Here is a 72,089-nt window from a genome sequence, read left to right on the forward strand (position 1 = left end):
TGCAGATGGAGAGAAGACTGAGCACAGATAGGTAGCTGTTCACTCACTGGCTCAGCTGAGACTTCAAAAATATTTAGTGCCCTTTGTTGTCTACCAAAATGTTGATTTCCTTTTACCTATCTGCGCTGTTAATGTGGAAAGTAAATTTCACAAAATAGTAGGATTTTTTGTCATTTTTATTGCTTATCTGAAAACTGAGCTGAGGTATCTAATTATTACGTAAGAGTATTTTTATAAGCTGCAGAAGGAAGCATAGGGAATCAGCTCTGTTTTCCTTTGAAATTACCCATCCTTACAAAAATAAATGATAGTATGGTAACCTTCTCTGCTACCTGACCTACGGCTAGACCATGCTATGTTACAAATGCAGCCATATAAGCAAGATTGGTCTGATCAAACTTGAATGGAAAACCTCACCTGTAAATCCAGACATCTATGGCTCTGGGAACTCTTTCCCTTACTAGCACCTTAACACAGGATTGAATGGATGCTGGCTTTCAGGTAAAATATTGTATTTTGCACTAACAAAAACATACTCAAAGCACTGTTTATTGGGATCAAAAGGATACAGAACTGCGAAGTGAATCAGGTTACAGGGATTTTTGCTGTGGGTACCAAAATTAACGCCAAATGATATAAAAGACTACCCTGCACTGAAAGGCATTTATATCACCTTACCTGACTGGTGTCTAGCATCAGGGAAGAGAAGCATGTTTGAGGGCCAAGTTAGAGCAGAAAGCTTCTCCGCAGAATCCAAACTACAGTCATCTATGGAGAATAGTTCACAAGATTAGGTGGATGTCCACGAGTACCATTCGGTGAGTCTGTCCAGAGATGCTCATGCTTCTGAATACACCAATCAGACCTGACACAGCAGTGTCACCACGGTACCATGTAGCATGGTACCATTGTTAACCCAACTGCTACCTGTACAAATGAGAGACAGAGCCTATCTGAGTGAGGACTTTCAGTCTGACTAGACAGAAGGAAGTGAAGAAGAGAAAGGTGAATGGATCCTTGAAAGCCTTACAGCAAGTAGCAATCAAACCACGATTGAAGCTCTCACATAAGAGCTCTTCTCTTCAGTGAGAGACAGAGTTCAGAAGAGGGACAATATAGCATAAGCATCTAACGCTAGCAAAGCACACCACGAGGTCAAGAGCAAGCAACCCATCAGTTAGGGCACTCTGTAGTAGAACTTTTATTCTGGCATACCAACTATCAGCATTGCAGAGAAACACCTGCCCTGGACAACAGTCCAGCACAGGAAACAGCCATGCTGAGGAAGTAGCTAAGTGCAACCCTGTTACTGCCACAGCTGATATGACCAGGCACATGCTGAAGGGCAGTAGGAGTCACGAGCACATCAACAAGCACAAAGAAAAACAACGTTTAAAACTGCTTTTACTGATCCTTAGGCCCATGCTTTCTACCTGGTGTCTGTGCCCAGTTTCATTTGCTGTGGCTAAGCTGGTACAGAGTGACTCAGTTGTATGTCTGAGCCTTAACTGCATTCCAGCTTCAACCCTGAGGCAATGATGATACTACTTCCACTGTAAGTGCCAAGGAAGTGGTAAACAACACTTTGTTTAATATCAGAAAATCTACATTCACTTTCCATTGCTCAAGTGACCGACACTAACAAAAAAAGTGAATATTTTAATTTAGGAAAAACAGTACAGACAGAAAAGGATACATGCTATTCCAGGTTCTATTTGCACAATGCAGTATGTTTGGCTCCATCTACGAAGGTAGAATAAAAAAAATCCCTCATGACACACAGGCTTTACTTCACTGACTAGCATTAGACACATGAGCCTCTCTCTCCAGTTCTCCATTACAGCCAAGGACAAATGACAGACAGACTCAGTCCAAGAAAAAAATGCAGCCATTATTCTGCTTTAACCAGAGACTTCCAAGAAATGCTTAATCATCTTGTAGTTCGCACAGAATGGATGTTTATTTAAATAATAGTGGAGCAACAGTGGAGCGAGGGTTAGAAGCTGATTGGGAAAGAAAGCTTGATATTTTTAAAGATAAAAAAATTAGAAATTCTACAGCAGTTATAGTTCAATGTCTCAACACCAGTACAATATATAAAGCCTCCTGTCAAAGGATTTCTATCCAGCATAAGTTTTTGAACTGACATCGCTAATTATGATATTTTAGCCTCAGTGTAAGACAGTTTTTGTAGAACTAACATTACCTTGCTATTAAGAGACTTTTTTAAAATAAAGATTCCTCAAACTAATTATCTTAACACCATATAAACTCTAGTATAAGTATTGACCTTTTTGCTTCCTTCAGAAATTACAATCAACATCCATCCTGCAGATTAATCTCCTAAATTAATGTTTCCTTGTCAAAGTGTCATGCTTTTTCATTTATATGTTGTAGCTAATTGAAATTCTTCCCAATCTGCCTGTGCAGATAATTATCTAAAAGAGACTTCACCGCCAAAGTATACATGCTCCCTCTGTTATATGGTAAACTGTACCATCAGTATTTGTATCACCATAGTGTTTAGATGTCCCAAATGATCATAGAATCATAGAATCGTTTAGGTTGGAAAAGACCTTTAAGATCATCCAGTCCAACCATTAACCTACACTACCAAGTCCACACTAAACCAATCAAGGGTAGACTAGACTAAACCATGTCCCGAAGTGCCACATCTACCCATTTTTTGAACTCTTGCAGGGATGGTGACTCCACCACCTCTCTGGGCAGCCTGTTCCAATGCTTGACCACCCTTTCTGTGAAGAAATTTTTCCTAATATCCAACCTAAACATCCCCTGGCACAGCTTGAGCCTATTTCCTCTTGTCCTATTGCTAACTGCATGGGAGAAGAGACCAACACCCACCTCACTACAACCTCCTTTCAGGTAGTTGTAGAGAGCGATAAGGTCTCCCCTCAGCCTCCTCTTCTCCAGGCTAAACAACCCCAGTTCCCTCAGCTGCTCCTCATAAGGCCTGTCCTCCAGACCCTTCACCAGCCTTGCTGCCCTTCTCTGGACACACTCCAGCACCTCCATGTCTTTCTTGTACTGAGGGGCCCAAAACTGGACACAGTATTTAAGGCGCAGCCTCACCAGTGCCGAGCACAGGGGAACAATCACCTCCCTGCTCCTGCTGGCCACACTATTCCTGATACAAGCCTGGATGCTGTTGGCCTTCTTGGCCACCTGGGCACACTGCTGGCTCATGTTCAGCCACCTGTCAACCAGCACCCCCAGGTCCTTTTTGGCCAGGCAGCTTTCCAGCCACTCTTCCCCAAGCCTGTAACGTTGCATGGGGTTGTTGTGACCCAAGTGCAGGACCCAGCACTTGGCCTTGTTGAACGTCATACAGTTCGCCTCAGCCCATCGATCCAGCCTGTCCAGGTCCCTCTGCAGGGCCATCCTACCCTCGAGCAGATCGACACTCCCACCCAGTTTGGTGTCATCTGCAAACTTACTGAGGGTGCACTCAATCCTCTCATCCAGATCATTGATAAAGATATTAAACAAGACTGGTCCCAGAACAGAGCCCTGGGGAACACCACTCATGACCGGCCGCCAACTGGATTTAACTCCATTCACCACAACTCTCTGGGCTCAGCCACCCAACCAGTTTTTTACCCAGCGAAGACTACGCCCGTCCAAGCCATGAGCTGCCAGCTTCCCAAGGAGAATATTATGGGAGACGGTGTCAAAAGCTTTGCTAAAGTCCAGGTAAATGACATCCACAGCCTTTCCATCATCCACCAGGCGGGTCACCAGGTCATAAAAGGAGATCAGGTTGGTCAAGCAGGACCTGCCTTTCATGAACCCATGATGCTCTGCTTTTCAACTGCTAGGTACTGTACAAACACCTAGTTACCTTAACATTTCAGTAGCAATAAAGCCATGTTCACATTTAAGTGTTCTGTTGCTTGGAACTAAGCGCACATGTGCACACATACACACAAAGCATTGGATGAAAAGCAGAACAGTCAGTCCTTATTTTCTGGAGGGAGAAGGGGCATAAAAATGAAACCATTTTATCCAAGATCACATGAAATTTCAGGAGAAGGAGCAGAAACTGAACTCAGAATCTTCTGATCCAGGTTTGCAACTTCACAGCTAGCTCACTTTCAAGCCTTTATATTACATACATGCCACAAACCAGACTAAGAAAACTGTAAATTGAGTTGTGATAACACAGCTAGCATTTCTTAATTACGCGGTCAAAAAAAGGGAGAGAAAAATACAGTCCTAGTTTCCAGAATGCACTTGAAATAAAGAGAGATGAAAAGATGGGGAAGACAGACAACTTGCAAATAACAACAGGGTAAGAACCTGCTGTCTTTATACATAGATTTTTCACGTATGTGATTATAGTCAAGAGTAAGGCAGGTAACTGACAGAATCATTCCTTTCTCATCAGTGGTGGACACAGTGCACTAAACCAAGATTCTGAAAGAAGCTCCCATGGGTGTACTGAAGCAACTACTTGAAACAGCTATTTTTATATCTTCCTGAAGAAGCACAGAGGTGAATTACAAAGTACAAGGAATAATATTCCTGAAAAACAAAAGAGCTAGAATTTTAAGGGCTTTGAGAAAAATTGCACAATCCTTTCAGGTACAAAGTCATTCAAAAAATTAAATGGAAAAGTTCACCTGGGATAAATGTTACTGCAGGACAAAAGCAGCAGGATTTACTTCCACTGGAGTGGGATTCTGGTGGGAAGGGAAACTTAAACAAGAAAATATTAATCTGGTCTTTTGGGGGAAGTTTAAAGTGGTATAAATTGGAGATGGAAAGCAATCAGGACTGAAACAGATGCTGATGAGTTACTGAAGGGAACCAGATTTGACTACATGTACTAAGCCAGGCTGCATCTTTATCTTCATGAAGCAGTCCACATCAACCAGTGTGCAATTCATCAACATTTCTGGCTTCTTCAATCAGCTTAGGGAATTTTTGTCAACATTTCTCTGAATTTCCCACTATTCTTCAGTAACATTACAGCCCCAAGAGATGGGTCTACTAAGGAGATGAAATCTCTGCTTGTTCATTACCCCCATCAACACTGCAATTTGTAAACACACCCTTTCATGCAAGAGAGGGCTTTCCTCATTACCATCTGCCTTCTCTCCACCCTTTTTCCTGGCTTCTGTACCACCTACCAGTCTGCAACTCATGTGATATCAGTGCACAGGAAGTTACAGTTCGTGATGATTTATAATCAAAGAAGATTTTGAAAATTATTTGTTTGTTGATTGGCACAGCAGATGAGTAATTTTTGTCAAGTCAAACCATGTCCTCGCTTACTTGTGCAATTTTATCCATCAATAAAGACCAATAATGAAGTTATTCCCCATTTGTCCAGAGTTAGACTGGCCATGCCTATTTTGAGTACTTCATGTTCAAATAGTGCCATATTATGAAGTAGTGCTGTAAGATAAAAGTTACTCATATATACTCCTAACATAGGGCCAACCTGAAGGACTTTTTGTGTGGAGATTTATATAATTAATAACAGATTGTTCTTGTATTTTTATTTCAGTAAACCACAGTACTGTTGCCAATTCATAAAGCAGCTTCAAGATCTGTTCAGGCTGAAATACATTAAGATATAAAGGCAAGAAAATATTCACTTAAGTTTAAGGTCAACGATATGCCATATGAAATATATACTGAAATGCATGAACTGTTAAGTGTACCACATTAAACATTCCAGGAAGCTGTACTGGTTATGCTTGTTTAACTTATATATGTATGTGTATGTATATACATACACACACACACATATATTTCCCAAAAAATAAACTTCAGATCCCTGGCAATATTATCATAAAACCATTCAGATATTGCATGTGCCTCATTCTTTGGCCTGATTGCTATCACATGAACTTTGAAAGAAACAGGCTCCTGTTTCTAATTAGTAAGGACATAAAAGTGTTTATGTAGAAGGAGAACCTAGAGAGCTTATTATGCTGAGTCCTGTTCAGAGCCAATGTGGTTTTGTCATGTGTATGTTAAAACTGACACAGCCAAGTTTGGTTACAGTCCGGTAGAGCATCTGCAAGTCATTTACATACTTTCAAATGCCACAATGATAAATACATACAGGTCTGTGATAATCTGAGGGTTATGTCTGAAAATGAATGAAGAAAAAGCATTCAAAAAGGCGTAAGAATATTTATGAAGGAAACCATCATGGAATTGCTTAGACTGAATTTGGGGAAGGGTGGAGATGGAGAGAAGAGGAAGAAGTCTAAAACATACCTTTAAGGACTTGAGTGGAACTTATTATTTTAATCTCCTTGTCCTAAAAGAAAATTACTCCTGCCATGTGCTTACTGGTGATACATTTCATTTATATTGTACAGGCATAGCTGCCTGCCCATGGAAATACATTCAGACAGATGGGAAGTGGAAATGAGTTTGCTGATCACACAGCTGCCATCACTGTCTTCATCATAACTCCCCAAGAGAAAGCTCATTTTGGGCAGAGATTCATCCCAGTACACATCTTGCCTACTCACAACCAAACTTCTGACTCGAGCCTGAGCTAAGGGCTTATTCCCTCTCACACACTGGACAGGACTCCTCTTCTCAGATGTTGATTTTAATCACAAGAATTAGCCTTACTAGCAATCCCAAATCAATCATTTCAGAGTAGGTATTATTTAGACTTACCCAAGGGAGTCTCTTTTTGTCTGTTCTGCTTTGAAGTTAACAATCTCTCACTCTTACTTTGGTTCTCCCCTCAGGAGCAAGAAAAATGTCCAAAGCTGGAGAAATGTTCCAGTCAACCATAGCCAGACATGCACCCCATAGGTGGGCAGCAAATGTACCTTCAAACCAGCTTCAGACCTGCTCTAATTTACAATAGAAGAAGTAGGGATGAGGTAGTTAAAAATCCTGACTGGCTTGAGGATTATGTGAGCAAAAATAGCTGTGACTTCTTGCCACAAAATCTTCAGCAATTACAGCCTGGAGACCTGGCTATAAAGTCCCAGGACAACCATGATGGATGGGTTGTACACCTTCATGCTTTTATCAAGGGACTGGAAAAGAGAAGGCATCCTTTTTTTGTCTGCTCTCTCATCTCATTAACGGTCATATTTTAGTATAAATTGAATGCCACAGTGAGTGTGAAGGTACATCCAACTTTGGACATTTTTCTCATTCCTTAGAGGAGATCTAAATCTATCTGGGCACAGTTTGCTGAAATGCTGCTGGGAAAAAGAATGCCTGCAAGAAAAAAAAAGAGCAAAATCAACAGCAATAAAGAAGGTTGAACCTGCACAGATGAGCAAGGATACATGATCTGAGTTAATGTCTTCCTCATTGTTCTGCATATCAAAAAACTGATCAATAACAAACAGCAAACATCAGCTATGTACCTCAAGGCATGTAATTTCCATGGTTTATATTTTGAAGGCTGAAGCATTCATGGTTTCTGTGCAAACTAAAAGTATGCTTCCATGATGGTAAAAGAGTTACAGCCCATAAATTGGGTACTATCACCTTCTGCTCAAGGTGCCTTCATGGTAGATTAACCTAAGTGATTTTACTTTGTGTTTGTGATGGACTAGGCACACACTGGTTTAGTTTATATTTCTGATATGCAGGGGCCTTGCGTAACCTAAATTCACATTCAAAGAATTTTACTTACTATCAGTGCAGCAAAAGCACCTCATAGGATCAGAGTGTAAGGTGCAGGGAGAAATCAGGTTGCTTTGGCAAGAAGAGGACACACCACAGTACAGACCTTACTCTCATTCTTCCTAGCTTATTCTCGTATGACTTCATTGCTTCCCCTGGTGCTACTTGTGATTTTTGCAGATATAAGCAGGAGTAGAAAAAGATGCAAATTGCCCGGAAACAGTCGTGAGAGAAGGACTGAAAAAAGAAAAAAAAGGAAATGTGGAATTTCTTCAAGTAGGACAAATTGCTTGCTGTACTAACAACAGCCAAAGCCACATCAAACATTTTTAATTATTCTTCTACATAAATACCAGTTGAGATCATGACCGGGAGGAGCTACGATCCATCTGGAGAGAGAGGCGGCCATGAGTGGAAGTGGCATGTCAATGGGACACTGTCCTTAAAACATGACATGTGACACAAATAAGTTTACAAACAGCTGGCTTTGTACATACTTGTAGGCACATGTGGGCAGACAAACCCACACAATGTTGGAGTAGTACTGTCAAACCACTCATTCTGCAAAACAACAAAGTTTTGGGCATATGGCCATGTGACTGAATACAGGGATGAGTCAATCACAAGCCTAGAGATGCTCAATGAATTAAACAACCAAAGGGTTTACATGTTAGTGAACATTGATAAACACATCCAAAAATCATCTATAACAGTTTTATCTTTGTAGGACTTCTGATAAAATCCAGCACCTCTATAGAAATACTTCTTATTCTGCTCTCTCCTCTTCCCTGTAATTGCAGGTTTGGTATGAATCCTAAATGCCTTGACTGAGAAAAAGAAAAAGGTACAGAGACCAAAATAACAAATATTGATCACCATTATCAGCTATGCCTGGTATAGACAGTATTGCAGCAAAATACAGGCTTCAGTTGAAAAAGAGCTCGACCAGGAAGTTATTTCCTGCTTTTAAAAGTGTATTTCTGGGCTCCAAAATATACAGACTTATAATAAGCATTCAAAAAGCTTCCAGAAAGATATATAAACCATAGACAAAATTATCATTTCGTCCAGTACAGAAAATTATTCAGCGGGGGGAGGAGGGAAAGGCAGGAGTCACCCATGTTGACATTCCAAAGTCAGGATATTGGCTTTGTCGTCCAAAACTGACTAGTTAGTCTGAATCTATGACTTCTACTGCTATAGCTACCCATCTTTGTCTATTTTTATGTGCTGTGCAGTCTATCGAGATTCAGCTAAGTACATACTTTTGTCTTACAACTTCAATGAGGACAGGATTGGGAGACAAAAAAAAAAAAAGACAGGAGCTTGATTTTTTTGAACTACTCTTTGGTGCACATCAAGCAAGTGTCCCAATTATACCCAACCTATTCACACCATGACCCACAAACATCTGTGCTTCCATGAAGGGGTACAAATATATCTCAAGAAGACAGACTCAGTCTTGTACTATTGTCAAGGGGCAGCAAGCAGTGAAAAGAAGGTGATGCCAGGGAAGTATCAGCCAAGCAACGTTTACGCTCCAGTTAGGCACCTGCTAAAGATCTGGAACAATCTCCTGTCAGTATTATTGAAAGAAAACCACAACTAGTTTAATAAGAGGGTCCTATAAGTTAGGAGATGTAGCCTTAGGCAACGCCAGGGACTACATGTGATTATTCAAGTGACAACTTCCAGCCCTGGCTCAATATTCTAAGCTATCCCCTCAGTGTCCTGAATGTCTCTGGGACGAAGATAATTAGTCCTGGGAGCACATATGCCAAATCACCTAGCACAGGTTGTGCCATAGGTGTCCTTTGCATAAAGTTTCAGCACCAACACTGGGATATGCCCACACAGCACTGTCCAGTGCTCTACAGCATGACTGGAGCCATCCAGACTTCCTGCAGCTGCCACAACCATGCCAGCCAGGCTGGCTAACTTGCACCAATGTTTAGAGTACAGGCAGTACAAACAGGATGGTCAGAACCAACTCCAGGACACCTGTACTTTCCCCTCTTAGCCCACCTCCATGATGTGCTCCACTATCAGTCCTGAGTTCCCATTACTAACCCCTGTTTTGTTTAACTGCTTATAACAGAGATCAGAAAGGAAAAAATCCCTATAGGGAGGATTATTAATTTAGTGAAATACTGCAGGGACTCAATAACATCTGCAATAAAACAAAGCATGCCCTGGAGTTTTCAAAAGACTAGCAGGGTTTGAGAGAAAACAGGTACTCCTAAGCCATCACTGCTCTTCTTTGCAGGGACTCAGCTCTGTGGAAAAATGCAACATTCTGATTTGTGAATCTGATTTTTTTTTTTTTTAAACTGGGCTGCAGTCCAAAGTAATGTATTAAAGAACTTCCTTGATTCAATTTATTTTCCCATTTTAGCTTTCTGGAAGTGGACTCTTTCTCCACTGACCGAATTTGTTATTTTGGTTATTCACCATTTCCAAAAGTAATGAAATGTTATTCATTTAAGGGATGGAGTGGCAGCTCTGAAGCATGATTCTTTACAACAGTGAGTTTACTTTTTCATTTGCAACTGATCAAATTCTGTGAGCAGAGTGTGGAACTGTGTTCAGTTCTTGGTTCACTATTATACAGTCATGATTTAATCAATCAATCATTGATGTGAATCTGAAAACCTCACAATTTTATTTTTAAAATGCTGTTCCCAGCTCCAGTGGATTCAGTTTTTAGTGCATTACACAACATTGCATTGGAAGTATGGCAGAATTCAGCCAGAAGCTTTTCAATACGCTATTTCAGACAGAGCCTCTCAGGCCTCTTTCTCCCTCTTCCTGGATTAGGCATATTTCCTGCATGATCATTAGGCACATATAAGTAATCTCAGTCACCATCTATCAAGAACTGAAAGAATTAAGCAGTTGATATGCATAGATCACTTCATAAATCAGACCAGTCTCAAAGGCATTGCTTGCTGAGCTGTTCTAGAAAATATATCCTGAAGAGTTACATGTGGCGTTTTAGAGCTAATGCAGTATTTACAAAACTGAACTAAGAAAACTAGCACCTTCACTCAGTGTATCAACCAAACACAATATCAAAGTGCCGAAAACTGGCATTCCAATTCTCAATATATCGACTTTTTACCAAAAAAAAAAAAAAAGTCTCAAGCCTTAGCCACTTTACAGAATCTACACAATGAAGTCCCAGATGACACCATTTCAAGACCAAGCCCAGGATCCTTGAATACAAAAGCACAAATCCCTACGGCCTCTATCCAAAGATCAGAGGCTTGGACATACCTTTCTATGTTTTTAGATATCTACTGAGATTTCCAAGAGCACCTAGCCAGGTTTGGTACTTAAGGTTATGTGGAAAAAAAATTTATTTTAGGTACCTACCCTGTTCGAGCACATCTGAAAAATTTGCTAAGCAAACATCAGCTTCATTCAATGATCAAGTACTGTGCAAGGTCCAATTTCAGGTCTCACAGCTAAAAGCTGAACTGAGTATTTGTAAGTGTGCCTGTCCCAAGAAGGTGGCTGACAGCCATACTGTATTTTCCAGCATGGTCCAGCCCTGTAGAGTCTGAGGGTCTGAGCACATACTATTTGGCGCAGAGAAACCCTGTCTGTTGTTCTTTATTGATTTTCACAGTGGGCAACATGGACAGAGATCATACCGAAAAATAAATACATGCCAGGCAACCCACACTGTTGAGAGAAGGTTCCTAAAAGCCCTAGTGTCCCTAGCAAAAAAATGTCATTCATCCACGAAATTAAAAGCAATATAATGTCCAAATCTTAGTATTTACCCAGAGTCCTAGAAACCTTGAAGATGTGATCAGAGCACCCTTTCAGGAAATGGTCTTGCCAAACAGACTGCTCCTGGTAACTTCAAAAGGCTTACCTTGTGCAAGCTCTGCGCTGTTCTGGGACAGCAGATCATATAAGGACGTGCTACATGTTTGTAGCAACACAGCTTTAGAAGACATTAATTTAATGTATTGGGGATTTATGTACTTCCAAAAAAGCCATTTCAAAGAGGAGGAGGGTAGTATTTGCACTGCAAGTTTTGTCAAGAAGAGATAAGTGATGGTTATGCAATACAGTGTGAGAGACTGTTCTAATCTACCTGATGCCTTTAAAATTGCTTCCTCTGCAGCCAGCCTCCAAGATAGAACTAAACAGTTACCACAACCGTGAAGAAAAATAATGCAGCAGCGATAGTTATAGAGACTTGAAGATCCCTTGGAAGGTCCCAAACTACCGACAATGCAGCTGGCAGCTCAGCTGCCATTACCAGCTCTGCCCCATGCCCAGAACTGCTTGCTAAGCCAGAACTGCTCTTCAGACTCTGAACGGTGGTGGCCACAAGGCACTGCCAACAGCCAGCCTAGCTTCTCTGTGCTGCTTACACTATGCAGACAAGCAGTGTAAGACAAGGGAATCAGAGCTTCATAAACTCTGTGCTTTCATGTTGAACAGGCAAAGGAAGAGCTTGCTTTGTGCTTAAAGAAATAGGAAAATGTTGATGTTATGAAGTTACTAGGGTTAACTGTGGCTTCAATAATAAGCCACTGTCTAGCTTCTTATAAAACACAGAAAAAAATAACCAGAACAAGACAGCCCTCTTCTTCAGAATAACATCGCATGATTTTATATTTTTAGATTAAAGAGGCACATTGATAGAGACATAAAGTACATAAACACAATCACAAGAAACTTGTTTGCTTGTACCTCTAAACCCTTCTCTGGGTTTTAAAATGGAGGACTCCTTCCTTGTTTTGAGCACATTTCCTCTGCATTTCATGAGGTGGGGGCTCCCTGCTGCTTGAGAAGGTTCCCTTTATAGAATCCTGAACAATGAGTTTGGAAAAGTTTTGATTGATAATAGCTTACATATGGCATTACAGAAAAGGAATCTATTTTAAGTATCATTCTTCTCTGAGAAGGGATTTTAAAGAGGCACCATGTGCTCCAAACTTGCTGGCAACATGTTGAGCCTCCTCTCAGAGCCTGCCTCTAGAACTGCTCCCTGGCTTATGATGGAAATGTACTAGTCCACCATAATCCTTACTAATATTCAGAGAGTGGTGGAAGTATATTTTATTTCCTATGCTTGTGAGGTTTTGAGAATACGGTAGGACTGGTGTGTAACATGCAATTCTGAAGAGGATTCCTAGAAAACATTTATACACTGTTTTTAGGTATCCGGATCCAGAGCAATACATGTATTTCTTCCACATAAACCCAGAAAAAGGGAAAAACACTTGGTCATCGTTCAAGCTTACTCTCCTCCCTAGTGTTTTGAGTTTTTAGAATTTATTTATAATATGTTATGACAAGGAAATGAGTTTTAGTTAGAGACATTTTTGAAACGTATTTGCCCAAATATCAGGGAAAAGAAAGTGCATGAAGCCTTTTCATTAAGATGAGTCTTCAGGTCTTTCTCACTTTTCATCAAGATCTAATCACAAAACATAATGTTAAAGGCATCACACTGACACATGTTGGCTTTCAGATAAGAAGTTCATGTTTCTGACCATAATCAAGGATTCCAGGAATTATTCTTTCAGCAAATAATAGGCAGGAAGGACATAGTGACCTTGCCACATTTCAACTTGCATTGAGAGCTGTCTGCCAACTTAAATTTTGCCTATGATTTCTACGATTACACAGCATTTCCTTTTCTAAACAGTTGCACTGCTTTATGAAACTGTTTCTAATACTATTCACACAGAAGGATGAAATAATCCCTATCAACTTGAGTCATTACCAAAATTTCCAAGATCAAAGTAAGATCATCCTTCTCAAATTTTGTAAGAAGAGAAGTATTAGTTTGTAGGCATTTATAAACAGTTTTGTAAATGCCTACAGCTATGACAAATCACTTGGAACAAAAAACATGCAGAAGATGGGTTTGGTTTTTTCTTTTGCTTGTGAATTCTCTCTGAATTAAATATGTTTTCTATAAATATATTACCAACATTGTCCATGTACAAACCTGTTTGTTCATGGTAACAAGATCACTAACAATCTGTCATCTGTGACAGGTCACTTGATAAAGCAGATGATAGCGTTTCTGTTTTCTGGGTATCTACAACTTTGCATAATGGAAGCAACATAAAGGACTTCGAAGTGGCTGGTGTGGGAAGGGAACAATGAAACAACTTACATTCCTTTAACCATAAACCAGGTTCTTAATTGTCACATACTGATCAGCAGAGATAGGCATACAAAGAGTTAAACTTTAAAATATTATCCAAGTTACATGTTTCTGCTATATAAGAGTATGCTGATAAGTGAGAAAATACTACAAAAAAGTCATCTGCTTTACTCACCCCACAAGGCTTTTGACATAGTGATCATCAGACATCAGAGGTTCACAAGACGATTCTTCAGTGTGATGGAAAAAGATGGTGGTTATCAAACCAGCAAACTATGTTACCTGGTTTTGGTTAAACTACTTCAGTGCTTGCATACTTTTTCCTAGCATCAGCATGAATTAACTACAGGGTAATTCCATAAATCTACAAGGCCAAAGTTATCTCTAAGGTACAGCAAAGATTATTTTGGTCTAAATTAAAACCATCTGAATTTTAATGCAAAATAATGAAAAAGTCACGCGCACATCCATTCATCCAGAGTTCAGTATTTTCTGAAATTTCAAGTCAAAGACAGTATTGGTGCCTTCTGCCCGATTCAAAGAAATGTTTTATTAAGGAAGTTAACTTCACTGAGCTCCTAATGCAAGTAAGCACACAAATGAACAAAACAACTTAGCACTGGACAGTTCACAATATTAGCATCATTGTTCACATCTATAACTAGAGACAACTGTGCTCCTCAGGCTTTTAAGTGATGGATGACTGTACAGCATTCATAGCAATGGCTTGTACTACGAATGTCAAGAGTATTAGTTTAGGCAAAAACCTTGGCAGAAGGATAGACTTCAGCTTTACCTCATAATCCTGTGCAATTAATCATGATATTATGAAGGGCAAATACCTCAGTGTCTCACTGTCAGGTCTTGTGATTTTAGAGGTATTTTACATTGCGATATTTTCCTCACCCTTGTGAGAGCTCTTCCTTGTCCATCAGTAGAACTTCCCTTTTCCCTTCTGAGCAAGAACGCAAGTAGAATCTTTTAGACATGTGGCACAAAGGTATTTTGCAGATTCAGGGAATACCAAAGAGCCCACCCACAAACTCTGTTTCCCTGATACTTCCAGCTCCAGGAACAATGTTTACTAGAAAGGCAATTCATTTCCCTGGAAGAAAACAGGGAGTGCATAAATGCTACCACCAGGGAGCATTTAATATTCTACATAAACAGTAAATTCAAGTTAGTACATGCAGACTCACAGAATGTAAATGCAACACTAAGGAAAAACAGATGCTTTCCATACAGAAACAATAAAAACTTTCCAAAACTGTCTTTCAAGATTCTCTTTCTTCTCCAGCCTGCGCCAATGCAGTCTAATTACAGGGAGTCATTTGGGAGAATAATGCAAAAATGTCTGCCTCAACTGGTGCTGCATTGTTCCTTGCAGCATTTTGAAGCAGTTTCCTTTTCAATGAGCTATGCTCATTACGTCCTGTGCTTCATTTATTTTTGCAGAAAAGGTTCCCTAACCCAAGCCAGTTTGCCTAAAACATTGTTGCTCCATTCCTTGCCTCTGCTGCCTCACCAAGTGAAACACAATCACTTCAGGGAGGAGAGAGACACTACATCTGTTCTGACCCTCCCTGTTACAAACTAGATAAGCTGGGGAGCCAGCTGCTAGAGGTCAGAAGAGTCTGGATCTTGCATAGCTTGAAACTTTGCATCTCAAAACCTAGGACTGGAACTGACTGATAGCTTCAAACCAACACTTCTATCCACTGTTTCTCTGCAGTATCCTTCCCATAAGCATCTTAAATGGATAATGCTAAAATTAGCGTCCAGAAAAAACTCTGTCTGTCCTGTAGAAAAAAGAAGGTGGTTTTTTTTTTTTTTTTTAAAGGAATAAAGATAAGTTAGTAAGATGGCTTTTGATGAGAGACACCAAACAGATTTACCAACTGGAAGTTCAATTATAACTAAAACAGTGACACATGGACCTCCACATAGGGATGTTTATTTACTCAGGCAGCCAGCAGCATAGCCTTTCAGTCATCAAGATAACCCCCTTCCAGATCTTCTAACAGTCACGTTAACCAATAATAACATTCTTAACAATTTGATCCCAGTTACCTTAAGCTATCCCAAATAAACCATTTTTCAGTTTGGGGCCTGCCTCTTTCAGTCAAATATCTAGAAGCAGTAACAAATTCCAGGTAACAGGCAGGCTGAGGGTTAGGAATTTATTCTTAAAAATTCCCTTTATTACTTCAGAATCCTTCTTAATTCCTCCAACTTTCCATAGATGTGTGTAAGTGTATATACACACATGAGTAGAGGTGAACCATACAGATTTTATTCTAGGGCAGGAACTAAACTGATCAAGAGGATTTTCTGTTCACTGAAAAAAGTGATCCAGTTTCACTGCATAGCCTACTTTGTGTGGCAAGACATAAATTCTCTCATGATTACAAAAACTGTCTGTAATGTTCTAGATAGGGGAATACAAACCAGGTAATTTAAATACAAAGGCATCCTTTTTTTCATTTGCACATACATCAAACATTTTGAGGAACAGTTCACCATACAAGAACATCCTCCTGCACTCTAGGCTTCCTACCAGAAAAAGTAATGGTCAGGTGCTGATCTTGCTTATACCCAAGGGATTATTATGAACTTTGGCCTTATGGAAGATGTAGTTTTAATAAGTAATGGGGAGCTCTGTTAATAGTTAGTTTGTTTTTTGGTTTTTTGGGTTTTTTTATATATATATGTATATAAAAAATATATATTGGAGGGGAATACTGACAGACTGTCAGTGTTCCCACTGCATTCAAATTCTCCTGGGTTGGGAGGATTAGAAATGCTTTCCCTTCCCAAATAGGACTGAAGAAAGTACATAGAGTAAACTTCTTACAGTACTTTAAAATCTCCCATAACCAGAACAGGTGGAAGAGTTTAAGTGTCAGGAGACAGCAGCTAGTAGAAATGCATTTAGATGGCTTTGACTTACAAAGTACAGTTTGGACAAGAATGCCACCACCTACTTAAAGTAAGGTATATGCCACTTATTAAAAAGAGAATCTCAAATGTCAACACACAGATGAAAAGATCTAAGGCCCTTTTTTTGTTTTCACAGCCAGGGCTGGTCAACTAGCTCATGCTTACATATCGTCTCCACCTGCAAACATGAGTAAGCACTGTTATGGACTCCTGTGATTGTTATCACATCTCACACGGATCCTAAACCCCCATTTCCTACAAGCATGTGAACTGGGGACACTCTCAGTGGCATTGGAAGATACACACTCCTAGCCTTCAATGTCACAGAGAAAAGATTCAAAAAAAGATGCCATTAATGAGCGTACAAGCTCAGAAAGCCAGAATAAAACAAACCAAAAGCAGTCAGGTCTCAGAGTTTAGTTTGCTTTACAAATATTAAGCCACTACAGTCATTTTTGACTGCTTGTGGTCAGCAATATTGTATCAAAATAACAACAAAAAACTAAGGGGGAAGATTAGTATGTAATACCAGGACGCCAACAGCTATGTAGGTGCTGGTCTGACATAACAAGATTCATCTGGGGACAGTGGGCTGCCCAAGCACAGGTTCAACTGCACAAGGGTAAACTGCTGCTGAAAGAAAGCACAATCCTGCACCCCAGTATTGCAGGGCTGATCACATGCACAGACAGAATATAAATGATTTCTCACACTTCCACAAAGCTCATGACTGCTGGACCAGGCTGATATCTGAATAAAAAACCCAATGACTTCTGAGCAGTCTGCATTCCCTTGGGAGCCCAGTCTAGGGCAGTTTTTTTAAAAATTAAAAACAGCAAAGAAGTAACAGAGGGAATACGTACCCAAGGGGGAGAAAGCAGAGGAGTAAACCTTTCCTTGCCCACAATTAAATCGTTTGCAGTGTGGAGCACTTCGGAGCACTGTGCTGACTGCTGCCACATGAGGATCCTGGGGAGAAGCAGCACATGCTGCAGCAGTACTCTTTACTCGTGAGGGTGAGCATGGTGAGTTATCACCACAGGCTGTTTTCTCTTTCCTCCAAGAGGCACAGCTGTTAACCAGAGCACTACATGAAGCAGGAAGTACCTTCTACTTTCCTTTTCTAGTGTTACAGGAACAGTTAATGAGAAGTCTGGGTCAGAGCTTCTAAATAAGATGAAGCTTTAAGGTAAGCTAACAAATACAGGAGAGAGCTTGCAAGAGAATGAGCGCTGTGTTTCTTCTATTTTGGCAAGTAGTACAGTACACAATTTGATTGCTGAACCAAAATACTCTATGTGTTGCACCGTAATTCAAGCTCTGTCTCTTTCCATCAATGTCCTGCACATGCCTTTTCCCCCCTGCCATCGTCTTGACTGCCAGGAAGGTCTGACTTCGGCCTTCTGCATATCCCAGAGGACTGTTAAATAGGAAAGAGAATTATAATGTAGAAAAATAAGCCACTGATACTTAAGTCTTAAATCAATATTAGAACAGGAAGCTTTAGTCTGGTATATAGGCCAGGGAAGTATTTGAAGCACAAACACTGGGCAATTTGATTCATGGAGAGGGCTGGCTCAGAGAGCTCTGCTGCTCTGAGGAAAGCAGCATACAGCTGCTCTGGGCAGTCAGGCTGTCCCCCACATAACAACACAGAGGCTTTTTTACTGCTCCAAGACCATGCTAGGGTAGAACAGGTCTGGTTTCATGCAAAGCTGGGCTTTGCACTGCACTCAGTGAAGGAAGTTGTTGCTCCTGCTCTGTGACAAAGCAGCACGCACAGTAATACTCAACATGTTCTGAGTAGTTCTTAAGAAAATTTATCACACTGGGAAACTGAGGCTCAGATTTATAGAAGGAATCTAAAACTGGAATTATAATGTCTGCAATTTGACAGCCACTCTGCTCATAATTCTGAGGGGGGGGAGGAACAAAACAACAATACCTCCCCCCCCAAGCAACCAACAAACCAAAATTCCTAGAAATCCACAAAACTTAAAAAGCAAGAGTAAAACTATGCAATCCATGGTACTTCTACAGAATATTTGGTAGGACTGGGGCTAGTACACTCTGCAGCACCTTATATTGTTGAGCATCCAGGCTCCTCAGTGAATCGCAGCCTATTCTGAAGCACACTGAAATCAACGGGAATCATTTGTAAGACTAAATAGGTTTTGAGTCATGTCTTACGTGAGCTGACTTCAGCAGGGCAACTGCCTAATACCATTCACTAAGTCATTGAAAAGCCCTAGGTACTCAGGCCTTTGGAAAAATAGAGCCATCAGGCCTCAAACAAGCAAAATGCATGCTTTAAAAGAACATGCTAATGAAGCACAAATATCGGAGGTAGACTGTGACCCGACAGAAACTGCACTAGGCTGAGACTGGAGAATTGCGCTCTCTCGTCAGCTCAGCAAGTGAACCTGGATATTCAAGACCTCCTCCACCCACCCCCCCATTTCCATCTGTAAATGAACATATTAAATAAAATGCTCCAAAAGCTGCATGCAAAACAGGTTTTTCATTTCTCAGTGATTGAGAAAGACCGGTTACAATGGTTGGCTTATAGGGCACACATACATTAACATTTCTGTATGTATACACCACCTTTTTAGGAGTGATGTACACCTTAAGTTTCTGACCTTATCCTCATTGCAAATACATGGAGGGGTCAGTGCATGATATGCACTGTTAAACCACTGGATGCGAGCCAGTTAAACACCCATATACCCAGGAAAATATGAAGCAGTGTAGCAAGCATAAAGGACAGTTGTTCTTTAGGAATTTCATTACAACCAAGAAGTAAGCATGAGGGAAGTGAGCAAAATGGAAACAATACTTTCAATGCCAGGATTATTTTGCCAGCATGTCATATGTTTACATATGCCTTCGACCCCTCTGAAGTGTTTATGCCTTATGCCACATGGGGACTTCCTTTGGTGCCTTTTATTTAAAAAACTGCCTAAGGATGCCTACACCCAGCTCTAAGGTGCATGGTTTAATAATTTTGGCAGACCTGTCCCCGTACAATATTAATCATGCAGTAGCTTGCACACTGTCTGAAGAAACTCCATGCAGCACAGTCCACTCTTGCCTAGGAAGACAAAACTAAATGGGAAGAATTATGATTCCGTATCTCTCCTCAGTACTCTCTTCCCAGGGACAATACTCCTGTATTCGCAAGGTGACTTTTCTTCCACATTTACTTGGTGTTGCTATTGTCTACATTGATGGAAACCACCATTAAGAATAGTAGGATGGAATAAGGCATTGAGAACAATGGGATGGAAGTTATAAAAAGCTATTTAAACAAGTGATATTAACCATGTTACATTCAAATCACCTGAACACATAGAGTGTTTCCTATTTAGGATCTTTGATCTGCATTTAGGGCCAGACATTCAAATATCCACTGAAAATACAATCTTTCTGGATGATTTCTAGGGGGGAAAAAAAAACAGAAGAGGAGAAAGTGTGGAAAACACGGAAGCTAAAACTCAAAACCAGAGCTGTTTCACAAACTAAGGAGCATAAGAAATTCATCTAAGTTAAGCTGCTACAGCAGACTGTAGGACTAATGTGCAAGTGTTTGACGCATACCAGAGAACCTTGAACGAGAAAAGGCATGTGAATAAAATATGACTCAATAAAATAATTCATGCTGAAATGACAGGATTTTAATTATGTGCAACTTCAGCCCTGTGAATATGAAACAGGAAGCACCTCAGGCATTTAGGGTCCTGATGACAGAAGTTACAAATTTATTCAGTGATTTACTTTATGAAACATGTTGGATGCAGCATTTGTGGTGATGGGGATGGGTGGGAACAGGGACATGGGACACCCCCGAAAAAACAAGAACCCAAACAAACCCCACATATCTAGATGTGGTCTTCATCAATAATCAGGACTACCAGTTTAAAAACACCTGAAGTGACAGCATCAAGCCACTTCCCTCAGATACCTGTATCTTCCAAATTGCTGTGGAGTCAGTAAAGGCACACTGCAATAGTGCTGTCAAGACTTCATAAAGAAATGCAACAGAAATGTGGGCAAGAAAAACAGAAGTATGTGAAAGTGCATATGTGGATTTCAAACCAGTCTTTTTCAGGACTAACTTGGGAACATGGAGAGCTGACACACTTGTGAGAGAGATATATCTGGATAAAAGCTCCAAAATAGTTCCCAAATCATTCAGGAAGAAAGCAAGAATGGTAAAACAATTACATACCGTGCTGTTCACAAAGAAAACAGGAAATACAGTCCACTAGGGAGAAATATAGAAGACTACTAAAACAGGCAGCCTGTTGTGAATGCAAACAAGAAATCAAAAGAGATGAGAAAGCAATTCAAAACTCCCCCACAACAGCTCTTGCAAACCACAAAGTCCAGCAAACCAGCTAAGAAGCAAACAAGCAAGCAAGCAAGCAACACTATGTATCTAATTGAATCCTTTTAAAATCCTCTTTGCTTTGTAGCTCATTCTATACCCAAACAGGGAGGGTTCTTTAAGTAGATGTCTAGTGAAAGTTCAAGGAACAAAATTAGCAATAAGTAAAGATTATGTAAATGTAAGTTACAGGGGCATTATCTTAGTAAAGCAGCACAGAAGCTAAAGCAAACAATTAGGTCTTTTGTGCTCAAACAATTGGCTGGATTAGTGCTTGAATGGACACAGAAATTTTACATATCAAGTAAACCATATTGAGAGTCAGGATATCAATTTACATAAAACGAATATGACTAGAGACCTGTGCAGGAGGGGGCATGCACTGTGCATGTACTCTGGTGAATTTTCAGAGTCACTTGCATCCAGACAGGCCTTGACTTCAAGTGACACAGCTATGCCTGTCCCAGCAGAGACACGCAGACAGACAGCAAGATAAGAGCTCATGAAAATCTGAGAACAGGAAACTAATGCTGGCCTTCCTCTGGCATTTTTTTGACTATCTGAATTGGCAAACTTTTTTTTTTTTTTTTTTAAAGTAGCTTCGGGCATAATCTTTGAAACAGTTTTTTTTCTTTTTCTGGGCATAGGATGAAAGAAATCATCACTTAATGCACCATAAAGAAACAAAAGGAACAAGAAAGAAGGGAAGAGCATACTGAATATCACAGAAAGACCAGGAACACACAGGGTTAAAAACAATGTGAAAAGAGACTATGGTGGTAATGCATCATTGGACAAAAAACCCCAATGAAACAAGGAAAGAAATCCTTACTGGTCACACACAGGGTCAGAAATAATGCTAGGGAGAAATCTCAAACATTCTTTGCTACTATGCTTAAGAGGAGAAATGAGATCCTGCAAACCAAGCTTGAGAGTACATAAATAGAAGTACGATATTAGAGAAAATTTTGCCAACACCAGATAAATACAGCAGGCTCCTCTGCAGCAGTGTGCTCAGCTGATTAGGCTATTAGAGACACTGAGAGTTTGAGAAAAGACAATCAAATGATTCTGAGACTCCAATGAGATTAATGCATCTGTGAACAAGTACCACCAGCTAACCTCTTGAATTAGCCACTGTACAAATGCTAGATCTGCAAGAAGGTTAGGAAAGAAGAGGGTTGTGTGAAAGTAAATAAGTAGAAAAGCAAGAAGGCCATTTGACTGCAGGCTGAATATATCCGACAGTCTCATGAGAAGGCACTGACTGCTGCTAAAGAGTAACCCGGGGTCTTGCAAATGAAGGCTTCAGCAGATGTGTCTTCACATTTTAATGTTTTCTGAAGAGTTCCCTCGCAACTGAGGCAAGTCGCTGTAAATCCTCTAGACCTAGTTTCTTCCTGATAAACAGAGATTATCCTCTTTTATCATACAATAAAGACAAATTCTGTTGCCTATTTAGGTTGACAACATGCTAGTGGAAAGGAGAATTTCTTGCAGGGTTCTGAGGTGGTGTCCTGACAAGAGCAAGTACAACACTGAAGCTTCTGAGAAAAATTAATACTCACCTACCTTTTAGCAGAGATGAGCGGCTAGAGAACAACATCCAGTCAGAACACTGACCCCCTCACAATGTTTTTATTTTTCTCAGTTTTTCTAAACTTACTTCCATTTCAGGGCTGTTACAGCTTCTGCTCTGAAGAGTCAGAACACATACAGCTTCCTCTTTATATCAATCTTGCATTACCATTCACCTTTGATCCCCTTCCTCTCTCTACTTTTGCTATTATAATTTCAGATTTTGCCAGGAGGAGCCATTAGATCACTTAAGCAGATCTCCAGTATAACGCAGGCACTAACTTTCACCCAGCTACCCCTGCCAAAACCCATATACTTTAGTGAAACGAAAGCAAGAGATGAAAGTGTACACTGCCGGAGACCCAGCAGCCCAAGCTGTACTCAGGGACACTACTGGCAGAAAACTGGGCAAAATACACGCAGATGATTCCATCAGGAAATGACACCCTCCACTGCAGAGAAAGATAGTGAACTTTACTAATCTGGCATTCAAAAAAAACTTCTTTCCAACCCAGAATCTGAAAGTAGAATATGAAACATGCAAGAATGACTGACCAGATAAAAGAATCTGCTTTTCCCTTAGATGTCTATACTACCTCTCAGCAATGGAACACTTTCTTCAGCCCTGAATAACTGCTGATGTTCAGGAGAGAATAAAAAACAAAGTACAAACAAACAAAACACACCATGGAATAATGTGAATTATAATGGAAAAAGCCCTCCCTTACTCACAGTAGAAACCATGCTACCTACAATTTTATTATAATTACTGTTTTAATGCAACTGAAGGCTGACAAATTCAGACTCAAAATACTATCTGTGGATTTGTTTCTGAAACTTTTAAGTAGGTACACAACCTAATAGTTTATAATCCAAGTCACAATGCGTCTACCACCTTTACAAGTTCTTGTACAAATGTTTTGCTATCTTCTTAGGGCTAGAACCTTACGGCAAAAATGAAATCACACAGTTTAATTCACACAGTGGGTTGCACCATGCTTTCATAGGCAGAGATTGAGCTACAACAAGGACTGGTGCCTTCTGAAAGCACTTCTCAGCAGAAGTCCATACAGAATTCTGTGTATTAATAATGGAAATCCTAACCTATACCAACAAACAGTGCACACTGCACCCAGAGGATCAGCAATTGCTCTATTGTTCTACCCTATGAAAAATACCTCTTATCTCAGAGAAAAGAGTGACTTAATGACACTAATGACAAAAACATAGGGAACAGTCTAGCAGCTCAGAAGGTTCTGCCATAGGGGGCTAAGCCTGAGGTAGACCTAAGAGACAGTCACCCCACTGGTAATTAAAAAGCACAAAGTGCCTGACTGAGCTCATTACAGACATTAATAATACATGTACTTTGAACATTCAAGAAATGAAGAGATTTCAGGCAGCTGTCAATCCAAGGTAGATCTCTTCATGACTTAATTTCCACCCCAGTCAAGCCAGCAGTGAATAGATGTTCACCTGTTTTAATGGTCAATGCCTTGCATAACATGAGTTACAGACTACACAAATTCATTTTCATCAGCTTACTCTTCACTTTATGTTGCAGTCTCTCAACCTTGTTCCCTCTGAAAGTGTATATAAAAATCCCCCAAACCATTATTTATATTTATCAGTTCTTAGTTTATAAAATATACACACATTACAAAAAATAACATCACAAGTAATGACCTTGTTTGGCTGAACTGGAGATAAGAAGCTTGAAGGTCCTCAAACAGCGTAACATCACCAGCAAGCACAGAAACCGACGTTCCGACAGACCCATGGACTTTAACAAGGCTACCCACATACTCAGATTGCACCACTGAAGCTTTAGTCTCCAGACTTGGCAGCTGGTACTGAAGTTAGGGATGCTGTACTTGCCAAGTGGTTCCAGAAAGTTCAGAAGAGAGGGATTATCAAGGCATTTGCCTCCCTCCCCTTCTTCATTCCTGATTTCTAGGGATGGGCCAGCTGCTAATTAGTGTAAGGCAGAGACAGCCTGTAGCTGGCTCCGATTTACCACAGCTTTACCTGGACAGCCTGACACTGCTGTGATCTGACCTTGCTTACACATGCACTTTGCTTTGCTTGTCCTGCTCCCTTCCCTCGTACGTCCTGAGCACTACAATACCAAGCTCACTATCAAGAGTCTTGTTCTGTGACAGCAGAGGAAGGAGGAAATGGTACACAAGAGAAAATACAGCATGTCTAATTTTAGCTCACCTCTCACAGAGTAACTTCAAAGGCAGCAAAAAAGTTGCACTCAGTCTGCTCCCATTAAAACCCATGACAATTGTCCCATCAACTTCAATAGGAAGACTTTATATTAGGAAAAGCATACGTCATTGAATTCAGACAAAATACACTTAAGAGACAGTTGGGACAAAGCAGGTCACAGTGCTGTAGGTGTACACAGTGCCTTACTCAACCTCCATCCTAGGACTGTAGGACTGTAAAAACCCAAAAGAACAGCACATCAACAGTGGGAAAAAAGATAAAAGACAAGGAGGTACACCCCTATGACTTACTGGGGTCAGTACTCACTGTGCAACTCCACTTGGCCCAGCTGCCTTTCCCTTAGAAGAATGAAAGCACAGCTACGCAGGCAACGCTTGCTTTTCTAACAGCCAAGGACCTCTGCCTGTGCCTGTGCATGGTCCAGTGCTTAGAGCCCAACTGTCACATCCATGTGTGAGGGAAGGATGAAGATGGAAACACTTCCTGTTACACACGCTCGTACCCCATCTCATATAAGCTGGGAGCCATCATGTGGCTACAGCCTGTGAGGAATCTCAAAGGCCCCAACCTGCAGCCAATGAGGCATGTGGGGCAGAAAACAAGTTTAACCACACCACACAATGAAAAAGAGAAGCACAGGACTTGTGAAGTTTTGAAGGAGTATGATCACTGTTGTGACAAACAATACGCCTTTTACTACCAAACAGCTTTCCAGTCACAAGACCTGAAAATAATTAACTAAATATAACCTGAAGTGAAGATAAGGTCAAGCTTGAACACGCCTTAAAAACTGGAGAAAGTTGAATGTGGCCCCCGAGTTAAACAGACAATGCTGGGACAGGAGGGAAAGGAACCACAATCAACATTAGAAACGTACTTTAAAATGTGAACACAAAACTAAGGCTTGCTACTGTCAGACACTAAGGTGCCTGTGTGAATTCACATGTACAACTCATCTTTCCCATATTAAGACTGACGTTAAATTGCCACTTTAAAATGGGTAGGCACTGCAGAGAGAACACAAGACACTGTCGTTGACTTGATGAAAGCCAGTAAGTATATCAAGACATTTTAATAAGTCTAAATGATTTAAATAGCACTTAAATGAAAATCAACGCCTCTACCATTTTATTCTTTATCCCTCTTACACTCATTAACGTCAGTCACTTCCCAGCCACAATAGCTTTGTGACCAAGGCCATCTACTGGTGAGTGGGGTGTGCAAATTAATGGGGATTTTGTTGGCCAGATTTAATTAGTGCTTGTCAAGATTTAGACACATGCATTGAAATTGTGCCAAGCAGCTGTTTACAGTTGAGCAGTGTCAGTAATTAGTAAACATGACCACAGTTTCAGATTAACAAATAGATAAATAAAGGCTTCCCAAACTCCACATGAACCTAAAGAAACATGATTTCGCCCAGGGGAGAATAATGTGGCATTTTGAATCTCCATCCCCAGTTCAAGCATGGTCCAGACACCTTGTGACCTCACTGTTCTGTGTAACATGAATCAGGAACATCAGTGTTGCTAACAGAGATATGAACTTTACTCTAAAAATCACTACCAAACCTGGTAACATTGTTTTCAAGAACTACTGGGGTCTGAATTAAGAAGTTTTAAGGCTAAAACCCACAAATATTTCAGATCGGTATGTAGGGGGATTTACAGGCTGTACACCATAATTACAATTGTACTTGTCCTCCTGACTTAAAGCAACAGAAATGGAAGTCAGGCAAGGATACGGAAGGGAAATAAAGCACACCCAAATCCTCACACACTGTGATTTCTAAGGTGATGTCTGACACAAATCAGCAAGAGAATTTAGGAGCACTAGCATGCTGTGACACAGAGATCCCCACATTGTTCCAGTGTTCCCTGTTCAGCATCATTACTCCTAAATCATGAAGATGTTTCTAGTAAAACACTTCCTTTAGCTCCTTCTTAAAATTCGGTAACACTTAAGGTAATATTATGATTTTTAGCACAAGGTGTTTGAATAGCAGCACTGGAAATCCCTGAATTACAAGACAATATTCTCCTCCATCTTTGTCTAAGTCTTAGATCAAGGTGACGCAAACTTAACCCTTTACTCATCTTTTTTGCCATGAGAATTTGGGACAACCTTTAAAGTATATAGAAATGTATTCACTAGGAGCTAGCTTGAAGACACTAAATACATTTCTTACCTTAGATAATAGGACATTTGGGTAGATATATTTGGTTGGCAATGTAGAAACCAGAAGTTCCTGTTTTGCCTGAACAAGCAACATGGAAGAAAAGTATTTCCACAACAGAAAATGTGGATGCCATAAGATGACAAACACCCTTCACTGACATTCACTTTAGTCTGATTAATTCCTATGATGATCAGATTTATGGCAGAGAATTTATGGATGGCAGATAAAAAGGAGGCAAAGCTTCCTGTAAAATTCAGTGCCCTCTTCTTGAAGATGTATATTTGCCCATTCCTTTCAAGCTGGGTTTGGGGTCGTTTTGTAGGGGTTTTTTTGGGTAGGGTGGGGGTGGTGGTTTTTTCTGAAGCAAATATTAGACTGTAAATCCAGTTTAATCACACCAGTTTTATTCACTGTGTGTGAATATTCACTACTTGCCAGTACAGTAAGCTTAGTAATTTATGTGCCTTTCTGATTTATTTTTGGTGCAATAAGACCATGGGTAGTTCTGCATCTGACAGAAACTTGTAGCCCCCAGAATAATTTTAAAAATTAAGATTAGAGGGGAAAAAAATCCAAACATCCAACAGCTGCCCCCACCCTGCAGCCCACAAGACAAACACAACTTTGAAAGAATAAAACAATGCATGTAAATTTCCAATGACATCTTTTTTTTTTTTTTTTTCCCAGCAAAATTGTGTTATGATCGATTTGGAGCATGTTCTATCAAGTCACAATTTTATAGTGAACAAAACAAAAAAAATCTTTTTTCATTATCAGTCATACCAAAGGGTCTACTCTGCCTTTACTTCCAAAAACGGAGTGCTCGCCAATAAAAGGGCAATTCTTCATCAGTCATGACAGAGACTCCCATTTTGGTATACCCAATCAAACAAAAAAGATACTAATAAAGTAACCCAAATTAAAAATTAAGACACAACAGCATTTCTAGATAGACCTCTGTTTCTTTAATGTGAAAGCAGACACTCCTGAATATAAAGATGGTGTCACTGGCTTTTGTCTTCTTTTGCTCCATAATAATAGCTTCTCTTCTAAGCACATCTGCCCACTTCACTAGTGTTCTGCTTGTTTCCCCCATTACTATGTTAAATACGGCTGACTGCAGCCTCTCGCAGCACATCATTCAGTGGCCAGACTGGACATACTACTGTTTAGCATCACTCCATCAAATGGTCCACAGCACAATAAACATTTTTCACTTTGCCTCAAACTTTTCCAGACTGACTACATACAAAATGGCTATATATAATTCCAAATACAGAATTTTGTTTCTCCCCTGAAGACAAGGCTCTCTGTCATCACTGAACTTTGTCCAGAGGACAAATCGCAAATTCTCCATTATAAGGCTAGGCTGCTGCTGCTGCTAAGGCAGAGCAAAATACCAGAATTATTTTGGCAAGGTTTGACATCAAAACTTGTTGATAAGCTTTAAACGTTCTTCTCATTAAACCACTGCATCAAGAGAGCTGAACTATGGAAAATTTAATTTATACTTTTCAATCACAGCTACTGTGAATCACAGTAATTATACTTATTTTACACTTTCAAAACACTGCATGAATCTGTACAATATGCCTGAAAATTAGAAAGTTAGCTTTATCTTTAAAATTGAGATAGGGGTTAAAAAAAATCTGTTATGATGATTTCCTGTTGATCTGCATATAGAAATCTCAAGCTACTTACACCAGGGATCTCATGTTCCAGAAACAGAGATAATCTGAGAATTGGGAAATTGTTAAGTTGCAACGTCTAATTTTAACGTTTTGCTCATTTCTTCAACAAGTGTTTCAAACAGAGGACTTCATTTCATTTCACTGTCACGCCCTCTTTTAAATTCGTGTTTTCGACTGATTTTTGTTTCCTAAACCTCTAAACTTGGAATTGCCTGTATGTTATTGAATGGAAAGGAATGTTAGTTTTACTTAAAAAAAAAAAATTAAAAAAAATTCTTTGACCCATTTTCCCAGTGCAATGGTAAAAGTTTTTTCTTACTCCAATCCTGTACCAAATACTGATAATGGTTCTAACTTTCTTAATCTCAAATATATTCAAAAGCAAGATTACCTCAAAATGAACTGCTGAGGCTAAACAATCTCGGAAGTCCATCTACCTCTATTTCACCTTGCATACTATTCAGTTATATATTGTACAGTCCCTAGGGAAAAAAGAAACACATGAAAAGAACTCAGAAGGGCCACCAGCCATGGAAGTGTCATTTACCTTCAAACAGTACCATTTCTTCTCAGAAAGTAAGAAGTCGACATACCCGTCACACCAGCCTGCGTGAAACTGTGCTGTGTAAATGCCTTGGATGAGCATTAGTATTAATTAAACTTGTACCAGCCTGTTCCAGGGAAAAGGCTTTATTGCAATGCTGCAGCATAGTCTGAGTTTCAGAAACAATTTTGGGCAATCAAACATACAAAATTCATCCCTCTCTTGGTGGAGAAGGCAGGAAGGAGAAAAAAGAGACCAAAAAAAGCCTGATATTTGTTACATCAGAACATTTACAATGGTACATAAAAAGACGGTAGAAGGCATTTATTCTAATAGCCTTGGATGTTCAATCCGTGTAATTGTCCAATCTGGTTTTGCTCCTTCTGTAAATTCCCTTTGGAACCTGGAAAAGGAAAGACAGTAAGTGAAGAGTTGTTAAAACTTACTTGATCCTTAAAGAGCTACTAACACCAACAAGAAATCATGAAGAAATATTTTACTTCAAAACTATTCCTATAAAAGCTCCTTAGACTCTGATGCTTATGCCCCCAAACTAATTCTATAGTAAGAAACAAAGTGCACTGACTTCAGAGTGTTTTGGTTCAGATCCCACAGACAGGATCGAGCAGCAACAGTGAAGACCCCAATATCAAGAAAGCACTCAGTTTTCACAGCAGTAACTATGAATATAGCTTTGTGGCAGATCTTCATCTCTAAATAAAGGGTTTCGTTTAATGGGACGGTAACTGCATTGTAAAGGGAAATCACATGCTATGCATTCTACCTGAAAATTTTCATTTTTACTGAACTGTACTTTAAAAAGTAATGTATTTTCAGAAAGACATCAAAGATCAAGCTAACAGTAGTACTGAATCTCCCGGAAAGAAAATTTCGCAGCTGTTGACAGGAAAATGAAAACATCCATCCGTATTTTCAAAGAATCTTCTCTTCCTTTTCTAGTCATGAATGCCTTCCTCCCTGAGCATGTCAGTTTTGATGACTTGTCATCTAAAGATAAGTCTGAGCTTCAAGCTGAATATTCATGCTCCCAAGTAACCTGTTTACAGTGGACAAGAGCAGTATAATCTTATTGCTTTGCAATTACATGCAAATCCACTCCTGGAAACTCTCTTCTCCAGACACCCAAATACTTAACACTAGGCTTCCAAGGCCTGTAGTATCTTTGCGCATCTGAGTTTAGGTTAGCACTGTAAATAGCAAAAGGAACACATACTTGCGAAGATCTCTCTGCTGGGGATTAGGAACAGATATTTAGGGCTTTAAGGGGAGGCTCTTGAGGTTAATGGAACCTCAGAAGCCTCCAACACTAAAAAAGATGCTGAATTTGGCTAAGGGATGGATCCACAAAAATCTATGCAGGCAAAAAGCACTGGTGTCCTCAGAGTGTTTCCTTTGTTTCAGAGCTCCTGATCATCTAGACCCCATAGTCTCTCCATTTTCAAACATGGTGTCCTGATTTCAGCTGGGATAGAGTTAATTTTCTTCCTAGTAGCAGGCATAGTGCTGTGTTTTGGATTTAGTAGGAGAAGAATGTTGATAACACACTGATGTTTTCAGTTGTTGCTAAGTACTGCTTATGCTAGTCAAGGACTTTTCAGCTTCCCATGCTCTGCCAGGTGCACAAGAAACTGGGAGGGGGCATAGCCAGAATAGTTGATCCAAACTGACCAAAGGGCTATTCCATACCATATGACGTCATGCTCAGTACAGAAACTGAGGGGGGTTGGCCGGGGAGCAGCGATCACTGCTTGGGAACTGTCTGGGTATCGGTTGGCGGGTGGTGAGCAATCACATTGTGCATCACTTGCTTCGTATATTATTATTATCATTACTATTTTACTTTATTTCAATTATTAAAACTGTTCTTATCTCAACCCAGGAGTGTTTCTCACTCTTACTCCTCTGATTCTCTCCCCCATCCCATCGGGGTAGGGGGAGTGAGCGAGCGGCTGTGTGGTGCTTAGTTGCTGGCTGGGGCTAAACCACAACACATGGGTGTAGAAGTCATTGATTATATTGCATTTCTCTCACAAAAATCCTCACTTTTTCCAACTTCTGCGAATGTTCTTTTCAGTACATTTTGCCAACTGTGCAGATATTTCTGCACTGCTCTGAGATCAGTAAACTAATACAGACATTACAAGCATTTCTATGAAAATCCATCTACCTAACGTGTGCTTTGAGGGCTTGGATCAGTGGCATGAATTATCTGAAAACCAGGTGATGTCTGCTTTGTTCTGCCCTTCTGCAGAAAGCATTTGGCTAAAAAATTTCCTCTTTCATGAGCTACTTTTTCTGCTAATTGCTGTTCTGACTTTTATGCAGGAAGTCAACAGCACCACACTTGACTGCTTGGCTTGACTGCACTGCTGTAAGCTGTTCTACAAGAAATGGGAAACAAGGACTGATATTGGCCTATTTCCTGACAGCTGCAGCAGTATAGGAAAGGATCAGAAACCTCATTCAGTGCTCCAACTATTGTTCTTCCTGACAGACAAAGAATTCCCATTAATCTCAAGTCAAAAGCAAGGTAATAACATAATGACTTTAAGGGGTATTTAAAAAATTCAGTCCTAGAATAAAAACTGGAAAGCTGGATGAGAACTGAGATTAGAATCATGATAAATTAAAACATACCAAGTTCTGCACTGGCACAGTGTGAATGCTTTCAGTTCCCAAACTGCTTTCCACGCAGCTAGCCCATGTACATGAAGGAAAAAAAAAAAAGGACAAGTAAACTTACTCATAGTTTGCTGTTAAAAGATGTCTTTTTTCTTTTGTGCTTTCATCTCCAAACACAATCTGGAAAACCTTGGTTTCACCTGGTACTTCATCAGGTAGGTTAGCACCATTCAGATACCAGAAACGCATCAGAATACTAACAAACTTCCTTCCTGTTGGAAATAAATCAAAGCATAAGGTAGATCTCTTTTTTCTCATTGGTCAAATACTCCTATTTACTATCTAGTGTATATTCTAGTGAGACCCTGGAAGGGCAGCTGACTTCAGCCATAAAGAATGCATGATAGAATAATGAACAATAAAGCTATTTAAAGCCATATTTATGCTGTTTAGCAACAATAAAAATACACTCCATATAAAGGTATGTATTTTATTGTGTTGCATGACATCATACGTAATCACACAATATGAAGAAAAGCTGGTTACTACAAGGTCCAAAGCCAACTACTGATACTACAAAAGTATGTAGAGCAGTTGAAACTCAGGAGCAAACTAAGAGGAAAAAAAAATCCTTATCCCCCAAAACAGGAATAAAGGTCACTGGGTCTGACAATTTGAAATCGTCATTGTCTAACCCACGGTTAGACTAGAAACCATCTTAACTGTGTCTGATAGTGAACTGAGCACATAATGCTGTATTTAAACAGAAGAAAAACTTGTCTGAGCTCATCATTAGCTTAAAAAAAAAAAATTAAGAAGTCCTAGAACAAAGTATATTCCCTGAAAGCAGAATAGAAGTGAGGACAGCAAAATTTATTTAATTATCCAGCCTTCACTATTCTTCTTGAAAGATATATTTTCATTGCTGAAGCAACAGCTTTCTGCATATAGTAGAATAATTGGTTTTGAGTGGTTTGAGATTGCTAAGGACTAATAATGTAAAAATCTGAAATTACAAAAGAAGAGCAATGAGCAAGACCTAAACAGAAGTCAAAACAGTACCACAACTTATTAACAATAATCTCTCAGGTTCTGGTTTAAAAGGAAATCAGGGAATTATACATAGATGAACTACAAACAGAAGAACAAGGAATGAGAAACAGTACTCAAAGACACATCTATAAGGAGAATGCCTGCTAGTAGCAAAACCAGGAAATAAGACTGCCCATTGCCAAAATGTTTTAGAATTCTAAACATACCATCATCATCATAGTAAATGCGAACATCTCCTTCTGTTGTGTACATGATTGCATCAATGTCAGCTGCTAAAGCATCCCTGTGGTTGTCAGGGAGCAAAGAAATCTTTTCCTTCAGCACCTGAAGTACCTAAATTCAGAAAAACTGTCAGTTTTTCATTAGGAAACTGAAGTAACAATCTTTTCTACTGCAGTTAATAAAATGAGCTGTATCACCAAAACATTTGTATAACATATACAACAGCAGAAGTGAAAAAGCACTGGGAAATTTGGCATTCCCAAACCCTAATTCAGAGATATTAAAGAAGATCCATTTAATGCTCAAACCAACAAAACCAAAGTATTTTCAAAAATATTTCGAAAAGGTACTGTCAAAACAGAAGCTGCAAAGCAAGGCATATAAGCCCAGAAAACACCAGTTAAACTTGCTTCCACAATCATTCTTACACTCTGCCTTCTCACTGATGGTTTCTCGCTACATGTATATTCCTTAGCTTTTGATTAAATTATTTTTTAGTTATCTTTCACAAATTTCTTTGAAAACTTAGTGGCAATGGAACCGATTTATCTTTGTCATTTTGTAATCCACATTCCCATTAGAAAAAGTTTAAACACTTGCAAATCAGAAAAGACTGAAAAATCCTTGCTCTGGGACTTAAGTTCCACGTCACATTCACATCTGTAGTATTTGAGTGTCCTAAGACCTACACAGCTGTGTTGAGTAGAAAAAGGGTATGGCACACGAACTAACAGAGGCACAACCTCAAACACCACACGAGAAAGACACATCACAAGGAAGGACGAAGCTGCGCAGCACTTATTTTTAACTCATACTCAGTCTTTAGCCTAACTTGAATTGCCATTTTTGAATAACAAACAAATCCAGAGATCACATGGAAGCAAGAGGCGACCTTCACTAGAAGACGTTGGTTTCTAGTACATTTTGCCAGTATAAAATTCACTGGCCAAAGCAACAACAAAGTAGTGTGGTATCACAGCCTCATCCACTATGTGCTGTGGTTACATGAGGTCTCTGGATCAATGTTAACCCGATCACCTGAAGAATTTAAGATGAGCAGGGGAAGAGGAGATGCTCTTTCAAAACAACTATAAGAAACAAACTCACATTTTATTGCTACCTCTGCTCAGAGAGAGGAGGCAAGATTGTCCAGTGGGGGTGCACTAGAACAGCACCAAAATTTCTGCTGCAAAGGCATGGGTGGCAATAGGGCAGGCCAAGCTGACAGCCAGTAAGAAGGCAGACATAGACCTGAGGTATCTCCTCCACTTGACACTGATGCATCTGCTACCTCCGTCCCCTGGGAAGGCCAAGACAACTTCAGCAATTAAAAATGCATAAAAACACGGAACACCCAGCACGGATGTTCAACTAGCCAGGTCAGCCATACCCCTTAGACCATGACACAAGACTGAGGCCTTCCAGCTGAAAGCAGTAATTGGCTGTATGATCAGGGGTGGGAACATATTAGTGCAGCGGGGATGAGCACAAACCAGTTCTTTTCTTCATCAGAATTCTGGTGCACAGACCGAAAGCGTCAGCTATCTGCCTACACCAACAGAGGTATGCAATTCTGCCTACCATCCAGAACCCACTGCCTTTCAATCTTTTCTGGTATACCAGCAATGTTTTTGGCAATTGGTCCTTATGCTCAATGGGAAGAATTTTTTTTTTTTTTAAATAGAGTAACTTTAAATTAAGTTTCATGTCTTGTAATTAAACATAAAAAAGCTGCAGGACAAATAGTTGCCCTGTTCCGCATTATGCTGTTTTTCCCCAAATTAAACCAAACTGGCAGTATTTGTAGATAATGACAGGCTGAATGCATGTTGCTTCATAATGGAAAATCAATTGCTAGGACAAGAGATGGGAAGCATTTACCTCTGCTGATACAAGTTCATCCAGCAGGTCAAGTTTACGCTGGCATTTACCTCTGCTGATACAAGTTCATCCAGCAGGTCAAGTTTACGCTGAGACAGCAGCTTTGAAACAACAGAAAAGGCCTACCAAAAAAAAGAAAAAAAGGGGGGGGGGGGGGGGGGGGGGAAGAGATAAATACATGAACAAATAACACTAGGTTGGCTTATTTTTCGGACAAATCCATCACTATGCAACAAGCTACCCAGATATTCCATGATTTTAGATTTCAATGTTTGCAGAGTATATCACCATTGAAATGGAAGCCCTCCATCATTAAAAAAATGATTCCATGAACATTTAAAGCATCAAACCTTTTGGTAACAGGCGAGTGAATGCATAGCTTACTAAAAAAAAGCATTACAGTAATCTACATAAGTTGTTTTTACTCTTTTTGATAATTCAAACAGTCTGTGTCTTTCCCTGAAAATATTTTGTTCCTCTTCCCCTTTTCCCAGCTCATCTCCTGGTTTCAGTCAAAATAGAAGCTCCAGTTTATAAAATTTCTTTATATATCTGGTTTAGTCTCTAAACTTTGGGAAACTCAACTCCCCTTTTTCCCCTCAATTTTGCAGGTATAGTTACATACAATAATGCCTCTCTATATTCAAGTAGCGTACTTGTGAAATGCTGACAGCGTTTAGGACGCTACAGCAAGTAAAAACAAGCAAAAAAACCCAGGGCAAGGCAAAACAGGTGGTTCTGCATGCACAGCAACTAATTTGGTGTAGGGTTTTTCTTGTCTTTCTTGAACTGATCTCAAGCATTTTAACATTCTGTCCCCTACCACCTGGTGTGTTGTTTTGGGTTGGTGGGTTTTTTTTGTTTATTTAAATTAAATATAATAACTGAAGTTTCATAGCAGGTAACTGTAATTTTTACATGATCAGCTTTGAGATCACTCCCTCTTTGACACAATCTGCTGGCAAAGCTTATTGGGTTCATTTACTTGGAGAAAGAAATATATCCACCATTCTACTTGTAGTTGCACCACTATTCTATTCTATGCGTGCCTCAGCTTTGTCATTTTAGAAAAAACAGTGAAGAGGAGATACATTTCCCCTTAAAGTCGCTAAAACATCTGGAAGCACCTTTCTTCATACTGCTTTGGGGGATGGCAAAACCAGCTCATTTTAATTCTGGAATCCGGGAAAAGAAAACAAGAAAAGTCTGAAGAAAAGCGCACCTCCGGTTATTCTCGCTTCCCCCAGAAGTGAGGTCCTTGGAGCCAAAAGCGGGGAACTCCATCTACTTCACGGAGGAGTTAACCGAGAGAACACAGGCGCTGCGATGCCCGCATGTGCGATTAAACCCGGGCACCGGCAGCCCCCTCGGGAGGCTCGGCGGGGCCGCCGGCGGGCCGGGGCGCGGGCAGCGCGGCTGCGGCCCCTCTCCCCGCAGGCAGGCAGGCAGGCAGGCAGGCAGGCAGGCAAACAGGCCGGCCCCTCCCGTCCCCCTGAGGCACCGCACCGGGCCGGGCGACCGAGCCCCGCCGCCCGCTCGGCGCTCACCTGCTTGGCCCCCCGCGTGAACTCCTCGATGCTGAACTCCTGGTCGAAGTAGAGGCGGATGAGGAGGTAGTAGAAGCGGGTGCGGAGCCAGGCGAAGGGGCTGGTGATCCTCACCACCACCACCCGCCGCTGCGGACCCTCGGCCTCCGGACCCTGCCCGGCGGTGCTGGCGAACCGCACGGCGGGCCGGAGCGGGCCGAGCCCGGCCAGCGGCAGGGGCAGGGGCAGGGCCCAGGCGGCGGCGGCGGCGGCTGCGGGCGGCGGGACCCGGGCCGCCGCCGGCGCCGCGAGCGCCCGCGCGAGCCAGCGGCCCCCACTGGGAACGGCGCGCAGCGCCATGATGGCCGCTGTCCCCTCCCCCCGCCCCGTCCGGCCGCGGCGCCCGCTCCGCGGGAAACAGAGGCGCCGCCGCCGGTTCCCCAGCGGCAGAGCGTCCTCCGGAGGCGACGGAGGACGGGGTGAGGGGCGGTTCTGGATCGCGCTGGCTCAGAGAAGCGCGCAGTTTTCCCCAGGACCCTCACTCCGGGAGAAGGGGGACTCCGTTGGCTGGCCGGCCCTTGCTAGCGGGAGGACGTGGGGAACGTTTCTGCGGGAGCTCTTCTTTCCGGGGGGAGCGGCGGCAGACGGACGCGGGTGACCGGCGCGGAAGCGGCCATGGAGCGGCAGGAGCAGCCGGTGGTGCCGGTGGCGCGGCTGGCCGGGGTGACGCGGGAGCAGTTTCTGCGAGACATCTACCCCCGGGTACGGCTCTGCTGCTCTCGCCTCGGCCCACCCGAGCGGCCCGGAGCCGCTCCGCAGCCGCGCGGGGCAGGGTGGGGTTCGGCGGCGGCGGGCCCGGCCCGGCCCGGCCCGGGGCAGCTGCCCGAGCTGGCTGCGCGCCGGCTGGGTGTCGTGAGCGGGGCCCCCGCTGGAGCGGCTGGGCCTGTACGGGGAGAGGAGGGAAGACAGAAGGTCCGCGGCACCTCCTCCCCCGGCAGAGCCGGTGCCGGCAAACCGCAGGGTTTGGGTTTGTGTGTGTCATAAAAGCTATCGTGATCCGTTGCACTGAATGTGAGTTTAGGGGCAGGGAGCTTCTACAGGCAAGTCTCTTGTGAGCTGCTGAAGTGCTCTGACAGCTGATCTCTCCGTGAGTTCATTTTCTTTGACAGCGGTTAAAAAAAGTACGATTGCTGTGTTGGTTGCCTTGCTATCCCTGCTTCCTTTATTCTCCAAGGTCCCAATCCAAAGCAGAAGTGTCTTTCACCTGATTTTTTTTGTATGTGCTGGATCAAACCTGTTCGTTGGTTGTCAGCATTGAGGAGCCTTAAAATAGGTGGAAAAAGCTTCTTTCATGAGGACGTATAGCACCACCATAGCTCACAGTCTGGACCTTAACTGTATGGTCTTTTGTCTGGTTTTGGCTCTGGCTAGAATGACTAAAGTTAGTCCTTAGCCTGACGAGATTCCTCAACGGCCCCAGCACAAAGTGAGTGTTAAAATTGTCTTTGCCTCTCCATATTCTTCCTTATCCTGCTAGGCAAGAGGATATAGTAAATAGAGAAACAGTCCCACAATTTACTGCATTTTGTTTCAACATTCAGCATTCTGATTCATTTGTGAACAGAGCAGTTGTGACTTTGTGTAGCAGGTCCTAGTATTCAACTGACTTGTTTGCGTGTACTTCATTTGAAAAACTAATTCTGATTTTTTTTTTTTCCACTGGATGCTATGATCATTTCACCGTTGAATTTTTTTTGTTCCTTAGAGAAAGCCAGTAGTGCTGAAAGGAATGGAACTGGGCACTTGCACAAACAAATGGACAGTAGATTACTTGAGCCAAGCTGAAGGTTCTAAAGAAGTAAAGATTCATGTTTCTACGGTGCCACAGATGGATTTCCTCAGTAAGAACTTTGTGTATAGGTACTTCATTCCAAGGCCTCTTGTATTTTAAAAGCATGTGCTTGCAACTTGCAGACATACAGTGCATCTGTTTGAAGCTGAGGGTGAGAATATGAAGATACCTTCTGAAAACTTTAAATTACATATCAAAGTGCTGTCCTTGATTCCCCTCTCTTCATTCAACAAATATCTCAACACCCTGAATAAATGCTTACAGGGTGAAAGGAGGGGCCAAACAGGGCCTTAAGAGTGATGGCATGAAGAAGAGTTATAAAGGGATTTTGACAGAGCACTCTTGTAGGAAATTTGAGCCTGGCATTTGCTGGCGTTAATAAAAAAAAACAAACCAAAAAACCCTTGATACTAGATGATATGCTTTTTTTTTCTAATTATATGGTGGGTTTTCAATGTTACTGCATAGTGCTAGTTTCTGACTCATCATGGATCTGAACCTCTTTGAATCCTGGCATGTGGCAGGCATGCTATTCCACTCTAGAGGGATGTTACTAATTAAAACCAAGCTCCCTTCAAAGTGAGCATGTGCAGTTCTCAGAATGTTCTAACTACTGGATACCACACATTTCACCAGCTCTTTAATCTTGATGTGGGTCTCATAAACCCTTGATCTCTGAAGTTCCTCTCATGTAGCTGCCAAAACATTTCGTCAGAGTTCATCTAATCTCAGTCATTGGGTTGCTCTTCAAGGGTAAATGCCTTTATTTTAGTTGTCATTTGTTTCCCCTAAGTGGGAACAAGATGTGTTCAGTCTGTTAAACTTTTAAGAAGGCAGAAACATATGCTGTAAGTGTAAACAAGCTACATGTCTCTATGAGTGGAGCCTGTTGTTCAGGGGAAAAAACCTTATAATCATGCCATATTCTGCTCACTGCATAATAAACTTTTGAATCTTTGAAATTAGGTCGTACTTGAATGACTTTGCCTTATCTCCATATTTCCTATTCCCTGCTCTATTTCATTTTTTTTTATAATACCTCTTACTGTGAGTTCACATACAGTTGATCTGGTGTGCTAGTTTTAGCAAGTTTGTAGACAGCCACATGGAGGTGCTCTGATGGTGCTTCATTGTAGCAGTTGTTAGGACTTTCACCTACTTCACTTGAAACTCAGGAAGCTTTGGCCCTTTCTACAGCAAGCCCCTCATTCTAATATGAAGGGAGAATAAGTAGAAATAAAACAATAGAAACAATGAGGACTTAACATGCAATTCCGTGATTTTAAACTGATGCACGTGAGTAGTACTGCAGTCCTGTTATAAGTTGCATGCTCCTACCCCTGTCTTTGTTTTGGTTGTGGAACTCATTCAGCCACCTTGTGATGTGCTACAGAAATCTGGATGTTTTTCTGCAGTTTTAGCTTTGCTAGCAGGTTCACCATGAGGTCAGATGAGTGCCAGTGCTAGCATAAGGGAGGAGATGGGATGATTAGGGTAGACAGCAAAGGCAGAGCTGTGGCAGCGCCAGCATGTGTCAGTTTAAGCTGTCGTGGAGCTGTGCTCAGCTCTTCAGCAGAAAATGTAAATGGGCATGATGTAACAGTTCAACTGAAGTCAGAGGATTGGTTTTTGTTTGCTTGTTTTTTCCATTGACTTCAGTGGTTGTTGTATTTGACTATTAAAAACAAGCCTAAAATGTTTACAGAAGTGGTCTAAGTACTGTCAGATGCAGGTCACATTCTGGTAGAAGGGATAACAGGATCACGAAAAATTTTGCTTGAGGATAGCTTCTTCTTAACCCTGGGTACTTGGCGGTTGCTCTGAAATTTGATGTTTACATGCAATATATTCGTTGTCCAGTGACACTTAATGTGAGATGGTGAACTGAATGAACGTAATATTGAATTCATAACATAATATTCATTAACAATGAATACATGTCCTATTACTACTTGTGCTTGGTTTGCCATTCAGCTATCAACTGATGCCAGAATCTGTAATGCTTATGAAAAGATTCCATTGCTTAAATGAATATGTAACACTTTTATTGACTTCAGAGGGATAGGCTCTAATGCCCAGTGATTCTTTTTGAATCTTCTGAAGTTGTGTTTAATAAATTCAAGGAAAATGGTAAAGGAACACTTGAAAATACCAAGATTCCTTTGTTTTCCTCAGCTGAGGTAGCACATATTTTAAAAAAAAATCAGATAACTGAAATAAATTTTATAGCTCTACAAATGAAGATAGGTATCTGTTTGCTTGCATAAATTCATAGCAGAAGATGCATAAATATAAACCTATGTGTATCACCTGCAGTAGTTTTCTTGATGCTGAGCTTTTCTGCAAGTTTATAAAAGCGTACAGTAAACAAGCCTAAAAATAACACAGTTAGAGAAATAGTCTAACCAAGTATTGTCAGGCGTTGGCCAGTTTGAGTTTAATTTGGCTGTGAAGAAATTTCTTGCACTGTGACTCAAACCATTCAGACCTCTTAAGCTCAAGAGCGGATCTTGTCAAAGTGTATAAATAGCTGATGGAGGGACTAAAGAAGATGGAGCCGGAGTCTTCTCAGTGGTTCATGGTGACAGGACAAGAGGCAATGGGCACAAGTTGAAATACAGGAAATTCTGTTAAACTCTTTCAAAAAAAAAAAAAGACCCAAAACTCTTTTACAGTGAAGGTGGTCAAACAGTGGAACAGGTTGCTCAGACAGGTTATGGAGTCTCCATCCTTGGAGATACACAAAACCCAACTGGATGCTGTCCTGGGCAATCTGCTGTAGTTGACCCTGATCTTGGCAAGGGGGTTGGACTGGAGGATCTCCAGAGGTGCCTTCCAGCCTCAGCAATTACATGATTCTGTTTGGATATACATTGGGATAACTTACTAAAGCAGAGAGGTTTGTAAGTGTAGGATTTCTATCTTGGTAGAACTCTTCAAACATCCACTGCAAACACCGATTAGTCACCATGTTAAAAAAAAAAAAGCATATTGCATCGTCAGTTATACTAGATATGGTGAAAGAGCTTATGATTTTAAACCTGGCATTTAGACCATGTGTTGTTACACTGAGTCATTGTATAAATTTAAATGTTTATATTTCAGAACTCTGCCTTTTGATGTATTTGTACAAAGAGCAGCTGAAGTCAAACACAAAGAGTACTTTCTTTCTGAGGTAATTTCCTTAGTGTCACAGTTTCTTCTGTTGGTTATTTTGCCAGTATATGGAGGGGAAAACAAGGAATTGTAATTTAAAGTCTTACTCCAATAAAGCACTTGATCTTAGATTTAACTGTTTAGTGTGGCTTGGAGCCAAGGGCAAAAATGTGGGGAGAAGTAATTTTTCTCGGAAGTTGTTTTGTATGTGTACAGTGTGGTGAACTTCAGTCATCCTGTTTCTGTTAACAAAAACTCCTTACATGAGCAAAAATTCCAGCATACAATTTAGAAATCAAACCTTGCTTTAGAATAACAACTGTATCATTTGTGTTTTGCAAGAAAATGTCATGAAGGTATTTTAGACTTTGATTACATCTGCTATCAAAATACAGATTTATTGTAACATAATTTGTGAGCAGCAAATGTATGTGTTATGTATCAGTGTTCAAACTAGGGATTTTTCAGATAACTCTGATTAGGAAGCAAACAGTTTTGAATGCAGACATGCTTTTCACATTTCATGCTACATAGGATGCTGTAAGTTTTGAAGCCAACTGAAATAGCTTCCTGCATCAGTGTTCTGAAGAACTAAAATTATAATCCGCATTTGTTTTGCATCTGTTCAGTAATAGCAATGCTGAAGCAGTTGACAAGTCTCCCCCCACTTTACTCTTCTACTCTCAGTTGTATTTTTCCCATTTCTTGACATGAACAGCAGGGAGCAGTAGAGTAAAGGCAGTATAACAAAGTAGCTGAATTTGTAAACGCCGTTTATTTGTACCATATTTTAATGAAGCCCTGCATTAGATTAATGAGAAAATATAGGCTCTTTGTTTAAGTGTGTTTGTAATTCTTATTAAAAAACCAAAACAATTCTCTTTGTGTTCTCTTCAGGATGAAAAGTACTATTTGCGATCAGTGGGTGAAGATGCTAGGAAGGTGAGTTTCTTGAGATTACAGTTCTCATATTGTAAAGTTGCAGTTTAGGAATATTTTAAAAAGCCTGTTGTCATCTGCTGGCTGTGTAGTACAGGCATACAACTTGTCTATGGTCACTTGGCCTGTGAATCTGACTGGATTTAGGTCAGAATATTTAAACCTAAGTGTCTAAAATAGTTGCTGTTATACGAGAGCTTAACTGATCACTGAAGAGCACATTTCCTCACCTCCCATTCTTTAGCTTTTGTTGTAAACTAATATAAAAGGATTTCTGATGATCTCTTGCTTCTTCAGTGTGATTTCTAGCAGCCATGGTTCAAAGCAACTCTCTGGCTGTTCTTATTAATATCGTTGACCAAGTCAACGCTGAAAGGGTGACCAGCAAAAAGCATTGCTATTTTCAGCTCTTCGCCAATGCTGAAGTTCTAGCCCTGTTTCATGTGATGGGAAATGATAGCAAAGTGCTCTCTTATTTTAATGTGCATATATGGTTCTCTGAGAGTTATGTCCTTTTTGTTTCAGGATATTGCAGATATCAGAAAGCAGTTTCCTATTTTGGCAGAAGATGTTAAGATTCCAGAGTATTTTGAGAAGGAACAGTTTTTCTCTAGTGTCTTCCGCATCAGCTCAGCTGGATTACAGTTATGGACACATTATGATGTAGGTAGTACATGTGTTCAGCATAAAATGTGGCAGATAGCATTATGGAGTTGAGATGTTAAGGTGCAAATCTCTGACAAAGATCAGTTAATGACAAACTATACATATTTTGAAATAGTGCAATTAATCACATTCAGTGGTAGTGAATTTTAAATAGATCTATTCTGTGGGCATAATATCTTACTGTTTTTATGTCTAACTCCATAGTTGTAAGATTAAATGACTGTTTTGAGTTTCAGTTAAAAATCTGAAACACAGTAACTTTCAACATTTTCGTCTTCAAGATTACCTTCATTTTTTTTATTCTAATGGCCAGATTGTTGGTAATTGTGCAATGACTGTGGTGGTCTGTTGCTGCAATGTGATAGATTCGAAATAAGTTTGTCTTCTAACATTGTGCAATATAATTCTGAATAAATTTATTTATAGGAAAAATATTTTTTTGCATTATAATTAAGAAAAAGAATCCTTTATCAATAGAAAGTCAGCAAAATGAGGTAGGAGTAACACTGAAAAAGAAAAGGAAACCCAAATATATTTTATATGATATTTTGCTGGTTTATATGTCTGAAGTGTGGTATGTCTTTGTGTTTTAAGATGGAAGAACTTGATTCCTATTTAAGGAAGAACACAAAGTTGCTGGAAAGCAATATTGTGTCTCCAGATATACTATTTGTCAAGAATGTGCAGCTAAGGGGATAAAGTAACTCACATTCTTGAGTTTTTTAGATTAACTATATGTGGAAGCTCTTCTAGCTAATTCTTAGCATATGAAGGTTTCAATAATTCCCTCTTTTAAGCTAATGATATTTTAGATTAGTTGCAGGCTATGTATTCATTCTTAACTCTTGGCTGACATCTCTTACTATGTTTATTCCAGGTAATGGATAACTTCTTAATCCAAGTAACAGGGAAAAAACGAGTTGTTTTGTTTAGTCCTCGAGATGCACCATATTTGTATTTATCAGGTATGCATGTCATCTAGTTCAGAGTTCGGTGATCGTAGTTGCCTTTCCAGCTCACAAGCGTTGCGCTGTAGAAAAAAATCACTAACAGACAGCTTGATATAAAAGAAGTCATTTGGTCCCTTAACTCTGATCCTGTTTGCTTTAGTCAATGCTGAGCATTTTAGTGGGGCAGGTTAGGAAATTTGCGAAGGAGTACAGCAGCTTTGCCTGGTTCTGTTTTCAGCACCTAACTGTGGAGGATTACAGTGTTCTGTTGGGATTCAGAATCATAGAATCGTTTAGGTTGGAAAAGACCTTTAAGATCATCCAGTCCAACCATTAAGTGTTTTGAATGTCAGGGAAAGTGTCTTTTAGTGTTAATAAGGTTGCAGTTACAGGAGAAATACAGACAACAGGAGATCTTGTCTGTTCAGTAAATGAGGAGTGCCATCAGGTTTGCCTGGTTTTTAGAAGAGCTACAGAACAATAAACCAGTATTAAATTTGATTCAAGAACTGCCATTTCCAGCAACGTGATACTGCTTTGTTACTGTTGGAAGAGTAGGAACGTTTATTCATTCCTTCTGAAAACTTTCCTAGGTACTAAGTCAGAGGTGCTGGATGTGGATAACCCAGACTTAGAGAAATACCCCCTTTTTGTGAAAGCCAAGCGGTATCAATGTTTTCTGGAAGCAGGAGATGTGTTATTTATTCCAGGTAAGTAACAAATGGTTCCTGACCGTGCTGTGTTTTTAAACAGCTTTGTTTGCAATTTCTCATTTCTAGGGATGGTAAGAGGTTACTAAAGCATTTCTGCATTATAAGTAGGAGCATCTAAAGATACTGGCAAAACTTGTCTACTTCTTCCAACTGTACAAATTAGCCTAATAAAAGGTATTACTATATCTACCTACAAATCCTACCTTCCCTCAAGATTACACTGTATGCTTCTGAATTTGTGTCTTAATAGATTAGCACTGAAATTACTTCAGTGACCTGAGTTTTCTAATGACAGAATTTGAGTGAAGTACCATTTCTGTTCTTCTGTAGCTCTGGCACTTAAGAACTGAGGCACATGATTTGATGAGAATTACGGATGGGAGAGTTATTGGACCTTCTAGAAATCTGTAATCACCTTTGGGGAATGGAAAGACAAATCCTAATCATTTTTCTGCACACACAGAAAATATAAAGCTGCTTCCTGGGCTGAGATGACAATTCTGGTGATCAGGGAAAGGCATTTGAATTACTGCTATTGAAATACTCCTACTTGTTACTAACTTTTTATTTTAACTCATCATGAGCTTGTGGCAGATACTTATTCGGTTGCTTTTCGTATTATCTGGGCAATATAAACAGGCCAATAAACAAGAAGACAGTAGGTTTTTAGGAAGTTTTAAAATAGATTCTTAGCCTTGGACTCATTACTCAATTTTGAACTTACCATTTGCATTTGTTTCTAAAGAAGCTTTTGGTTACAGTTAGTGAAAGGTATGTCACTCTGTTGCTAATGTAGGCATACATAATTTCTGTTTTGTTCTATGGAGTACAGTTTGTCTTTGCCAGTAGGTGTGCTGGTCCAAGCTTAAGACACACTTGGCACTCTTAAAAATGACTGGGGACTATAGGGATTTTTGACTCCAGAGAATGGTGCTAGCTTTGTCAGCATTCTGGAATGCATATCACTGTAAAAAGGAGATGTTATTTGAAAAATGTGTGTGGTTATTATGGAGAAGGTAGAAGCAGCCCCTCTTGCTAACCTGAAACTCCTTGTTCATTTCTCAGATCAAGCTTTTCTATGTCTTCAGCACGTACAAGCAAGTAAGCTGCAATAAGCATGGCAGGCTGTCTTTTGGCTTAAAATTGAAATAGTGTAAATATACCTCATTAAACTTATTTTTAAAATGTACTCGAGGCAAAAATGTCTTTGTTTCCTTACCACAGCCATGATGATTCAACTGAAAAGCCTCATGACTTTACTATGAAAAGATAAGCAACTTGCATGGGTGACCTGGCTGACACTGGTGGTTTACATTAATGCTTGGGCAATCTGTGCAAGGTTAGGGACTAAATCTATGAAAATAGGTATCTGCATTCAGAGTAGAGATGAGTGAGGTGAACAGGGAAAGATGTCTTATTTTCATCCTACACATGCTTATCATTTGCTTACATTTGAGTATCTCTTTATACTTCAGCAATTGTTACTTTCGTGTGGTTATGGGTTGACATAAACATCTTAAAGAACTTAAATTTGGTACAATGTGATATATTCAGGGATGAATATTTATAAATAAACAAAAAATACAGTAGTTGAGGCTCTTCCTCAACTAGATTTAGTTTGGGTGATTCTGACTTGTTTTGAGTCACATGGAAGTTTCAGATAGGAGTTTTCATTTTAGACATTCTTCTTTCTACAGCTTTGTGGTTCCATAATGTAATTTCTGCGGAATTTGGAGTGGCACTGAATGTCTTTTGGAAGCACCTTCCTGCTGAGTCCTACGATAAGAGTGACACTTACGGAAATAAAGATCCCACAGCAGCCTCTAGAGCTATACAGATCTTGGACAGGGCCTTGAAAACACTTGAAGAACTACCTGAGGAATATAGGGATTTTTATGCTCGGAGAATGGTGTTACGCATCCAAGAAAAAGCCTATAGGAATGATTATGGATAAAATAATGCATTGTAATTCAGCAAGCTCCTATGAAAGTAGAAAATTGTATGTTGATATGGAAACTGTCCATGTGTACATACATACACTTTCTGTAAGACTAGTAAAAACCATATTGATAAACTTTGTTATAGATGAATGTTTATCTTGTAGATTTTTTCTTGTTTTTCTTCACGTGCAGTGAGTGCACAGTCTGCTTGATCTGGGATGGTCTCTCTTCTACAATGAGGCGTACATTTGTGGTGCCTGCACTTTTAGCTCTACTTTTTTGGAGTGTTCTACATAAATTTTTCTGAACAAAAGTTTTGGTATCTAGGCTGGGCTGACAGCATGTATGCTTAGAAGTAACTGCACATCTTCCTGAATGCTACCTCGTTTACCAAAGTTTAGGAAAGCCGTAGTGGTTTCTGAGGAGGTCCAAGAAAGCCATTGGTGGTGGCTGTAACGGCCATGGTTTCTTTTTGAGTAATAGCCTGGCAGTGTGGGGGAGTTTCTGCTCCCCCTTGTGGTGAAACTGAGAGTGGGCATGGGAAAAAAGCAAAAGCTAATGATGCAAGGTTAAACTTAGACTCGTGCAGCAGCTTGACAGCAAAGTAAATGATTTACCCCTTTCCTAGCTGAATAAGGTATTGTGCAGTGAACCTTGTTTGTCACTGCCCCAGTGCTGTCGGGCAGCATTGCTGTTTCTGCAGCTGTGAAACACTTGCAACTTATGTGCCCACAAATTCATCCACCTACGGTCGTAGAATCTGACACGAAGTTTGGAGTAGATGTAGAATCTATTTGGAGCAGTGTTTGAGATGCATTATGTTACCATATCAAATGGGGTTGCTTCACCCCTTTTGGGATGGAGCCTGTTGTAGATGGCTACTTTTCAGCAGATTGTGGTGCTTACAAAAGCCTTGTGAAATAAAGATGGGCATCTCACAGAAAAGATAGGTTGTCATTGTCCCTTTGAAATCCCTCTGATGTTACTACTTGTGCTGTTTGGGGAATGCAGCATTTATCTGACTGAGGTCAGTCTGTTACTTCTAGCAGTGTTTTCTGAGAACTGTAACCTCACAGAAGCTCTTAGACTAAATAGATATGTAGTGTTACCGAAGTGCTGGGAAAAAAACTTTCTCCAGAAGAGCAGGAGATTGCAGCACTGTGCAGATTATTCTTCTAAACCTGTTCTTCTTGGCAGTTCAACACAGTGAAAATAGTCTGCTACCATGTGAATGGGCACCCGGCCATCTTAATGAATAGGCATGAATGGAACCAGCCAAGCGATTCTGATGGGCATCATTGTACGTTCTGAGGGTAGAATTTAAATTTGGGATCACAACAAGGTCTCCCAAAATTTTTGTTCGAAAACGAACAAGGGTTGCTTGTGCATACTGCTGAGACAGAATCCCTGCATCTGTTAGGCTGGGGAAGCCTCTTGGCTCTGTTGGACTGGTAATGTCGAGGGCCCCATCTGAATTACAGAGGTGTACAGCGCATATTCTTTGTGTGTTAGGACTAAACGGAGAGGCTCAGAGAGCCTGCAGGGCTAGACAAAGCTGTGTTCCAGCACTGTGCCTGCACAGCTATCTCTTTTAACTCGAACCACCGGCAGTTTCTCAATATGCTAGTACAGAGAAGTACTGTGCTGATCCCTCATTCTGCCATTTCTTGATTCTCCGTTCCCAAACGAGAGGTGCTAGCTTGGTATTCTCAGGCCCCCTCAACACTCAAGTATAAATAAGGAAAGCTTCATGGAGCAGCAATCAGTGTACGAGTGATACGCTTATGTCTCAGCTTGTGAGAAGTGCCTGCTGTCCTCTGGAGGGAGGCTGGGAGCCATTGGCTCCTGGGGAGAGGAGAAAGGGGAAAATCCTGTGGGTCAAATGCATTCACTGCTGTGCCACCTAATGGTGATACTAAGATTTTCAATAATATTTTTTTCATAGTATGTATGTAAAAAGCATAAATAAGATCTATCAAGCATTCAGAGTATTCAGAATGCCATTCTGGATATTTTTCAGTCCCCCTTTGTATTTTGTAAGGGAGGCTATTAAACTATTAATCTAAACACCTTAGGCCAAACGAAACCCTTGCATCCCTCAGTGGCAGTTGTTAGTGCTGAGGTAGCCCAGCAGGAAAGCTGCAATAATTCACTTGTTTAGGCTAGCGTGAAGTTTGGACTGGAAAGTGTGTATCTGGCTGGGAAGAGAGGGTCATGCTGAATTAAATGTGAGCCAAGTGCTACAGCAAGTGCAGCTATTTCTCCTTCACACTACCAACTCTAAAATGAAGCCTTTATTTTATTTTTGTATGTCAGCAAATGAGGTTATCTCACCCTGATCAGCTGGTGGATAACCCAGCCCTGCTCATGCTTCTCTTTCAGTGTTCTGTGAGAAATCTCTGCAATGACAGTGGGGGTTTTTTTGCCCCTCCCCATGACCTCTTTGGTTTTCATTTCTCTAAGACTGTCAGTAAACCCCACCAGATGTGATGTAAGTGCATATTCAAGAAAGAGCAACAAAAATTATTCTGTGTAGATCAGTGGGAAGATCAGCACAGTAATTGTTCTGTCAGTGCCACCCTTTTTTCACTTTGAACCAGTTTCTTCAATTTCTTAATAACTTCTATAAAACAGTTGTTCTGAGAAGAAACCAAGCAGTTTAAAAATGTATTTTCTTAATTTGAGCATAATGAGACTCCTGATAAAAATCTTGAAGTTACTGTGTTAAAAAAAAAAGTACTTGGTGCTTTTTAACCACTGTGCTACATGGTGTGAAACAAGCAGTGAAGTGATGAATGAATGGTGAAAGGATTAAAGGAATAACTTCCAGCTAACATAGTGAGAGAATACATGTAGCCACACTTAAAAACCCATTACTGAAATAACACAAAGAATTAGAGCCACTGACATTCTGTGGAAGTTTGTCCTTTAGAGACCTAAAGCAAAATGGGATCACACCACAATAAAACAGATGAAGTTGTGGTAACAGGTACTAGAAAAATAAACACTGACCATCTTAAGCATTCAAAACAGCTGCTTCAAACAGTGTATTCAACAGAGGAGTTACGTGACGCAGACTGCCCAGGACTGAAAGATGAATTAAGATACTTAAATAGAAACAGTATCTGAAATCAGCAGTTTAAACTTGGCCTACCCCAAACTTCAAATTACTCTAAAAATTTGGTGATTGAGGCTTTTAAAATGTAAGTTCATCGCAAATCAACATCTGGAAAGAATTATTTATTCTTGCTCATATGAAATATAAAGGACAAAAATAATTTCAGAAGATAAATGTTTTATACATTTTTCTTAATGTGTTTGGCTGTGGAAAGAGTCAAATGAAAAAACTGATGTCAAAATATTCTCTTGTCAAACTATTAAACAGGTCACTAAAACTCTGCCTATCATGTAAGTGCTGAAGATTTGATGTACCTAACTTAAGAATGTGTTTCCCTCCAGGGTCTAGGTTCTTAATACAAGTGTCAAGTTAAATGCTTAATGTGAAAGGGTTTGACTTGATCAAAAAGGATCAGAAATATATTTGCAATCCTTTTTAAATATGCAGGATGAAACTACTTGCCTCATTCACACTCTTAGACCCACAACAGGACTACTAACTTGACTAAGATGAGGATGATGTTACCATAGTAGAGGTTGTATTAATATGCATTACTTCACAGCTTCCAAAAAATTCCTGTACAGACTTCATTCTTTTTTCCTCTGGCCAAAACGTATCTTCCCAAACCTGAGACATTTAGATGTTTCCATGCAAACACAGGTGTTGAAGATACATGTTCTGAGACAGTAACTTTTACAAGGGATTCTTGTAAGTCAAGTTAGTATCACTCAATAACCAAAGATTCTGGTGTTACTAGAAGGACAGATGAAATTTTAAATTTTTTGCGGACAGTTATCTAAGTTTGTGGTAAAGTTGCATGTTAAGATTTCCTATTTTGGTTTGGGTCAGACTCTAGGATTGGGGATAGATTCTGAGCTCTGTATGTGGTAATTCCTGAGAGCAATGATCTCTTTTAAGTGGCAGTTCCTGAGAGCAACAAGAGCAGATTACACTCACTCCAGTTGTTCAGATCTGTTCCCAGTCAACATTTTTAAGAGCAGATTGAAAACATTAAAAGAACTGCTCAACCATGTAAAATGCGCAGCTCCACATGCAATGCTATGTTCGTACAAAAATGCTCAGAAACTATTGCTTGCAATAATAATGCAGATCGCAGTAGTGGACAATTTCTGCTGGGAAAACATTTATACTTCAGCTGTCAAGCAGTACATGAATTGCTTCAAACTTCCATCATGCAAAATCAATCTATTTCTCATGATGGGGAGTGAGAAAGAAGAGCTATGCAGATAGCCTGTAAGGGATGCAATAGCTTTATCTGACACCCAGGCTTAGGAGTACTGCTCAGTGGGTAAACTCTGGTGTGGGAGATGCAAAGAGCCTTGTTTTGCACTTCAGCACTGGTGTGTCTCTTGCAGCAGTGCTTTCTTTAGAAACAACTCAGCTCTGAAGTGCCAACAAAGGAAACTAACAATCGTGACTGAAAGTGCTCTCTGAAAGCTTAACTAAAAGAAGGAAAATTTATTCTGAACCTTGAAGTAACAGCATTCTTCTTTTCAAGTACATGAGATGTTTATACACATGAAGAAAAACCAGGTAAGAATGTATTTATCCCTTTTGTTCTACCAGATGCTTTTCTGGTCATTTGCTTAAGTAGAATCCAGCACTTCTTGGGTCACTTGGAAACATGTAAGGAAGCCCTAATAACAGGAAACGATAACAAAGCCATCACTACTTTATAACCCACACTACATTATATGTGAAATGAATGCCTGAATCAGTTTTCCATGGTTTCCACAGTGATGTGGAACAGCTAATCCTGTGCAAGTGTTTTTTGTCAGCAGGACGAGTGAATTATGTTGTTAATAGTAATTAATTAGAATTAATTTTGTCAGGAACAGTATGTCTGGCACTGGGAGAAGCAGTGCCCGTCTCCGCCACATAGGTGTTCTATGATCATGGACAACCTGCTTAATGACTTCGTGTTATTTTATTCAAGTTAAGAACAGTTACCTTGCATCTGAACAGAGTTAAGAGATCAGTAAGACCAACAGAAACGCAGCCTTAGTCTTAGGGCCTCCACCAGCAATATTTAAATGTGTCTAAATTTTCATCACGTTATGAGCATCAGAAATAAACATTTTTTTCTTTAATCTACCATCCTTAAAAAAATGAAATAAGATTTCAATGTACAATTAAAAAGATTTTGAAGAAGTAAGTCCAAAGGTGATTGGAAGAGGCTGTCTCTTGTGGATTGCAGTCTGAGGCACTCACCTTTGCTTCTGTATTGCACAGGGACACCAGACACACTATTCATGTTCGCAGATTCTACTAGGCAGTGATGTACCTAAAAACGTGGCTCACAACAGAGCGCACACACATTCCAAAATGTTTACTGTTCTTTAACTTCTCTCCTATATTAACTAACAAGACCCATGTAATTTAAAATAAGTATTCAAGGTAAATGGATGGGTATACTTTAACCTCAGTGCTTCAACTTTCAGACAACAAATATTGTTCATCTCCAGAGATAGTGAAGTAACTGTTAGCTTAGGAAAGACAGCATTGTAAAAGCACCATAGGACAGAGGAAAAAACAGGTGACGTTTTCTTTCTGCAAATAGCTCAAAAAGAACCTGTTGGGAAAACCTGAGCGCATGATCATGCACAATCACTTTTATCTGTGAATATTCACAGTTGTAACATCCTAACTCCTGAACTGACTTCGCAGTCTTATTTAAAATAATTTCTATGACTATTTAAATACATAGCATTCCAGTTGGTTACCTCTATCAGCAATAATATTAATTTAGTAAGATAGAACAGCTCACCATAAAGTGCTTGTGCTACCATAAGGGATGCAGCAGGATGTTATCAATGGGACGACAGAACAGATTGCTCCTTTCAGCAACATGTTAAGACTTCGAACCTTAATCACCTTTCACAATTAAGGGCTGATACTGATTTATGCAGTACCATTTACAGAGATGAAATTAAATTAGTCCTAGGTAGGCAGAAGGTTACCAAAGTTTCTACTGTTTAAGATGCACACAAAAATAAAACCGTTTAGGTCATACAGAATCTGGACAATTTCACAGAATTGAGCTCTGTTTTAAAGGAATTTAACAGGCACAGCTTAAAACATTTTAGCATTTCTCAAAATCTGAAGAATGTCTTGTCTATTGTACATGAAACAAGCATGCAATATAAAAAGTACCAGCTATTACATACTAGGTTGTACTAAGGACTGCGTAATGTTGCTCACTCCATTCAAAACCAGAAACGTCTTGAACTAAACCACTGTAAGTAAGCATGAGAATCACTTAACTTTATGCATTTACATCTAAGCTTCTTAAAAACTGCCTTTACAGTTAACGTTGAAGAACGGGCATATCCAAACTATAACATATTTCATCCTAACATAGAAATGTTCACACCCTTGGGTACTTCATGCCGGCTTTCCCATGTATGTGAGATGCCAGTAAGCTGTTTTAGAATTACAGATGCTGACTACACAAATACAAAGCCTGCCTTGGAGAAAAGCTATCAAATAAATCTGACTTTTTTTAAACTAGGTCTCCACAAACACCTGATAAAGCTTAATCCACAAAACTTCACTGCACATTCCTTGTTTAATGGTTTTACATTCACATCAAAGTGGTTTCACCCATTAGAAAGAGTTTATTTTCCACATTGTTTGCAAAATTTATTTTTAGCATGCATTGTAGTGAATGACAGAGGCACATTCCAACAGAGTACTACAACTGTTTAGAGAATGAAAACCAACCAGTTTTCCCTCCACAACACAAAGTCTCAAAACAAGATTAGTTTTACAACAAAGTGCTTATTCTTCTAATTAATAAAGCAACACTTAAGCCTATTTTATTTAACAGCTATTGTAAGCAGCCTCCATCAAACAGGTTAATATTATTTTCATAGGACAGCCATCCAGAAACTTCTGAACACAATGTCAATATTTTACTAACTGTTTCCAAAAGCTTGCAACAACCTACTGGTACTGCTGTTCTGGCTGGCACAGAATTGCTTGGAAATTGGTCTGTGATCCGCCCTGTTACTGGATAGGGCAAGTTTTAGCATACTCAAATTAGCCTGGTCAATGTGAAACTGAAATGAGAGGGAGCAAGATCAGTGGGGTGTTTGGGGTTTTTTTCCTGTTTATTTGTTTTTATTTTATAAGTGGATAATCAAAGATATTTCAAGCAATTTGTAGGCTTTCTATTAAAACCACTTCATTAGGTAACCCATATTTCCTTTACAGAAAAAACTCCTTGCGTATGGTGCAAGGGTTATCAAAAGGACCAAAAAAGGCACACAGCCTTCCTTGGAAGACACAAACAAGTTGTTACAAGTGCATTAAGAAGGTAAGCAATAAATAGGGTTGAACAAAGTCTCCAAGAAAGTGTTTTTAAAAAAAGCAGATGGAACTAGATTTCAGATTCTTTTATAAAATGTGAGAATGTTTGCATGTTGCACTTTTCTCCATCAATTAAAATAGACTATTTCTCCTTTTATCAACTAGGTACATTAGTCCGATTATTAGCAATAGAGTTCACATTCCCATTGTAAGGTGCACACTGTATGCATAATCCTATTACCCTTAATATTTCCAGTATTAAGAAAACTTTCTTCAGAGTTCAACGCACTTTTCTCATTCTTCAGTGATCACTAACATGTGCACAACCTCTGCAAGAGTTGCAAAAATACTGTGTCCAGTGAACCTTGTAAGTTTTAATGATGCCAATAGAAGAAAGATGACCCAGGGCTTTCCTTCCACAGTGTAAGAGTCACGGAAAGAAAGAAGCAGGGGGAAGATGTTGCTAAGCCAAACATAGGAACAAGGTTGAATAAAATGCCTTTTTTTTTCAGAACTGAGATACATTTGTTTGTATAATCTTCATAGTGTTTTGCTAACTTGCTTTTGTATTCCTATACTTCCTGGAAATCCAAAACCACTTTAAGCTACTGGTTCATTGTTAATAGCTGCAGTTGTCTTTTAAGAGTGATTCTAAGATTTGTAGATAAATGGAAAAAGTTACAACAGTAGAAAAGTTCCACTAATACCCTCATTTGTCCATCTTTCAGTAATTCTTTCTGAAGAACATTCAGGTTTGGGGCCTGAACTAGATTACATCTTTTGTATCTGATTTGTCTGGCTCTGTATTTAATTAGACGAGTTTTTTTTCTGTAAGAAAAATTAGGCTCTGAAAATCGATTTTTGGGTGGCTCTAGAAGCAACTACTGCAATACATTCAAAAGAGAGAATAGTTCTAAAAACAGAAGCATTCTGAAACAGCTACGGTCAACACAAGTCTAAAATTTGTTATTACAAATGCAACTTGTAATACGTTATGTACTTATGGCTCAATTTAGACCAACATCAATGCAGCAATTATCAAGAAAAACCGCAGCAGTCCAAGGCAGGGACAAAGACACCTTGACTCAAAAATACAGGTATTACTGCTGGTCCTTATAGAAGTTAGCCAAAGCAATAGCAAGGTATGTTGAAACAGCAATAAGCTACACCCTCATCACCATTCTTGGTCACTTAACATAACTATGTAAAAATTTTCAAGCCCCCAGGTGAAATGGCTATTCACTAGCAGATACCGCACAATGAATTAACGAAACTTCATAGAGACGGAAAAGGCAAGGTGCACGTAAGGAAGAAAAGTGGATTGGCACTATTATTCCAAAGGTAAATATTTATGACTTTTTTTCAATTAAGAGAAATGTTACAGAACTGGAACATTTAATTAACTAATTAAAACAATTTTCACCAAAATATATAACTAAGATTGTTCTAGCAATTATCATTTTCCTTAAGCCAAAACCCTAATGTTACATCTATTATTGACAAAGACCAAAGTTTTTAGCCCTGGAAGCTACTGAATTGAAGTATCCAGACATCTGAAAGTCTTGAGTACTTTAAACTCCCATTAAAGGCAATATATGGCGTTAGACATCCAGGACTAAAAATTGTGCCAACAGGTTGAGAATAAATGTTCACATTTAACAAAAAAACATGTTTAGGATAGTTCTTCATAACACTTTTTTCTAGGAATCAAAGGACAACACCTGTTGTAGGTATGGGGTCCCAATCCTCCTTTTTAAGCTACTGAAATTTACCTATAGTCTCTATTAGCAATGCAGGACTGATTTAGTATTCTCTTCAGAAAGCATCTGCTCAAAGTTGTAAATCTAGATGACAACATTTACAGTGTCAAAAGTGCTTTTACAATGAATATACTATTCAGATACATACAGTCTCAAAATACTTCATGAACTCTGAAATGGTTATCTAAGGAGGGAACATCATCAGCAAAATGTAGTTGATCATTTATTTCCACACCAAATTCTTCAAGTATCTGTACAAATTTCTCATGCTCTCTCCCAATCCATGACCTCATTGTGTCAAACACTTGGTATGGTGTAACATGAGCATGAACTTCAATTCCTGTCTGTGCAAGTTCTTTCAGCACTTCAGGGTAAGTAACCCAAGTATTGCTTCCTCCCGAATGACCACCATCCAACCAGTAAATCGCTTTTATGTTTTTTAAGAAGACATCTGTATTCTTGTCTTTTTTAGCTTCCTTCAGCTCATAAAGCAGCTGGTTCAAAACCACACAACCTTTACTGAAGCCAATCAAAGTAAACGACACGGCACCTACAGCAGACGGTATAATGAAGTTCATAGCAGAATTATTAGAGCATTCACAATCTCTCTCTCCTTCTGTGGACGAGCAGCCATTCGTTGTAGGAACAGACTGCGGCTGTAATTTACAAGCAGCTATTTTTGCATCCTTGCTGACACCATGCACAATTTTCTGGGACAGTAGAATATTCTGAGAGAGTCTGAATGCGTTAACTAGCAATGCATGGAGATGCTTGAAAGCTCCAAAGTCAGTGCTGTGCTCTGGTGCTCCAAACATGTTGCTCGCCACAAAGTTGTCATAACAACTGAATTTGTGCAGGTGCATTCGAGAACACTTTACAACCCAAATAAAGCTATTAGGGAACCGGCGAGCAAGTATGGTAGCAACATTTTCAAAACTCCAGTGCTCCCACTGAAAGTTTTCTGGATGGCAAGACATGATGTCATGATAGTTCTGAAAAATTAAAAAAAAAAAAAAAGGAAAGACGCATTACTACATTGTGAAAATACTTCAGCTCCGTCTAGTGTATATGAATATAAATTCATAAGAAAGGACTGTAACTAACAGAGAAACATGCATTTAAGAGGTGCTTGCTTGCTTGCTAGGCTTCCAGAACAAGAAACACATTAAAGAAACTGGCATATTTAGATTTACTTACTCTACTTTAATATTTTTACATTTTAATACCCCCAAAATTAATACAATAAAACTAAGCACATGGAAATATTCATAATTTTTGTTGACTTTGCTCCAAGAGAAGATTAGAGTATTATTCAACTTAGTGTCACACAGAATACGTAATTTTATTGTATCATCTCCATCTGCAGAAATACTGATTATCTTATTACAGACAAATGACAGATTAAAACTTCATAATAAGTTTTCTATTTTTTTTACAGAAAAAAAAATTCCCTCTCACTCAGCTGTAGGGAGTCTGCTCTCCTTGTTCACATCCATATGGGGCGTAAATGCAAAAAAATTAACCCCCAAGTCATGAATGATCCTCACCTCCAAATTCATAATGGCAGAGAATACTAATTAGTTTATTTTATTAAGGAATAATAAAGCCATACATAGGAATGGTAATCAAAAAGGTTTTCTTAGGCCGTTGCAACCCTTAAAATGAAAATCCACAGAGTTCTGCATCTTCAACTTACAGGAAAAAAAAGCCTTTCTGCAGAACAAAAAGACACCACTCCTGCTTTTGGGAAGTAACGACTTTTGAGATTAGCTGACTACCCGGAGCACCAGAGTACGTTACAGAGGGCTAATGTAACGTCAGTGTTAATGTAATGCAATCACATTAATGCAATGCAGTGTTACAGCGGTCGACCACATGCCCAGGGACAGCTCGTCAGAGTCTCTCTTCCCAATTTCTCGCCCACTGGGAGACAACACGTGCCTCCTTCGGGACACGCTGCGAAAGCCTCAGCGCCCGCGAAGCATCCGCAGGACGGCGGCTGGGCCGCTCCTCACCCGCACGCAGAGGCGGGGCTCAGCCTGCCAGAACACCCGCCACCGGAGGGCTTCAGCGTCCTCCCCGCTCCCCCGGGGCTCCTTTGATCCGTACGACTTCAGACACCGCCGCCACCGCCAGAAACGTCAGTCTCCGGCAGCACTACGGAAGCAGCCTGCCCCTCCCCTGCCGCTCCATTTCAGGTTTCAGGAGCGGCCCGCTCCCGCTGCGTTCACCCGCCGGTAACGGGCGGAACGGCCGCCCGCGATGCCTCCCCCCCGGGCAGAGCTCAGCCGCGCCGCGGCGGGACCCCCGCAGCCCGCCACTGCCGCTGCCGGAGCCGCGGCCGCCGCCCCCTCCCCTCACCCCCGCACGGACCGCGCCGGCAGCGGCTCCCTCCGGCGCCGCTTCCCCTCCGCCGCCCGGGCCGCTCCCACCCGCCATTGCTTACCGCCCTCGGCCGCCCCGCCGTACCTGCACGTCCCCCGGGAAGTAGATAACGTGATGCTGCGGCGGCGCCGGGCCGCGCGGGGCCGGCGGCAGCAGCAGCAGCAGCTCGTTGGCCCGGTGCGGCTCCGCGCCCGGCACCTCGGGCAGCCGCAGCCACGGCGGGCTCAGCCGCGCTGAGGAGAAGCCCGCGCCGCCGCCGCCGCCGCCGCCGCCGCTGCTGCTGCTGCCGCTGCCGGCCGCAGGGCCCGCGGCGCAGGCGGCCGGCGCCCCGCAGAGGCTCATGCTCCTGCCCAGGCAGAGGGCAGCGGGGCCGACGAGGCCCCGCAGCAGCGAGGCGGCAGCCGGCGGGCAGCGCCTGCTCATGGGAGCGCCGGCCCCGCGCCCCAGCGGCCGCCCCCGGCCCGCGGCCCGGCCCCGCACCGCGCCTGCGCGCCGCCCCCGCCCCGCCCCCCCCTCCCGGCCTCCGCCTATCGGCACCGCCCCCTCCGGAGACCCAGCAGGGGGCGTTGCACGTGCGCGCCGCGAGGCCGCGGCCGAACGCCGGGGGCGGGGCAACGCGCCTCTGACGGCCCCCCCCCCCGCGCGCCAGCGATGACGTCACCGAAGCCTTTAAAAAGAGCGTGGCGGGAAGCGGGGAGCCCTGAGGCGGCCGTCGCGCGGGTGGCGGCACCTTTCCCCACGGTGCCCCTCAGGCCGTGGCGGGGCTGGGCCCGCGGCGGGGCTTCTCGGAGGCGCCTGGCGCCTTCTCTCAGCGCAGTTTCGGGTACCGGCGCTCCGTCAGCGGGGCTGGGGCCCGGCCTGCTCCCGGGCGCCGGCAGCCTCGCCTCGCCTCGCCTCTCCTCGGGCCGCGTGGCGCTCCAGGTGAGCCTGCGCACCTGCCAGCCCCGCGGCCGCGCCCTGCCCGTGCTAAAGCAAAGCTGAGCTGGCGTTGCCCGGCCGGTGTGCTGCCTGTGCTGCCTTAGCTTGAACGTAGCGCTGGGCTGAGAAATCCTGAGGAAAGGTAGGCCAGTAGGTGCCTCTGAATTTGGTAGTGTGACTGTAGGAGGCATCCAGCGCAGTAAACCCCCGGAGTGCGCCGCTGTGGCACACTTACAGTGCTGGGGTATCCTACACTCCACACAGCAGTTAATTTCAAAACAAAGGGGTATGTGGGTTCAGTGATTTCCTAAAGGTGTTGGTTGTATTCTTAAAAAAAAAAAAAAAAACAGCTTAGATAGGCTTACTTTACTTCGATTATACTAGTGCTGCGACATTGGAGGAAAAGCTTTCATATGTACTATTGCGAGAAACTCTGCATTTTACATTGCAAGCAAAGCAAGGAAATGGAGCCTTTCCTTTATTCCTAAGCATTCCTCGTTGGTGTGTCTAGAATTTTCCTATTTCATTATTCATGCCTTTGTTCTATTTTCATAGTCTAGTTAAAAATGCTTGTATGCAAACCTGGGAAACTACCAGGTATCAAGTCTGACTTGCTAATTGAGTCAGTTGTGCAAGAAGGCAGAGTTAACTGAACAGTGATTGCATAATAAGTAACTTGCATCAAACTATTGAGTGGTTATCTTGTTGGAAAATTCAACAAATGAAAAGGAACTATGGTGATATTAAGGTTATTTTTCAGCACAGCAAGCTAGTAACAAGCAGAGTACTTTCAAGTGGCTTATCTTCTAAGTATAAATTCGGGCCTGCGTGTTTTGTGCAGCCTACTCATAGAGATTCAGTTTGAGCAATGATGTGTTCATGGTCTACTTGGCACGCTTGTATTTTTTTTCATGGGCATGTCCTTGGACTCATGCTAGAGCAAGCTTAACAGTTCTTATTTCCCATATTCTAAAGCTTATCCAAAGGTTCTTCCAGAAAGCAGACCTTGTCATTGCAGTCCACATACAAGCTCAGAAGAACATTGCATTGTGATGTATGCTTTCAGATTTCATTGTTTATTATGTGAGCAGTATGTATTTTTCTTTACTTGCAGAAATCAGAACAAGGTTGATGCCTGGTCCTCTTGATGAAGAGAGGAAGACATTTTAAAGGATATTTTTTCACTCTGTGTGTTTCCAGGGATAACAGGGGTTAATAAAAATTTCTTACTTCTGTGTTTTATAAATGTTGTTTATTTTAAATTGCTTATTTTTAAATTGAACATTACTCTTTCTTGTATGAAAATTATCTTTGATGTCGCTAGAGCTTTTTTCTTAAAGCCTGAAAGGAAAAAAAAAAAATCCAACTTTTTGCTCACCAGAAGATGGTGCTGTGCAGTGTGGTTTGAAAAAATCTGTATTTTAGCCATCTGATTATAATTACTTTCATGTCTTGGGAGTCTGATATTAGAGGTGCATTTCAGCAACGCTTTCTTTTGTTTGGCAGCTGATTAATACAGGCAGTATTTCTATTACCTTTACAGTAGAGCTAGTGGTCTGTCTGTCTGTCTTTGTTAATGGACAAGCACCCCAGATGCCGTCCTGTGGATGTTTCATGGGCACTGAGGCTTTTGCAGCGTGTCCCGAAGGAGGCACGTGTTGTCTCTGAGTGGGCAAGAAATTGAAAAGAGAGACTCTGACGAGCTGTCCCTGGGCATGTGGTTGACCTCTGTAACATTGCATTGCATTAATGTGATTACATTACATTAACATTAACTGTAATGTTAATGTCTGTCTTTGGAACTGGGACTCCTCTGGGAATTCCTGCCTGTGCTCCCAGGAGTTCAAAGCTCTGAGCAATTTAGAACCATGGAGTGGCTGAGGCTGGAGATGGTCTAGACCATCCCATCTGCTAAAAACAGGGTCAGCTAGAGCAGGTTGCTATGTCTATCTGGGCTTTTGAATATCCTGTTCCAGTGTTTGATCACCCTCACAGGAAGAAAGGTGTTTTGTTGACGGTTAAACACTTTCCTGTGTTTCAGTCTGTGTCCATTGCCTCTTGTCCTGTCACTGGACACCACTGAGAAGAGTCTGGCTCTGTCATCTTTGCTCACCTCATCAGGTGTTTATACACATTGATAACATCCCCCTGAGCTTTCTCTTCTCTAGGCTAAGCAGTCCCAGCTGACAATGTCTCCTTGTATAACAGATGCTCCTGTCTCTTAATCATGTTGCCAGCTTTTCATTGAACTTGCTCCAGTATGTCCATGTCTCTTGCAGTAGAAGGTGCAGAACTGGACATAGCACTGCAGCACTGGTGATGCCACATCTGAGTAGAAGGGAAGCACCACCTCCCTTGACCTGTTGGTGAAGCTTTTTCTAACACAGCCCAGGATGCTGATGGCCACCTTTGCCACAAGGGCACATTGTGTGTTGTGTCCGGTATACTGCATATTTATCGTTTTCCTGTAGCATACATCATCCAGGAAATCTCAATGTTTAATCTGTTCACACAGCCACCAGGATAACAGACTCCAAATACCCACTTTGAAGAGCCACAAAATAAGTCGGGTATAAGAACTTGCAACACTTGCTGATGAAATTTCAGGCTATGTTTGGAAAAAAAAGGTAAAAATGGATGCCTGAAGTAGCTCTTCAAGTTAGGCACATAAACCAGTAGTTTGATTTTTCTGAAAAGATTTAATTGAGCTATTTAACATCCCACCTGTATGTATTAGAAATCAAACTAGTAAGGTCCAAATCAGTCTGTCACATACTCATACTTAGCTTGACTTTCTGGAGGAGCAGTAGTAAAGTTAGATAATAAAGACATCAAGTAAATGTTTGCAAGTGTGGGACCCTATTTCACCCTTGCTTCTGCACAGACTGTGGTGTGGCATTGCCTGCAGGAAGCTGAGGCTGCACTGGAGTTAGTGGGGCTCTGTATGGAAGGAAGATTAATTTAGGAAAAAAGTTAGGGTCAAGGTTCCCAAAAGTCTTGTGAGGCACCTGCATTTGCTGGGAGTGCAACTTACTGTGCCTGGGGCCAGCCAGAAATATTCAGGTGTTCACTTTGGAATCTTCCCAGATAAATCCTCATTCTCCTTCTGGTTTGAGTTTTTGGGGTATAGTTGTAGAATGTTTTCTAGATTTTTCTCTGCGAGCATGCCCTAAGGCTAAAATCTTAGTGGAAACTTTCACAATGCCTCTGCTAATGAAGCAAAATTATTAAGGAAAAAATCTCTAGCTCCTTCCATACAGCTGTTTATTTCAGTTCATGCAGGCAGATTTTCTTAAGCCAATTTTGAGTAGTTGTGGTCCATGCTGACACTGAAACTTTTAATTAGAAGGGCTAATGAAACCATGTCACTTCTGTTCCCTATTAGGTACTGTGTTAAGGAAATACTAGGTAAGAACTGCTAAATGTATATAAGTGTAAGAAAAACCACAAGTGGTCTGCTTTTCTCATATAAAGCGGATATTTTAAAAGAATTGCCCACAAAAGTATAGAAACAATATAACACACCTGTGCTCTGAAAGCCTAGTTACTTGGACCTTGATTGCTAAGGTTTGGTTACACAGGCAGACCTATGTTCTGATTAATGATATCTGATGAAGTAGTAAGGATCCATCTAAAAGAAGTGGCTAGGAGAATGAAAGTTTCCATTTTAGTAATTATTTTTGAGAAATGTGAATAATTACTATCAGTAGTGTGGAAAAAAAAAAAAATCTGTGCTCTTATCCTCTTGTTGCCTATATGCCCTCCTCTGGTTTCTCCAGATGAGAGATTAGCTTGTCCAAGAAGGGTTTACAGACAGAATTAACGTTCTAGTGACAGTTAGTTATGGTAACTAAAGGTGATGCTGGTACTTCTGCTCAGAAATCCTTATACAGTGTGTTCATGATGCAACTGTTAATAGATAATTAAAACTAATATATAAGGTGGTATACAGGCTTTCATCTTCATCCAAATGCTGCATGGGAGAGCATGAAAATTGGTCCATATCTTAGCCAGAATTCAGATAATGCGCAATTACCAAAATAATAAAATGGAGTCTCTTTTGGTTATAGGAAATAATGGTATACATAACATACTGTTCCCACTTAAAACAGAAAGCACCAACCTATTCCTACTTTCAAGAAGATAGAAGAAATCTTCCACAGCATACTATAAATTTTAATGGTAGAGTGATTGCTCAGAGTTTGCTTCTGATCTTTGTCATATGGTTATTGCAATATGTAAGCAGATTCACTAAACTTGAGTGAATAAATCCTTGAAAATATCACCCAATGTAGGCACGAAGTACTACACGGTGAGGGCCTTTGTCAGCCTTTCACGTTTGTCCTGTTCTGAGATGCCTCATTCCTCTATTCTTTTATTTTCTTATTCTTTATGAGTTTTTGCTTGCTGTGCTCTCTATCGTTGTACAAGGAAAGACCTTTTCTTTTGACATTCTCTTCTTACCACACCTGGTCTTCTTTCCCTACAGCAGCCCTCACTGTTTCCATATACTGAATCAATCATGAGCCAGCCACTGAGTTGCTAGCCTGTCCTGCGTGCCTGCACTGTGCAGTTCACTGCTCACTTTTGCTGCCTACTATAGGTTGGACAAGGAGGTAAAGTGATAGTGTTTTTCATGACTCTGCAGAAGTCTACCCATGTATCTTGGAGTTTGGCAGAAAGAATGTGTATCATGGTTGATTAGCAGTGATGAAAGACATGCATATCAAAATTAATTCCTCTGGAGAGAACTAATGACTTATTTACCATTTCAGTCTCTCTGAGCTCCCATGCAGACCTTTGTGGCTGCCTGCAGAGTGGTTAATTAGTTTCATCTATCAGAGGCAACTACATCTTGCAGCTTCTAAGTGGAAAGGGTACCACTGCAAAAGTAATTTTTTTTACAGTCATCAAAGCACTTTTTTCTGGAATCAGCTATGTTTCATTGCCTTTATAGCTCATATACTAATCCTGTGCTTTCATTCAGAGCGTATGCAAGCAGCATAGAATATAATTCTGGTTGTATGTATTTTTTTTAGACCAAGAAAATACGTTGTACTTTGTTGTAATCATACCATTTAAATTAAAGCATTTTGATAGATACTTCACCAAACTTCTAGGTGAAGAAAAATGTGTGGTGACAATAATATCTTTAGCCAAGTATCTAATATATATGAATTTCTATCTCTTCATATGTAGCAACTGTAATATTTCATGGTACTTCAGAGATCTTCAGAAAAACATGCTTCCTGCCCAACTAATGTACAATGTGCATATATACATATTTGCATATCTGTGTATTACATTTTATATTTGAATTTCCTTTTAAACATTTTTCAGCTGCATATGCATTCAAATTTCTCGTTTGCATTTTGGCAGAGGATTGGAATAGCTGTGAAAACACCTGTTAAATACTGATAGGAAACTCCTTTGCAGTTGATATGCAGCTGTGTCTTTCACTATTGAGAGAATGTGCCAGGCCTGGCTCATCATTCTTTCAGGTATACTAACACTTGAAGGGCTGAGTTACCTGTCTCCGTGGTGAAGTGTGCACAGAGAAATTCCCAGCAGCTACACAGTGATGAATGGCTAGGTCTTGACTCGCAGTTTTATTAGCTTATTAGTGGCAACAGTTCAAATGAAATTACAGCTATTATGCTCCATTATAAGTACTAAACAATTTACTTCTGCTGAAATTCCTACTGACAGCTCTGCCTGCCAGCATCCATCTTTTGTGTGTGTATGGATATTCAGGAGAGCATAGGGTAGAATAAATTACTCTCTCGGCAATTTACTGAGTTGTATGAAAGTGAGAATAAAGGCTTTTCAGCATGAAAAATGAATCCATGTTCTTTTTCTGTTAGCTGTGTGGAGAAGTTACTAAAATAACAGGATATGTGATCTCATTTCTGTTTTTTTCATTGCTGAAAAAGTTCGGGTGAATTAAGAACTACTGCTACTGTTTAAAACCCCTTTTTCTCTTGTGTTGTTTTTCTGTGGAAGTTGGTTTTGTTTAATCATGCAGTCTATCTACCTGTCAGTCCTTTCCAGTGTCGCTATTGGCCACTTTAAATAAGGAGCTGCAGAGCAAATAATCTGGGAGTATTGGGAAGACTGCTGAATGAATAGATGAGGATGACTCAAACGAATGCCCCTACTGAAGGAAAACTGGGGAGAATTCAGCCTTTGTGCAGTGTGTTTGAAAGCGATAGGCTGAGAATTCAGTATGTGTTGGCTCTGCGTGCTGGAGCCAGCATGTGCTGTCTCTCTCCTGGTCCGGTTCACAGAGGACATGGTGGGTAGGAAGGGCTGGAATTACTTTAATAGGAAACAACAAAGGACACAAGTCCATAAAAAAGCTTTGGTAGTTCATGTTCATGAAACACATAGTTAAATGACAAGCAAAGTTTCTGTGCTTTGCACTTTGTCTAAGTATACAAGAAAAACTTGTGGCTTAAGGAAGCTCTATGCTGTCTGGTATAAATCAATATAAATTGGGAAATCTATTTGGGATTTAAAAGAACACACAGTGGCCCAGGAAGTGGAATAGAAGGGGATTTTCTTGCTTAAAAAAAATGGACCAAAGCTCAGCCCCCTAACGATTTCTGCAGTCTGAGGTTTGTCTGGCAGTGAAATTATGAAGTTTTGGCATGTGCATGCTTGTATCTCAATTTCCCTTCTCTCTCGTTCTTTTCCTTAGAGTATTCTGGCTTTGTGGACGGGTACTGCAATGTATTCAACATGCAACTAACTTCTGCCATCCCATTTATTAACTTTCTGACCTCATTTTTCTGCATGCAGCAATTTGGCCTCAGACAGTATCTTTGCACCATGGGTTTCAGGAATCTATACCACATCCTCTGCTCTAGTTTTTCTTTCCAAAAGTGGTTTGAGACACTGCTTGCATGATACATTACACAAATAGGAAGAAAATAGGTCCTCAACTTGAAATTAGTTATTTGTCAGAGAACAATATTTGCTTAGGTGGAGCACTGCAAAAGCTCAAGACTCCGTGGTAGTTCATTTGTTTATGGGATGCTGATCTAAAAAGGTATTATTCGAGTGGAATATGGTTAGATGAAATGAGGGACATATTCAGCTGTTTGACTTCCAGTGGATACAGATTCTTCAGCTTCCAGTAATATTCTCCAATAGTTAATGACAATGGAAGGTATGCAACAGGCAACATTTGTGAATGTACAGTATCAGGCTTCTAAAGGCAGTTCTTCATTCCTCTTAATGCAAATAATCCTTTTGCAGTCAGTGCATAACTGGGATGAGGAATATCCCTTTTATTTGCAAATAGACTTGGAAGATTGCAGCACCTGTAATACAGATACTGTAAATAAAGGTATCTCTCATAACTTAAATCGTTATCATTCAAAGTATTTAAGCACATGCTTGTTTCCAGCTTTATCAAAGGACTTGTCTTTAAGTGCAGGCAGAAAGTTACATACACGCTTGTTGGTACAGGGAATTGAGGTTTTTGCTATTCGCTGCATACTTAAAATCTTGAATTTTTATCTTCCCCTAGGGCAGAAATGTAGTCAAATAGCAACGCTAAATACATCTCTGGATTATGCCTATAACAGTCTGTTTTAATCAAAGCAATTCCTGTTGGTATGTTAGGTAAGAAGATCTCTTATTTTTTTTTTATGTTCCTAAATCCCTTTTAACCCTTGTCCCAAAAGGAACTTCTGTCTGACTAGAAGATGGGGCTTATTTCCCACTTGTCTGATGTACCTGCCACCATTTCTCACTTTCTCCATTTGCAGAGCTTGCCTATTGCGCAAGTACCAGTAGTGAATTCAGACTTACTGATGATAGGTTTTATTATCTTTCTTGGATGCCTTTGACATTGTCCATAGATTTGCATACCTGACTGGAGATTTACTGAATAAATTGGGAGTTAGGAGTCCTTCCTATGATAATTTTGTAAGAAGTGTTAAACACATGGTTTTTAATCGAAGTGGACACTGCTTAATGATAACATTAAACTTGATGGAAGATGTTTGCATGAACGGTGAGATTTGCACATCTACCGGCAGAAGGTAGCTATCTAGTTCATATGTAGGGTTTGAATACTACCAGTGAGGTGAAAAGACAGTCATCTACTAAAAAGACATTACTATATCAGGTGATATTAATCCACCAAAAATTTTACTTAGATAATGGAAATAACTGTAAGTATAAGAATGCTTGCATCTTAGTAGGATTGTCTGACAGTGATACTTTCATAAAGCTAGAATTTTTTTAAATAGTTTTAATGTTATATAGGCATTATTTACTTAAATATTCAATAGACTGATATTTTATTACAATCTTTACAGTGTCAACATCAAAACAGCACTTCCATTCAAACAGAGCCAGAAATTTTTTTCTTACGTTCAGACACACACATGCAGGATGGTGACATAACTCTTCTCAGATGCATATGATTTTTTAATTAGTCAGGTCAAATATTAAAATGGCACGAAGCCAATCAGTGAAATTAAGGTTTCTCCTTGTGGAGAATGCTTTTATTATGGCAACAGTATAAAACTATTGCCCTTGCTATTAATTTCTTCTTGTTGAAGTATTTGAGATTTGCAGCTCACTTGGGGTTTTTTTTGTCATGCCAACTCGGAGTTCCTTTTTAAATTCTTCTGTTTGATAGACAAATAAGACTTGCCTTTTTTCCTTTAAAAGGCATTGTTTTGATATTTGCAATGCACAGACATGGGACATTGATAATAAAGCAATATGTGAATGTCAAGAGCCATCAAATATTAACATTCAGTGCCTGAATAAAATAAACCATTATTACTGAGTTTTGTTCAATACCAAAACGAGCAGCATAAAATGTTAATTGTGTTCTGAAAAGGTTTTATTTCCCTCCAAAATTTTTTTAGTAAATTTCTTAGTATATTACAGGTTTTCTTAAAATAAGAAGACCTTGTAAATCTCTTTAAAACCTCTTATCTGAGATCAGGTTGGAGGAAAAAAATAAAGTTATTGATGTGTTTTCCAAACGTGGATTCATGTGGATTCATTGTCTTGACTTAAAATTCTTCTTCCCCGTAACCTAGTACTTCACAAACTCTGCATTATCTCAGTCTTATGTTGGAATTATAATTCCTCTTTTGTGGAGCGACTAGACCTTTTTTCCAAACAAAAAGTCACTGAACTCATTACCTTAATATCCAAAGCTAAAAGCACCATTTTGCAAAGCAGTAGTTTCAAATGAGTAAAAATCACTTCAGCAAATGTCAGATATTACTTCTAGCATCTTTGTCTGTTGAGTCTTTAGTCCTCGGTCAAACTGAGGTAAGACGCTCTGGTTTCTGCTAAAACTTAGACTGAAACAGCACTGAAGCATCAGTGGAATGATGTACCATTTTGGTATTGAGATTCTGACATTTTACTGCTCTGATATATTTTTGCTTAATTAGGCTTCTATAGTTAAATCTAAAAGTTGCTTTCTATAAAATAAAGTGAATTATGTCTTTTGTCCTTTTTCTTCCTTCCCCATTCTTTGACCCATTTTTCTTTGGTTTTCCTTCTCCCCTCTTTCTTCTGATGTAGCTGAGCATCTGACTTTGTCCTAGGAACTAGTGTGTTTCTTGGGCAGGCTGGGAAATGAAGCCTCATTCAGAGAAGGGATTTGTTTTTTAAGGAAGGATTTCAATTTACTGGCACTTTAACCTAATGTAGCAGTTCTGTCTTCCCAATGATAAGGTCCAAGAGATAGGAACTCCAACACTTTATTCCATGAATTCAGTGTAGTCAGCAATGTTCACTCTCAGCCTGTTGTAAAGTCAATTAGTCTATGGAGTAACTCCATCTGAGTTCAGTGAGGCTTTTGAGCATGCTTGCTGAAAGACTTCTGATTCCTTTTGTAAGATTGTTATTCAGGCAGTGAGAGCAAGTGATGAGGTCCACTGGTCTTCATAATTAAATAAAACAGTTTGACTTTGTAGTAAAATCTAAGCAGATTATGCTGACAGCCATTAAAAAGTACAGGAGAGACTTAAAAAGTCTTGGTTTCTAAGAGGAAGGTGAGGCAAGTGCATGGTCTGAATTATGAGAAATAGCTTATTTAATAGCTGTTGAGCCATTATGGAAAAGGAACAGAATCTTCCATATGTTTCATATGAGAGCAGGCAGGCATCACTCCCTGCTTTACAAGTAAATCTGCTTAGAATTCAAAATTCTTGTTCAAGACTGGCATTTATCATTATTTTCTCAGCCAGCAGCTCCTGAGAAGAAAACATTGAGAGAGAAGCTTCTCCAAGCATTTAAGTTATTTTCCCCATGGTCATGTACAAATATGCAGAGAATTTTGGCTAAACCATCGCTGTTGGTTTTGTTTTTATTTTAAATTTCTATGCGAATCTGCTAATTCATAATTTCATCCTGAATACTTTATGGAAAATACAGATATGCTTTCTCCCAAATAGAGTAAAAATCTGTGCTACAAGGCACACCACTTAGAAATCATACAGAAGGTTCCTTTTTATATTAAAATGTAACCATAAGCAAACTTTTGTCTGGAACAGATTTAATCAACTGTCATTAGAACTTTAGATAAGAGACAAACAAGTAAATCAGTAGTGTTCCTCATTTCCAGATCTGAAGTATTCAGTGAATGTCAGATGTGTTTTAATACTTCAGGTCTGGTGTTTGCAAAGGAACCTGAAGGAAGATAATTTTCTTTTGTCCCATAACAAACACAAGTAAACTTTTCATGAAATTGAATAACGAAGGAAATGACAAGCAAATTCATATGGGCTCTAGTCACAGAAGGACAATAAGTCAGGCTGTATCACTGTATCAGAGGACAAAAGTTCATAAAATAGGTTTCATGTTTAGGATTCCAAAATGTTATAAATGAAAGTAAACGATGAGCAAAAATGACAGAACAGTCCTTTTAGAAGGTCCTGTTATGAACTTGAGTTACAGCTTCACTGTGGGTGAAGTTCTATCAGTAAAGTTTAATACTGCAGTGGATTTCATAGGATAGTTTTAGTTTATGGGATAGCTATTATATTTGCCTGTATTGCATCTAATATTATTTATCAGCAGATACAGGATTTTCAGTCAGTGTCTTCCTCTCTCTGAATTTTCCACAATCCATTAAAAACAAAGATGATCTTTACTTTGACTCTTGACCTCTTACAATGTCGTATCACTTGTGGGTGAACTATTGATAAGAATCCTTTAGTTGTTGTTGCTGAATTTTAGTAAATATAAATGAAAAATGCCTGAATACTTTAGAGCTGTTATTTGGAATACTTTTTGATCATCAAGGACATGCATAAAAATGTCCAAACTAATCAGATTTTTAATTTTAGTTGGAACCTAGCACTGCAGTAAAATGAAGTTGAAGAGTACTGTGAAATCTGCGAGTGAATTTCCAGAACATGAGGGATACTGACACTGCCACTACTGGGAACCTGATTTCATTGGTCTTATGATTGATCAGGATACATGCAACTTGTGAGCAAATGCAAACATGAAATAGAAACTCGGGCCACTTTATCAAATGCAAACCTGTATGATGATGCTGAAAGTTAATGTGAAAAAAGTTTCCACAACTCTGTTTTCTAGAATGGCTTTTGGGAAGGAGGTCTGTACAACTGCAGTGAGGCTGAAAACACCTGTGACAGTCATTCTGCTCTAGGACTTAAAGCTAAAATTCTGTAAAACCTCTTAGCTTTTCATTTGTCTCCCAAGCTTTGCTTTGAATTTTAAGGTTTTGAAAACAAATACATGGGGGGGGGAGGGAGGGAAGAGGTGAGAGGGAAGGGGGGAAAAGAAAATTCTCCAGATGCAACTCACTTGTGTTTTATTTTACTTCAAAAAAGAGGCATGCAAAGTCTTGCACCCGTAGAAGGGGAAGCTGGCCAACTGGAAAACTGCTTTGCAAAAAAGGCACTGTGGGTCCTGGTGGACACCAAGCTGACCATGAGCCAGCAGTGCACTCTCATGGCAAAGGCCAGTGACACCTTCAGCTGTGCTAGGAAAAGTGTTGACAGCAGCTTGAGGGAGGTGGTCCTTTCCCCTCTACTCAGTACAGGTGATGCCACATCTGCAGTGCTGAGTCTGGTTCTGTGCTTTCCACTACATGGGACATGGCCATACTGGAGGACGTTCAATGAAAAGTTGGCAACGTGATCAAGAGACGGGAACATCTGTCATACAAAGAGAGGTTGAGAGCTGGGACTGTCTAGCCTAGAAAAGAGAAAGCTCACGGGGATGTTATCAATGTGTGTAAACACCTGATGAAGTGACTAAAGATGATGAAGCCAGACTCTCTCAGTGGTGTCCAGTGACAGGACAAGAGGCAATGGACACAGACTGAAGTACAGGAAACTATGTTTAAATATAAGGAAAATCTTCTTTCCTTTGAGGGTGATGAAACACTGGAGCAGGTTGCCTAGAGAGGTTGTGGAGTCTCCATACTTGGAGGTACTCAGAAGTCCAACTAGACATGGTGCTGAGCAACCTGCACAAGCTGACCCTGCTTTGAGCAGGTGGGCTGGTCTAGATGTGTCTGGAGGCCCCTTACAACCTTAGCCATTCTGTGATTCTCTAATTCATCTCAAGCAAACACATGGGAAACCTGAGACAAAGAAACATTGCAGACCATGGTGACCTGAAGCTAAATCTACCTGTGATACAAAACTTTCCTAATCCCCTTAATCATTGATCTA

General features: G+C 40.4%; 3 protein-coding genes across 4 annotated transcripts; 1 reads left to right on the forward strand and 2 right to left on the reverse strand.

Moving 5' to 3' along the window:
* Positions 1 to 28,550: 28,550 nt before the first annotated feature.
* MAIP1 (matrix AAA peptidase interacting protein 1) lies at positions 28,551 to 37,025 on the reverse strand. Its single transcript, XM_075710887.1, has 5 exons — positions 36,687 to 37,025; positions 35,190 to 35,261; positions 33,243 to 33,369; positions 32,105 to 32,255; positions 28,551 to 29,743 (listed from the first exon to the last, which is right to left on the reverse strand). The coding sequence occupies exons 1-5, from the start codon at positions 37,023 to 37,025 to the stop codon at positions 29,665 to 29,667; spliced, it is 768 nt and encodes a 255-aa protein (XP_075567002.1). The 3' UTR covers positions 28,551 to 29,664.
* Positions 37,026 to 37,316: 291 nt separating this feature from the next.
* Positions 37,317 to 46,997, forward strand: TYW5 (tRNA-yW synthesizing protein 5). 2 transcript variants are annotated; one of them, XM_075710541.1, is made up of 8 exons: positions 37,317 to 37,427; positions 38,431 to 38,585; positions 41,623 to 41,692; positions 42,571 to 42,615; positions 43,138 to 43,275; positions 44,156 to 44,243; positions 44,822 to 44,938; positions 46,639 to 46,997. In XM_075710541.1, exons 1-8 carry the CDS (start codon positions 37,341 to 37,343, stop codon positions 46,893 to 46,895), a joined length of 957 nt encoding a protein of 318 aa, XP_075566656.1. In that variant the 5' UTR covers positions 37,317 to 37,340; the 3' UTR covers positions 46,896 to 46,997. The 2 variants fall into 2 exon arrangements, with proteins under 2 accessions (XP_075566656.1, XP_075566655.1); XM_075710540.1 differs by lacking the exon at positions 37,317 to 37,427 and adding an exon at positions 37,724 to 37,812.
* A 9,246-nt stretch (positions 46,998 to 56,243) lies between these two features.
* Positions 56,244 to 58,899, reverse strand: C5H2orf69 (chromosome 5 C2orf69 homolog). The gene is made up of 2 exons (XM_075711460.1): positions 58,561 to 58,899; positions 56,244 to 57,083 (listed from the first exon to the last, which is right to left on the reverse strand). Exons 1-2 carry the CDS (start codon positions 58,897 to 58,899, stop codon positions 56,244 to 56,246), a joined length of 1,179 nt encoding a protein of 392 aa, XP_075567575.1.
* Positions 58,900 to 72,089: the final 13,190 nt, after the last annotated feature.

The sequence above is a fragment of the Pelecanus crispus genome, chromosome 5 (genome assembly GCF_030463565.1).
Source record: "Pelecanus crispus isolate bPelCri1 chromosome 5, bPelCri1.pri, whole genome shotgun sequence".
In the NCBI taxonomy this organism is placed as follows: domain Eukaryota; kingdom Metazoa; phylum Chordata; class Aves; order Pelecaniformes; family Pelecanidae; genus Pelecanus; species Pelecanus crispus.

Coding starts and splice junctions, on each gene's coding strand:
- MAIP1 (XM_075710887.1), bottom strand. CDS start 37,025: ATGGCGCTGCGCGCCGTTCCCAGTGGGGGCCGCTGGCTCGCGCGGGCG. Junction 33,370..35,189: donor ATGAACTTGTATCAGCAGAG/GTAAATGCCAGC, acceptor TTCTGAATTTAG/GTACTTCAGGTGCTGAAGGA. Junction 29,744..32,104: donor CTTTTAACAGCAAACTATGA/GTAAGTTTACTT, acceptor TTCCTTTTCCAG/GTTCCAAAGGGAATTTACAG.
- TYW5 (XM_075710541.1), top strand. CDS start 37,341: ATGGAGCGGCAGGAGCAGCCGGTGGTGCCGGTGGCGCGGCTGGCCGGG. Junction 42,616..43,137: donor TGGGTGAAGATGCTAGGAAG/GTGAGTTTCTTG, acceptor TTTTTGTTTCAG/GATATTGCAGATATCAGAAA. Junction 43,276..44,155: donor AGTTATGGACACATTATGAT/GTAGGTAGTACA, acceptor TGTTTATTCCAG/GTAATGGATAACTTCTTAAT.
- C5H2orf69 (XM_075711460.1), bottom strand. CDS start 58,899: ATGAGCAGGCGCTGCCCGCCGGCTGCCGCCTCGCTGCTGCGGGGCCTC. Junction 57,084..58,560: donor ACTTCCCGGGGGACGTGCAG/GTACGGCGGGGC, acceptor TTAATTTTTCAG/AACTATCATGACATCATGTC.